This window comes from Plectrocnemia conspersa, unplaced genomic scaffold (genome assembly GCF_051122295.1).
Source record: "Plectrocnemia conspersa isolate PC_06_02 unplaced genomic scaffold, ASM5112229v1 ptg000010l, whole genome shotgun sequence".
Classification (NCBI taxonomy): domain Eukaryota; kingdom Metazoa; phylum Arthropoda; class Insecta; order Trichoptera; family Polycentropodidae; genus Plectrocnemia; species Plectrocnemia conspersa.
Genome location: NW_028277174.1, coordinates 24,168,320 through 24,240,408, shown reverse-complemented (window position 1 = coordinate 24,240,408; position 72,089 = coordinate 24,168,320). Strand labels below are relative to the sequence as shown.

Here is a 72,089-nt window from a genome sequence, read left to right as displayed (position 1 = left end):
AAACCACGAAGGCTTATGAATAAGGGTCGCTCGTGTGCACCCTTCGTGCAGCGTCTGGCAGAATTATCTCGGCAAGAATCAAGGTCTGGTTACGTTAGGGGGGTTGGTGATAAATAACGGTGCAGCTATCTGGCTCCTATAAAGCTGGGGTCCCTCGTTAAACGTGCAGTCCACTTCCACCCCTGAAGACGTATCACACTTTATCTTCGAGAGCTACACGACTGCCACCCATATAAGACCAGGTGGGCACCCTGGCGCATCGAGACGTCTTATCTGGGAATAATGGGAAATATTTACAATATGTGTACGAGAATTTTGTATTAGTCCAGTCAAATAAGGCGAAATAAAGGCTAAACCTCGGAATGAAAGATACCAAGCTGAAATTTTGCACAGACCTTCGTTTTGATGTTCTAAGGACAGGGTGAAAAGTCTCATAAAATATCGTGTCTGCTAATCAAGATATCAAAGGTCAAAGGTCAAAAAATTAGTTTTTTTGCAAATATCTCGCGTTTTATGCGTTGCACGTCATTAAATGCTTCACAAAACTTGTAAAGCATAAAATTATCTACAAGTTTAGTTATAATATTTGTTTTGTATCATTAACCGTTTTTGAGATATAGAGCGAAGAGTGGGAGGCGTACATCCGTTTATAGAATCCAGCGAGTATTTCTACCTGCTTAACTTGGTATAAGCTTTGAAAAAGTAAACAATCGTGAAAAAAGTGGTATCGGCAAGTCGTCTGAACCATAATTTTATTACTTTCTTCATTGTATTATTAGGAATTAAAAATGAAATATTGCTCGACAAGAAATTTGTGCGAAAAATATGAAAGGGTTGAGAGATGTCCTTACGGAGTATGTACCAAATGATAAGAAGATCATTTCCAAATTAAGAGAAAAATATTAAACTGATATTATAGTTATAACGAAGATTCGATCATTCCCTATTTTTTTCTTTTCGCGATGCTCAAGCTTAAGTTTTATCCATAGCTTGGTATGAAAATAAAAAAGGCACTTCGGAAGAAGAACACTTGCTCGTAGTGGAAGCTGCTGCGGCGATTATTAAAGAAGATATTCGATCTTCTGTTGTTGAGACCAAGTCTTATCCGCCCCCGAGTAAAATATTAATGAAGAAATTCCGAAAACTTTATTACATTTTCTGCAAGAATTTATTATAAAAAACAGAAAAGGAAAGACGGGGCATTTTAAAACGAAATACACAGCTATAAGTCATGCTATAATGACTTCCATACGAAAAAGGTCCTTTTCTTCGCAGTTATTAATAGGCCTATCTGTATTTCTTCATAGAAAAAATACAGATAGGCCAAACATCCAAAAAGACTTTTGGATGTTTTGTCAAGTTTAGGTTTTTTCGCTTCATATAGTGATACTGTAAAATGTTAAATTTCAGCTGTTTATCACCCACAGCCTCGTAATCAACCATCATAGTCAAGTGCCTTAGTACAGTATGCAGCAGATAATGCAGAAAAATATTTATACTCTTGATGGCTATAATACTGTTCATATAATGGGAATGATAAAAATAATAACTCCAAAATCTGAAGATATATCTGATGACCGCATAAAGAAATTTACAACAAAACCAAGTGCAAAGGAGTTAGCAGCACTATCACATATACCCCTTCTAGTGTATGAAAATCATGTCGTACCCGGATTGAGCAAGAGATTCAAGTTCAAAATTTTAATGATGTAGATTCTACGGATGTACGGAAAGTGGAAAAATATCTCACCGTTGCCAGGGTGGAATGGATTTATTGAACAACTTACAAAAAACAATGAGAACTTTGTAACTTCTCGGATTCTGTTTCTTACTTTTATTCATCATCCTGTGAGTAATATGGACACAATTTACACTACATTACAGTGTGCTATAAACACTGCCAAGAAACATGAACAAAGAACATGCTTAATAACTTTTGATCAGCCGTTGTACATAAAAGCACGTGAAATCGTAGCAGCTTCAGATGCTAGCTCAGACTTGTCCAGAGTAGTTGTGAAACTAGGAGGCTTTCATATGCTTATGTCTTTTATTGGATACATAGGGTATATAATGAATGGAAGCGGAATCAAGGAAGCTCTCAGTACAATTTATGCATCGAATTCTGTCGACAAAATGTTGGATGGTCCCGCTTTGGCAAGAAGTATCAGAGGCCATACGTATTACTTTTTGCATTATCGATGATGATTTTTGAAGATATGGAGATTGAAAGTTATAATGCTTTAGATGGGCTCATTCAGCAGATAACAATTTGCGATGTTTTCTACGAAACTGTGGAAGAATGTACAGGTAACTCTGGCTCCGTAGTTTACATAGCGTTATCCTATAAACGGATGCGCGCTTCCCACTCCCCGCGCTATATCTCGAAAACCATTAACCATACGAAGAAATAAATTAAAACAAACTTGTAGAAAATTTTATTTTCTATAAGTTTTGTTAAACATTTAATGACATGCGACGCAAAAAAGGCGAGATATTTGCAAAAAAACGATTTTTATGATCTTTGACCTTTAATATCTTGATTAGCAGACACGATATCTTTTGAGACTTTTTACCATATATTTAGAACGCCAAAACAAAGGTCTGTGCAAAATTTCAGCTTGTTATCTTTCATTCCGAGGTTAAACCCTTATTTGACTGGACTATATATGACAAAAATAAAAGCAGATTTATGATACAGTAATTTTATTAATAAGATAAAATATTAACTATAGACAATTAAATTCGATCTATTATTCGTGCTGTGAATTGCGTTTTTTTTACAATAAATTTAATTGCATTTTAAATCTCTTTTAGATAATAAAGTTACTTAAAATCTGAATCTCACGACTTATTTAAAGTTTTATATAATTTTTAATCTTAAAAACTTTACTATGATTCCTTTGTGTTGATATCGCGCTGTATTCATAGTTACGGATGATTGGTTAATCCTGAATACTTTTTAATTATCGCTATCATCGTTTTTCCACTTTTCAATCAAAACTTTCGCCGGTGTCATCTTTCATTGAATCCGAAACTTTTCCCATTATTCTCCATTATGTAAAATAAAAGCAATCGAGGGAGAAAGAGATAGATACACTGTTGAAAATGTAATACTCGGTTCGCACTCAAAAATGCACAATTTCACCTCGTTCGCTGTTTACTTTGCTTTGGTTAAAAACACAGTTTTTCACATGATTTTTTCATATATATTTTACACAAAAAACACCATTGAAATTTACGATGGATATTCGATGGGTCGCTCAGAATAATGCGGATGAATTTGCGGTTCGGTAAAAAAAAAGAGTAAAATCTTCCGAATAACAAATGCGTTCTATAAACAATCGGACGGAATAAAAAAAGAGCGGTTAAACGAATAACCGCTTTTTTCGGTCCCACCCCATTATTCATAAGGTGGGTGATTTATTTCACGTGTTAAATATATATATTCCTGTAAAACACAAGCAGGCGAAGAAAAAATATTTAGGGACTCGACTGTGAACTTGCACGATTTTACGATTCACAAAATCACGGAAATAAAATACGCGTGTTACGAGGGCTGGTCCAATTTTTTTCAATCTCAACAAGAAATTGTAAACATGGATTTATTATATATTTTTAATTTTTTAATATAGTCTAGTGCAATTATTACATTAAAATAATATTAAATGACTCCTACTATTTTACATTTTCCCCTTCAAAATACAATCCTTTGCATATATTGCTAGTAATAGTATATATATAATATTCGGCTGAATCCTTTAAGCTGTAGTGAAAATAAAAAAATTAAGTCACATGTAGCTTAAGCTTTATTGAACTGTCGGATTGTCGTGATGAACAATACATTTTATTTATTTATAAGCACAGCATCAAACAGCTTAACGTCAATTTTTAAACTATATAAAAGGATAAATAGTCCTATATAAATAAACACATGCACATAAAAATCAATATCTGATTAGTGAGTCTCCACCTTATTAAATAAAATATGTAATATATATTTAAATACATAAAATTCAAGACGTACATTTATGTAAGGTAAATTTTTTCTTCGGTTAAGGATTTATTGCATTAAATTATTTATGGGGTTTTCACTGTTTTCAATAATGTTCGTTTCTAATCTGTCCAACAGTAATGCACAAACAATTTGTTTTATGGAACAATTATTTTATAAATTGTATTTTTTCGAGTAAATGTTTTAATTTTTTTTTCTGTTGTAAATTTATTATTTACTTTTTGTGTCTTTCTATTTTGTAAATATTTTTTTTGTGTATTTTTAAGCATTTAGTATAATGTACAATTTTGACATGAAAAGTTTAAAAGGAATAGTTCCTTAATAATACCAATATCTTAAGTCCTTCTAATAAATTAATTTATGAAGTGTGAAACCAATGATAAACTATACTAAACCTATATTTTAAATTATAAAAATCGATATTTTTAATTGGTTAAGTTAAAAGTACGATCTTTATTAATATTAAATACATATTTACATTAATTTTATATTTCGTTAAAAACTTTTGTAGAACTATATGTTAGTATTGATTTAATTTTGTATTAAAAAATGGTTGTCTTTGTTGCACTCTATTTGGTCTTGTCCAATATAATAGTTTTTAAATATTTATATTGCATAAAAGCATATTTAGTATTATACCTATACTTGCATATATTAATAACCCTTTAATTATTGTATTATTATATTAATTTAAATTTAATATTTTTAATATTTATTTACACAAAGTTCTAAAATATATTATGCAATAATGATATCATTGTAACGTAGTTTATTTATTCTGCTAAAATGTTATAGTTTTCATAAAAAAATATGGTTTTTAAAGTAAATGTTAGCAATGATGTTAAAATTTATAAAATATAATAAGTTGTTAAAATAATAGTATTTTTTAAAAGAACTATATTTTAATTGTATGAAAGTAACGACCCACTGCAAAAAGAGTAAAAAGTTTACAGCAGTGCCGCTGTCGTAGAGATATGAGCTCAATCGTCCAAAAGGGGTAAAAAAGTATATATCGTCGCGAAGTCAAGAACAGTTTAAGACAAAATAGATTACGGGCGCTGCCGTGCCGTTGGTCCCGTACGTGGAAGATGTAATAGAGTTTTCAGCTCCATTTCCGATAGGGTCAGATTAGGTTGAACGTTTTTATGTTTTGTAAAAGATTGAGTCGGTAGTCCCAGATTTTATCACGCAATGAAGCCTCTCCAAAAGGTATCCAGAGCGTTGATTCAAATGCCGTGCCTTTATTTATATGCCCCGTGGATAAGGGATGGACCGCCGGACCAGAGAGGGGTGAGAGGATGCTGTGCCACGCGTCATTGAATATTATCTCCCTGCTGCCCTGCCTACTCTGAATCATGAATAGATTAATCTATTCCGATTTGTTTGCGAAAAGAAGTTCGCATCTTTGCACGCATCATTTGGCGTGTCGAGGAAATGGGCGCGACTAAGGGGCGGAAGGATAATATATTTCATTGTGATGTATATCTTTTTTTAGGACTGCTTATATTTATTTTTAGTCGAGAGACTTATGATTTATTATTGAAGTAATATATCCTAGATTGTAAAATCATCTGCTGATTTTGTGGTTCTTCTTATAAGATCTGGTCTTTTTATGTCAAGTAGTCAAAGTTCGCTATTATTATTTTGTATTAATGCAGTGTTTTAAAATCCTTAATGAATGCATTTAAGTGATTTTTATTTTATATATATTCTAACTAGTGTGTTTTTAGTTTTTCCATGACCTTTCTAGAATAAGAATACTACTTAATTTTAATTATAAAATTGATAATAACGTGCTTCATCGCACATAAATAGTGTGTTCTATTTTGAACAAACTACAGATTTTATCAGCTTATAGAAAGCATATATTTATAATAACATCTTTAAGATGGGATTCGTCTTGTAATACATGTATTAATTGAGGAGCTCCAGGATACTATATGCCTTGTATTATTATCACAGCATGATGCTCTGTTTTGGTTGTCAAATAATGCAAGTTTTAATATAAAAGTTCTTAAAAATGTTTCTGAGATACTTGTACATGTGGAAATATAAAAATAATCCATTTTAATTTCCAAAAAATTTTTTACATGGCATGCTGGAATATGATTCCATCGAGTCGCATCGACGAGTGTACTTAAAAGAGTACTTACTCAACCATCACTTTCCGATTTTTTTCGGGAAAGCCACTTAGTGAATATGAGCTCCATACTAGAATAAAATGAAAGTCAAAAACGTATTTAAAGAAAATAAAATATTATTAACGAAAACATAGAGATTAGGAACTTAAATATTAGTGTGATAAATATAATTTTAGTTTTGTATATTTTTTTTAAATTATTGTGTAAAAATCGCTTTATATTATTTCTCCAAAAAAAAAATGCCTTTTCCGTTGTGTGCCTAAGAATCGGATTATAGTATCTCATTGATTGCATCAAACATCGTAATGGTCTAAATTCTTTTCATGAAAACAATGGTAGAAATCATATTTACGTGCACCTAAAAACATATGTTGAAATCTACTAAAATATTTTTTTTTAAATATGTCAAAATGGTGTCCGTGCTCTTTAACATTCTTTACTATTATAAAATGTTAAAAAATATTAATACGTAGAGAAAAGGAAGGACTACTACAGTATACATAAATATATGTAACCTAAAATTTATTGTGTAATCATTGCACTTTTTTCAAATGGTTTCCCGTTTATTTTTTTGTGATAATTATGGATTGCAATACCAGTAGTACTGATACTGGTAGTACTGGTATTAGGTAAAATATTACCCTTTGGTACTACCGGTAAAAGAAAAATTTCACCGGTGCAAATATACTTCGGCGCAAATGTTTAAAATTTAATTTTTCAAGCTTGATACCTTTGTATTTTTGTATATGCGCGACGTGTCAATAAAAACGAAGGAAAATCTCACGGTACCTAAAAGTTAATATAACAGGCAAATGAGCATTTTTTATGATAGTGATGGCTGGCGAAATTTGAAAAAACAGGTATTACATAGACGAAATTCTTTCCACTATTTGTACATTTTTATCTTCATTAAGACATATTTTTAGCAAAATTCACTCTAAAATACACATTCACTGTAATATGTTTATTCTTACAAAAGGAACAATACAAATACTGACAAGTCAGTGAAATGTATTGAGCAGACATCCACTATCAGAAATAGGTTTTTAACATAGTACGACTGTCTCAAACAACTGTTAAACATTTAGTTATATTTAGATCCATTTTGTCTCTTAATTTTTTTTTGTATGTTATCTAATTTAATATTGAGGCTATTTATATTGTAATTTCGCTACATAATAGATAATTAAAGTACTCTTTTTGAAATTAGTTGAAAAATATAAATAGTAGTTTTAAACATATGATAAAATGGGTTTAAATAATTGTTTGTATATGTTGTACCTAGAGAGGTTTACCTAACAATTTATATCCTATTTTATCTGGACTTCTAATCAATGTATTTAACAATAATATCGCTTATTTAAATCGAAAAGTAAACAAAGTGAGCAATCTTAATACATATCGCGAGGTTAGCGATACAATTTGCTCGTTAATGTGGTGCATAGAGCTTTTGTGCTCAAAATGTGATATGTGGTCATGCAACAAGCGAACAATATTCGCGTCAGAATTTATCAGCTCAACATCGCGCCGGAGTCTTTGGAGTTCCAAAGAGTACCCCAAAACACCACACCGGTCGTGACTAATTCGGTAATAAGATGATCGCGTGTCGGCAACAAAATCAAATAGCTTTTATTATGATTGCAACCGAAGGCCACGCAATGGCCGCGATTATGAAATATGCGATGGTAGTCGCGATAAAGGCACTAAAAATGTAGTAGTGTGGCACAGGGTGGCAGAGTCCCATGTAAGTGCTCCTGCCCCTGAGTCAAACGCGGTTAAGTTGAAAAATCAATTTCCCACGTGTGAAATGGAAAAATATGCAGATACAATCTGAACATGGACGCCGTGAATGTAGTACGTTGCGAGCGTTTCGGAAACTTGAGTTATTGCCTTTGGTTTTTTTGCGGTGTAAAATATATTTTTGTGATTTATCAACTTTTTCAATGTTAATTTGTATGAAAATACAAACGTTTCTCTGTTACAGGCGCCATAATTCATCTTTATTACAAAGCTTTTTAGTATTATAGTACTAGATTACGAAAGAATTATATTTATATACAAATATCAGGGATGATTTGTCATATAAAAAATTCCATTTAATCAAACTTTTGCGTTAAAACCGATTAATAGAAAAAATATTTTAGTAACGAAATAATTTATTTAGACGTGATCAATGTGGTGAAATTTAACTGAAAAATATATATATATTTCGGTTAAATTGAATACTTTCTACTATTATATTATACTATATACAATTTCTTTCACTACATAATCAACCGTTTTGAAACGTATGGCAGATCTTTCGTTTCGTCTTTATTGAAGTCGTCGGTACTTGTTTTCAAGCGCTTGTCTTGGAGTTGACGCTCAAACAAGGTGTAGTTCCGTGGCTGTAGAAGTTCGTAATGCAAAGTAGTAGTCCGACCGTCGAGGCGTAGTGGAGTCAAGAGTTCTTAATCCATGTTTATGCAGGGCATATATATTGTAGTGCATATAAACCGTATCCCCACTCCATACGTTGGAAGGGATCATAATAACTCGGGCGTACTTCTCGTCAGCTGCTAGGTTTGCAGGCACGGCTCACGGCTTTTTAGACGCGCGCGTGCTGTATTGAAGCTTGTTGAAAGTCTGTGTTTATATAAAACAAATATGCTTTAATTTATTATTTAGCTTAAAAAATTTAGGATTTCTTTGTTTTGTTTTTTTAACACGGTCTTCTAAAACATTAAATGTTTTATTTTGCTAATCGTATGTCATTCTTAACTTATTAATCAATTGTGCGAAACATTGACGCAACTCAAATATATTTTTATAATACTAAAGTTGTAATTAATTATTTTCTTGTCACAGTAGGTCATTTATATAATTTATAAAATATTAATTAAACTATGTGTATATTATAATTGTAGTCTTTAAGTTCAAGTTGACCTCTTAAAGATTCTCGGTGACCGCTGGTCTGAGCTAGATCAGACGATCGTAGAGAAAATGTCCACATTTCGCAGGATTTTAAGGGAAGTTTTGATTTATTTTATCTTTTATTTGAAAAAGTTGTTGTTTTGTATTTAAGTTTCTGACGGAAGTGCTTAATGAAGTGATTCAGTAAGGCAGTTTTGTACCTTATTTTATTTTAATTTATTGCTCAGAGGCGTAAGCCCAATGCGTTACACAGTGGTAAATCAAATCAATTAGGTATATCAATCTGACAAAATAAAAACCTTTAAGTATTAAACAGCAAACTGAAGCCTAAGAATCGGTGACATACATATTTATATAAATAGTTAGATAAATAATTTAATAATTGTAAGAAAATTTAACACCTAAATAATTTTATGATGTGTTATAAATTACTAGCTTTTTTACTTTGATATGCCAAGGATAGATTCAGATTCATTCCTTATTTATTTTATTAAATATAATTTATCCTGTTATTAAAAATTAATTTAAATATTTGGCTTTTTACAATATTTTAGTATCTTATAATTATGTGTTGCAGTAGTTCGTAATATATCGTCAGCATATCGCTGTTCAGTTTATTTAGTGGTTTTATTGGCACGTATTGAAGTAGTGAAATAGTCAACTTTCCACTTTAATTTTAAAAGTTGAATGTTGTGAACAGCACCGTTTACTTAGAAATGGCAGCCAGAATGATATGTGAAAATGTCACGTTGCTACCATTTAGGAGTTGTTATTGTGATATACAGACAGACAGACACATGTAATTATTGTTTTTTAGTATAAATAAGCAATATTTGTTATTTTAACTCAAAAATAAGTTGATTTTGTATTTTTTTGTATACTATTATTTTATTTGAATTTTTTTTCAAATAAAATAATGTTAGTCCTATAATAATATTTTCTCATAGGATAATAAATTTAACTAAAAACATATTCAATTCTAAAAATTATAGTTTATAATTATATTTACAAAAGTACTTTAAGATAAGATTAGATATTACTGGTTTTTAATTATTTTTATATTTGAAATTTTGATATTATAATGAAATATATTAAAAAAAGTTTGCGGGCAAAATTTAAAGAATAAAATCTTAAATATTTGCCTTTATTTAAATTTAAGGCAGTTTATACTGTTGTTTGAAAAATTATTATTATAGTATTTTCTTAGATATTAGTTTCAAGTTATGCAATGGGTTTTGTAGTTTAAAATTAACACCTTATAGCTTAAAAAAGGCATTACTAGCGTTACTCCACACCTAGCAAACATATATTAAAATAGGTCTGAATATTTGTTTGTATATTAAAATTATATTTTTTGTAGTTCACACGCTCTATTTAATTATCTGTTTTAAATTAAGGCACTTAGAACAAAGTTTATTAAATTTAAGCTGGGAGTCTAGGTGTACATTAAGATATTTAATATTCAATTAACATTATATACTATAACTTTGGCTACTGACTATTTTATTTAAATTCATTTTTATTATAAGCTTCTTATAAAGTGCTGCATTCATTTTTTTATAAACAAACCTATGTGCGAAATATTTTTATTAATTATTACCATGTACTTAAGTTGATTAGGCACGCGTTTTAAATTCAGACAACTCCGAAGATAATATAAATTATTTCTTATTATCAATGGGATGTTTCTTAAAAACCAGTTTAGCTCTAAAATATTTGATTAAGTTATTCGATTTATGTTTAGTCGTCCAATACACAAGTTATATCAAAGAAAACTGTTTATTTTATTTAAGTTATTTTAACTTATATTTTATATTTATATACTATATATTGCAATTAAGCAGACTAACAGTCATGTTGCTGTTAGTTAAAATCAAATAATTAGCGTGAAAAAAATATGAATGTATTATATGTAAAATACTACAAATAATTAATTTCATTAATTTGGATAGTGATAAAGTTAAAATAAATTATTAAATATTTTCTCTAACTAAATAGGATTTCTACTTGTTTGAAACTTCAACAAAATTTTGCAGAGATTTGTCTAAAATCTTCCAAATAGCAAAGTTTCCAGCTACATATTAATATCTAATCTCTTCGTTATTATCTAACTCACTTGGTGTGGGATTAATGCAATCATCGAATAACTAATAGTTTTAAGTAAAGCACCACTTGTAAGATTAAATCGTGCAGAGAATTCAGGTGCCTAAAACTTTTATTAAGTAGTTAAAAACATTATAAAAGTTACTCCAAATATTTTTTACTAATATAAAGTACAAGTTTAAAATAAGTCTGTATTGTAATTTTTAACTTAATTATCTTTGTTTTGAAATTTTAAATCTTTCTTGTTCAATTTTAAAAATAGTTTAAATAAAATAAAATCGCTTAAGATTGTTGGTAGGTTTTTTAGGACTTACTTTTTATATGTGCATATTAAATATGTGTATTCACATATTATATTACTCTCTTTACAATACGTACAGATTTATAGTTTATATTATTTATTTATTTACCCAATTCACTAGACGTTGAAACATTTTATATAATATACAATTCAATCGGTTATTTTAATATACGTTTGCTAGATGTGGAGTAACATCAACTATAAATAATATATTGTAAACTATAAAAATTCTAAATTATTGAAAAAAGGACATGGACACCGAATATAATAAAGATATTTATTAATAGACTAAATACACATTTTGATTTATCTACATATAGCTAAACGTCTTTGAAGTATTATTAACTTATCTGTTATTATTAAATTTAAAAAAAGTTTATAATTTTTTTTAATAAATTGATTTTAATTTCAATTATAATTGACTCTTTAGACGACGGAAAAATATAGTTTGAGGAATATATTTTAAATGTCATTACTAGATTACATCTCACTAAACTTACATACGTTCTTACGTCACGATGAAATACCCTAATGCATAGAAGACCATTATCGCAGTATATAAAAAATAGCAATAAGAGGATGCTTACTGATCCAGCATTGAAATTTATAAGTATGTTTTCTCTGCCGAATCCGGTAAGCCCTGGCGTCAGTGGCCCGCCAGTCTGCGACCGGTCGTTAGATTTAATTTATAACGTGAGCTGAAAAAAAGGTCTCGCCTTTGACTTTGCAGATTCCGTAACTTTATAATGCGCCTTTTATCGTCGCGCCACGGGAACGTCTTTGTTAACGGCGCCTCCCTTTCGGCTACACGTTTTTACGACAGGTTAGTTTATCTTCGGCGTCCCTTTTTACACTCGCACACTTATTTTTTTATGCGACTCGCTAGTTCTTCTAGTTTTCCCGTCCCTCATTGTATATTGATATAGATTTTATCGGAACTTGGAGAACCATGTTCACTACCTTACGTTCTTTCTATTCGCTGTCTGATTAGATATTCTACTTTGTTTTCACATGAGTGTCTGCCACGCCTCGTCTGGAGCAGAATTAACACTCATGGACACATGTGTCTGATGGGTTCGTTGACAGTAATTAATTTAACAACGTCTGTCATTAAACTCTAATGATTAAAACTGCATTAGAAACAAGCTCTAAAAATAGCCATATGTTTTATTTATATTTTCGCAACATTAAAATATAATTTATACTGGAATTTTAGTACAAATATTTTGGAATACATTTTTATCAGAAGATATAGTTTATTTAATTTAATAAAAGTATAATTTATCAAACCGGTCCTATTGAAATTATATGCTGTTCTAAGCAGTCATTTGACAGGCGTAAAACGTGTAAAGGAAGCTATGTCAGTGGTGGTCTTCAATTGACAGTTGCAAATGGTACTTGTAAAATCTTGTACGCCACTAACGAATTTAGTATTAAAAATAATTGTTCAGGTTAAAATGTTCTAAATCTTCACCGCAGTGAATATATACAGATTAACTTGAAATTTACTAGTAAAATTATAAATCTTGGCTTAGTTAATAAAATTAAATTTATGCTAAATGAAATATAATTTCAATGAGAAATACACGTTTACTGCAGCAGTCTAAAACTATAGTTTTTAAGCTTTTATTAAGTCAAGTTGGGCTTGGTTAATTCGTATAAGTTAGGTTTGGGCTTTTACAACAAATGGACGTTTTACAACTGGTAAATTAATTTCCATAGATATTTTAGAGCAACATATAAAATCACTAGAACTTATCGGTTAAAATATATTTTCGCTGGACGTGTAAAAACGTATTCGTAATTATTTTAATAAATCAGTTAATAAAATTATATTTATTATCATTTATTATTAATTAAAATTAAATTATAATCTTATTATAACTCAGAGATAATTTAATTTTGATATGCGTGAATAAAATTTCGAATCGATATTTTGTTTACATGTAGGGTAGACACTTTATATAGATTTTTTGGCCTTAAAAATAAAGCATTATAGGATTATTACAACGCCTTTTTATAATATTAATGTTGTGTCAATTGTGTTGATTCTTAAGCTAGAAAAAAAACTAATATTTACTTGTTATCTGGGTACAAAGTGTTAGTGAGTTATGTTTATTTAAATTAGTGCAATCAAGATTTTTTTTCGCTAAAAAATGTCTTTTAAGAATAAATTAATTTCAAGGTTGATGTGAAGAGAGAAGCGACTGTTTTTTATGACTTGTCTCGGGCAATGCTTACCGTAGCTCTTAAAAAAGGTTTTTTGTTACAAGTCAATTCTGATTGATAGAAAATGTTGTGCACTATATATGTTCTTATATACGCTTAGTTTAGATAAGTGATTCTTAACCTTTTCACAGTGCACTTTTGATCATATGAAATATTCGCGGTGCACCAAAATCAAATGGTCAGAAAAGATAGACAAATATGCGTATGTAACTTTTATTACAAATAAAACAGATTATATTACGAACCCTCGACAAGGTAACCAATTCGTTTCATTTTTGGTACAAAAATTGTCGCAAGACTTTAATCTAATAAGACGTCAGTTTATTACGCTTTTAACGCGTATTCTAACGATCAAAGCGTATTTACAATGATTATTTTCTATCTGGCTGAAATAAATTAATCAATAATGATGAAAAATTTATAAAAAAATGCATTATGTGTAGAGTTATATTTTGCATTTAATTAGATCAATCGTTTCTAGAATATTTACAAAAATTTCACTATTCACAAATATATTAGCTTAAATGCATATTGAAATTATTTAGTAATATTTTTTTCAATAAAAAAATTGTTAAACATAGCATAGCCTAACATAACCTAACGTGATTTAAAATAAATTATGCTTAATAACCTAGCTTAACCTAACCTAACCTATATGTTTTTTATCATATTTTTTTTTACAATACTTACTTAGTATTTAAATTAGGTTTATCCACTATTTAAGAGGAATATGTATATATATTTTGGTGTAATTAAATAAAAAATGTTATAATCTAATACATAATCATTTAAAAATTGTTTTATCGTGTTATTAAGTTATTTAGATATATATAAATATATACCATAGTTAAATATTTTTGCTCATTTTAAGGAAATAGTCATATTTCAATCTATATAATAAGCATAGGTATTGGGTTTTCTAACAATGCATTAATTTTTATGTAAACAATAAAACAATGATAAAAACAGAAAAAAATAAAAAGGCTCCTTGCAAAAAAATAATTAAAGACAAAATAATGGTCACTGCATAAACTTTGATATTTACTGCACTTATTTTTGTTAAAAAAACTCGACAAAAACACAATTATTTGTAGTAAATTATACAAAAGATTATTGGTTAATACAGTCTAAATTTTTTTTTGTTTTTTTTTAAGGATTAGTAAAAACATTTTTAAAATACATTTTCTTAATAAAGATAATGAGATTTTTAATTTATATAATTTACATACATAGTTTTTGATCGTAATCCATTAGTCACGATAAAACGCTAGTCAAAACGGGTTTTATTATTTTTAATAATTTATTTCTAACTTATGAATAATCTTTTTATTTGTAACTATTTGGCCTAAAATTCATGACACTATTATGCATATTTATAATTTCATTGTTAACTATTAAAAAGCTGGTTTTTAATTTGAGCAAGTCTTTGAATTCTACGGTCCTGTATATCTATATATCTAACTATTATTTAGGTTGTTCTTTTATGTGTTTAATTTAAAATAAACACTTTATAAATTTGTCAACACATTTAAAAATTTACAAATCGCTAAAAATGGTATAGCTACTTATGATTTTAAAATTAAATTTCTTAAAAAAGCAAAGGTGTTAAAAAAATATTTTTCTTGGATTTATTTTTGATTCTTATTAAAGAAGAATTGTATTTAAATATTAATATAAAATTTTTCTTAATTGTTATAATAAATTATTGCTCAGTGTCGATGATCGTTTCTATGAAAATAATTATTAAAGGCAATGTTGTCGATTAATTATGTTAGAAGCTGATCTAAATCAAACGTCAAAAGATGCTCGCTTTTGTGTGTGCATAATGCGAATAATGTACGAGCCTGGGTGAGTGGGTCGACCGCTATAGAGCCGGAAGATGGCCGTAAGTTGGACGACGGCAATAAGATGGTAAGGTGGATTCGCCTACGGGGCTACCTTAACTCCTTCTATTACAGCCACAATCCATAAAGTTTGGCAGCCTCTCCGTATCTCAAATGAAATTACAACCAGTTTGTATAGTTTAATCCAATTTCACTCGAATTCTCAGGCCAGGGAGCGAGTTAACGTTTGGTGGGAATTTCCACTAAGCTGAACAACGCACAATAATATGTAATATGTTTTTTTATGTTTATTCAACTGAATTAGCATACTCGTATATGTATTTATATACGTAGTGTAATATATAGTTATATATAGAGAGAGGTTGAATTAATTTTAATCTCTAGTCATGATTTGTAAGTTGTTTGGTTTTCAAATAATACAATCGATTATTTTAAAGTGAATAGTAATATTGCTTTTTTGTACATATCAAAATTATTAGTTATGAGCAAGAATAATAGTGTCATGAATTTAAAGTAGAAAAACGCGACGCTAATGATAAAGAAAAAGGGAAATAAACCAATTACAATCAAAGTGCAATTAAATTTTATGTCTTGTCTACGTGTATATTTATATGTGACAATCTGGGATTCTAAGAGATTCACATCAATTGTGAAAATTAAATTATGATGAGCAAAATTTTTTTATTATTTAAAAAATTATCGTGAAAAAAATTGATATTAAAAATAAGTTCATAAATCGAAAATTGTTTAACCAAGAAGTCTGTTTAAGTTCAGGAGAATTATTCTAAAAATAGGATGATATTCTCCTTTAATGTTTATACTTGGTTAAAATTACGTCCCAGGCTCAACCACCATATATGTGAGTAATATTAAATGTCTGTATGCTTTGATTCAATATCATCCGAAAATGATATAAATTGGCTTTAATAACGATAACAATTAAAAATCTTTTTTTACATAAATTTTTTTTTTATTGTGATTAATTGATTTGACTTGTTTACTGATTATTTTTTAAAAAACGGTTATATTTTTTCAACTTAATTTTAATATTATTTTTCAAGTTTATGTTAAGTCAGTAAGACATTTTTTTAACTTCAAGCAATAAATTTTCGCATGTAATAGTATCTTTCATTGCTCGTAAGCTTGCTAATTCTTCAATTATTACGAATGTATTGTTTATTCCTACATTACATATTGCAAGTTGAGCATTATTCCTGATATTAATACTTTCATCTTAACTTTTTAGTTTGTTTTTGTAATTGAGATAATAAATTTTGTAAAATATTATTGATACGTCTTGTAATTTATTGTTTTTCTAGATAAAGTTTATTTTTTTGGAACATAATAATTCTGGTGTATCAATCTACAATCTTGAATTAATTCAGACTTTGAAATTTTATGTTATAAAATGTAGCAAGCCTTAGTTATTTAAGGATCTGTAGAATTTAGTTTCCTAAATGGCAAGTGTTGTGCCCGGAAATGATTTTCTAATTTTTTATTTCTTTGGGTATCACTTTTTTGTCTCCTTAAATACTCTTTGAAAACAGCTATAGTCTCTTTACATTCCAAATATAATATAATTATGGCAATAATGTTTCATGTTTGGTTATGGTTTTATATAATATAATTTATTATTAATTTTTATGTTATTGTATAACTTAACCAATTGTAAACGATGGAAATGGTAATGAATTAGTATGATGCATTTAATGTATCTGTATGTTATTATACCTATGTATATTTTTAAAAAAACTAAAAAATTAAAAAAAAAACGATGTGAGGCTGGATTGCTTGTGCAAATTTCAATTAATATATATAAATTTTAGCGTAGTAAAAGTTTTTGTTGCAAATAAATATATATTTACTATTTGGCGCGTACGATGAGATAGATTCTCTTTTGCTCGCTCACGTGTTAAGTTACGAGAGTGAGTGAGAAGAAGCGGGCGTGTGGAACGCATGTAACGCACGCCCTTATCTCTCACTCTTTCTCACCACTTAAAATGTAAGCGAGCGAAAGGAAATGTATCTCATTGTACGCGCCTGATATTTACATGTGTGTACAAAATTTAATATAAAAATAAAAAAACTCAGATCTCTATTCAGTGCTGAATTTTTAGTTGTGTCTGGATCTTTTTGATTCTATTCTTTGACAGCTTTTCAGCTCAAGATGTAAAATATTTAAACAATTTGGTACATTATGTTCGGTTTTCTTGCTTTGTATTGGTGAAATATTGCAGGAAATTTTGAAAATATTCTTGCACAATTTTAATTACAAGATGATACAGATTTGACTATATATATAGTGGTTTTTAACATTTTTGTTTGGAAGTCTGTTGTTAGGCATATTAATTTGCTTCGCAAATTCACTTAAATTTCTTTGTCCAATACACCCATACCTCGCTTTACGGCCTAGATACGTTCCACGAAACTTGGCCGCAAAGCGAAAAGCCGTATAACGAATCAATTATTCTAATACAAATTCATACAAATTCAATATGTAACATGGTTTATCATTTAAAATGCATTTTATCTTTTTATTTTATTTAAATCAAAAGTACATACATAACAAGTACATACATTTGTACATAAAATAATAACAGACTCCAAAAACTAACAATAATCCATAAACAAAAATGAAACAACTTCATGTTACATAAAATATGTGTATGTATACATACATATTTAAAAAAAATAGCTTTAATCTGAAGACGATGAAGAAATGGTAACCTGCAGATCACTGTCGTCCTCATTTTTCGCTGGTAAGGATGGGCCTGGCTTAAAAAAATTGTCCAACGTTGTTTGTCTTGCCTTTTTGTCTATTTCGTTCTTCAGTGATTAATAACAGCTAATGGCTGAGTTAATTCCTCGAGAAACTTTAGCGCTACGTTCGACGTCAGGATCGTTTTCAAGAAAGATGTTTATTCCTTGTTCGAAATAGGAAACTGCTTTCGACAATTTTTTTGATGTTAGCTGTTTTTTTTTTCTTCATCAAATGCCGGTTCTGTTTGCTGAATGAGTTCCTCATATGAAAGGGGTTCCCTATCAGCTTCAAGTAAATCAAGCACATCACGTTCGTTCAAACCTTCAAAGCCGAGATCATGTGCTGGATCCAAAATGTTTTGCCTAATTTCAGGAAGGCAATTAACTTCTGCATCAGTACTTTTTACACATTCTGGCCATATTTTTTTCCAAACATGGTTCATTGCTGTTAATTTTAATTCCTTCCATGATTCACTGATGCTGTCAACAGCATCCTTGATGTTATAGTTTTTCAAAAATGTTTTAATTGAAGATTTACCATCGGTTTCCCTTATAAGTTGTCGGAAAGTTCGGCGTAGGTAATGTGTCTTAAAAGTGGCTATTGCACCCTGATCTATTGGTTGGATCAGAGCTGTTGTATTTTTCGGAAGGTACTCAATCATGCCATCTTCAGATAGTTCGGATAAATTAGTAGGATGCCCTGGTGCATTATCCAAAATTAGCAAAGCCTTGTTGCTTAAGTTATTGTCTCGCAAATATTTTTTCACTTCTGTGCAAAAGTGATTTTTGAACTAATCCTCTAAAGTAGCTTTAGTCATCCAACCTTTCTTGTTGGACCTCCATATGACGGGTAATTGATTTTTATTTAGTCCTTTAAGAGGCCTTGGATTTTCGGACAAATATATTAAAAGTGGTTTTAGATTAAATCACCCGCGGCATTTGCACCAAGTAGTAAAGTTAATCGTTCTTTAGAAACCTTATAACCAGACGCAGATTTTTCGGTTTTTGAAATGCGATCAGGCATTCGCTTCCAATAAAGCCCTGTTTCGTCTACGCTAAACACTTCAGGTTTATGATCACCTCTTTCAATAATTCCCTTTAAAATGTTGGGATATTCCTTAGATGCGGCCTCATCGGCGCTAGATGTTTCACCTTTCATTTTAAAATTATGCAAATTAAATCTATTTTTAAATTTAAAAAAAAATCGACATCGAAAAGTTTTTTTGCCGTTATAGCGAAACATTTTAAGCCGTAAATCGAAAACGTGCCTTAATTGAAGAGGGCCGTTATAGCGAAATGCCGTATAAAGAGCGGTCGTATAGCGAGGTATGGGTGTATTTAATTATGTAGGATTAGATAAGTAAATATTTTTTTTGCACACTGTATGTTTATTAACTGCATAAAAAAATGCCTTATTTAGTTATTGAGCAGATTCTAATTTGAAATAATAAAAATTGCATGTATATGCTAACTTTTTTATAATCAAAACTAATAACATAATTGTATTAAAAAATATTATCAACATAGCACGATAGTATGATTTTTTTTATTAAAAAAATAAAAGTTTAAATTCAAAAGCAAAAACCTTAGTTATTATAACTTAATAATATTTTTTGAATCTGATTAAAAAAAATCAGTTGTAATAAATTACATGATTTTTTGAAAAATAAGTATAAGTTATAGTGATCATTTTCTGTCTCTATGTATAGTTATGAACAAAAAGTAAAACTATTTCGGTTTCAACAAGTTTAAAAATGTTCGCCACGAAAATATAACTGGGCGTCGCTTTCGTCTTACACCACGTTCGAACACAGCGGTCGGAATCGCTTCTATGCAGAGACAGACAAAAAAGGCGTCGCGACGTCAAATGTATATATTAAATGTGATATATGGGTAAATTATCATATATAGTGGGGCGTGCCGTCGAAAGTGTGGTGCGGTCTTACAAGCGACATAAATCAAGCCTTAATGACACCTTCACGCCCGCTTTGCGTGAAAGCTCCGACTACCGCGGGATTCTCGGCTATTATCCTGAATGGTCCGATAGCCTAACCGAATGTCTAGTCAACGGCATTTCATTAATTATGGCGTGGCGTCGAAATAAAAATAAATAAAGACGTTTAACGAAATTTCCATTCGAAAATACTATATGAGTCACGAACGTGTTAACACGAATGCGTGTTTTTTTGCTGCGTTTTTAATGCGCTTACATGACTTGGAGTCGTAATGAGTTAAAAGGATATTAAACTGGATTTAGTTGCGAGCAAGACTAGGATTAATAGATGTAATACTAATAGTTTTATTACGCATAGTACGATAGGTATTGTCATATTAAGGACGTTAGTCATTGTATTTTTTTTGGGTTAGATGTTAAATTATCATGTGGTAGTTACTTTGAGCTTTTTTATTTGTATTAAATTAATTAATTTATTTAAATTAAATCAAGACTATCCTAACTTAACAAGTACACCCAATGCGTCACGATTGTTGAAAACAATAATTGTATTATTTAAATACAAAAAAAATATATAAATTAAAATAATGCATATAAAGAAGCAAACAAAAAAAAATATAAAAATTAAATGATACGTACCGGACCAGCTCCTCAAAGCTAATGGCTAAATTTTTGAGTCACCCTGATCTTGTTTTAAAATGGCGGCTGTTAAAAATTAAAATATATATTATTGATTGATAAATTGTTATTTCATGTATATTGTAATTTTTTTTTGTATTTGTTATTTCAAAAAAAATTACTAACATTACTAGTCATAATTTAAAAAAAAAGTTTGATGGCAATATTGTGTGTCTAAAACCGCTATATACCAAAGTTTTTTAAATTGTCAATTTAAAGAACTCGTTCGTCATAACAATAAATAATTAACCAGGGCATTAATCAATGTAGTATAATATAAATTGAAAAATAAACTCGCAGTTAATTTATTATTGTTAAGTCATGAGCAGGGTAACTGAAACATGTATAATATATGGTTAAGGTACATGGGCTAAAAATACTGATTTGTGATGATCGTGCGGTATTTAAATAGCTGATGTTGCTTATGAATGCAACATCTTACTTTTTTTTTTAAAAAGTTTATTACTAATGAAGAAATTTATATATTCGTACGTGTATTAGTATAATATAATAATTGTGTTAAATTTCCTGTAATATCCATTAGCAGTAACTGTCAAACAAGCCTGATGTATCGTAGCGTTATTATGCTAATGAGTAAAGTTCGTTTTTGTTTTCACGTGTATTTCTCTGCGCGAAACGTAAAATATATATCGAATTAAGGATACACATTAAATCCAAGCTTTTATTAATTTATAAGAGTAATTGTATTGTTAGACGCGAAAATTCAATTAAGCCTCGCACGTATTGTTTTCGGCGTTCTAGTGCTAAATGATTATTCAAATCTAAGGGTGCACGAAAGCTGAAGTACTTTATAATCTATGTACATACATATATATGCAAATATTAAAAACACTTCTGATTGAAATTTTATGAAAATTCATAATTTTATTTTACTGCGAAATATAAAGCTTTATTCAACTTTAAATTAGGTACGTAAATTATGATTAAATAATCTGATCTTCTAGATACGATAGAAAATTAAGAACACTAGAGTCTAAATTGAAATTATGTAGCAAATATTTACAAATATAATTAAATTATTTAAATATATTATTTTTGTGATGATCATTCAAAACTGTTATCCGTTAGGCCTTATGTTCTCTTGAAACCCTTGGTCATATTCTCTGAACTTTAATGTTGTTAGCCTGCTGGTCTAAGACAGTAATGAGTCATCTTAATGCACTTAGTTAGTCAGATTTAAAGTGGTGATAAGTTGAAAGTTAATTCATTTTTATACAGCGATTGAAAAAAAACGAAGGAGATCTCATATTTATTTATAGCAGTTCAAGTAGAAAAGTATATATTTAAAAATACATATTTTATTAATTTAATTTGTTGCTATAATAAAAATATGTGAAGTTCTATTTAAAATATTATTTAAAAATAGGAAAATATTATCTTTGTTATGTTTAATTTGCAAGTTTAGTAATATATACATTAAGTACTCGACAATGAACTAATTTATCTTATTGGATTATTAGTAATATGTCTCTATTGAATAAATAAAAATATTGTCATATCTGCGGTATCTTATATACAATATATTATCTTCATCACATTAAATATTTTTTGTTTGTGTACGAAACAAATATTGAGTTTGTTACTTTGACGTAGTTGATAAAGAAGTAATAACTCACGACTCAATTGTTGGCAGTTTTCTCGGAAAATTTTCTCACACAACTTTTCCGCAGTGTATTTAGACCCAATCAATTGAACAACAGATGTCGGCAAAATTGTTTATTGATTAAATTAAGCATCCTCAATCAAAAGCGATAAATATTATTATGTTTCTCTCGCGATAACTTCTGAATAGTTAAATTTCTCCAAGTTTCCAGGTAATGGCACGTCACGGGAAGAGCACATAAATATACAGGGAGGCCCGTGTCAGGTAGTTTCGCATTACCGGTTTATCGGTTTCGCAACACTTGAGAGTGTCCGAGAAATAAGGCTTTCACGGCCCAGCGCCCGACGAGCGTTATACACATCAATAAACTATTTTATCGACTTTTACAAGTGAGGGTTAAGTTGCTCTTAAATCGTTTCGCATTTTTCTTAGGGAGGTCAAAACGGTATTCGTCTTGTAGCTATCTCTCTCTCTCTATTTGGACATTTACGAAATACGTATAGCGGCAAAAAAAATTGTAGACTTTATTTTATTAACAAAGTCAATATGATTATTTTTGTTGTTGTAGATTTTGTTTTTTGATTCGCCAAAATTTATTGTTTAATAACACTTTTCTTTTAAAAAAATACTTAAATACACGTTAATTTTTTTACATACTCTGATTTTTTTATAAAATATTTATTTTTAGGAATCTTCAATGATTTAATTATACAAAATAAATTTGTTTTGAAATTTTTAAGAGAAATGCATTAAAAATATTATAACTATAATATATACAAGGTGCTTAAGATTTTTTGATTCTAAAAATGATAGATATTTTGTAATGAATTATATATAGTATATGAATATATTTTTTATACTTTTATCGTTTAGAATCTCTTTTAAAATAAAGGTGACAATCTAAATCTTAACAGTTATTTGTGATCTAAATTTTTATAAGTAATAACTGTTTCTGACATTTTTTTATTAAAAACAGAATATAAATTTACAAAAAATAAGATTTCTGAAGTTTTTAAAGTAGGCAAATATTCGGATTTTTACAGGTATTTTGTCTAAAAACTCATATTTTTTAGAGCTAAAAATTTTTAAGCCTAATTTTTTATTACTTTTTTAAGATTTTTTAATTGACTGAATTTCTAAAAAATCAGAAAAATAACATTTAGTTTATTTTTTTATATAATAATTGGAATAGGGTAGACCGTAAGCTTCATAAGATTCCCATATCGTCTAGACGAAGTACCGTTACAAGAAATAGCATGCTTTATCTCTTTCTTCGTTGCGTGCGACACCCCTCCCACTTTTATTTGTAAGGGATCGGCGTCAGTTCTGGATTGTTAAATGAATAAATTTGAATAATCTACAATACTACTAACTTCATTCCATAATTTTACTAGTTATGTATTTGATTTTTTTTAATTTCGCGCAGAATTTCAACGATCTTTTATATAAATGTAATTATTATAGTCATTATTAAATGTGTTCCTACTATTGTTGCTTCCAAAAGCAATAAAATATTTGTATTTATTATAAGAAAAGGGCATTATTATATAATAAAAATAAAATGGTGAATATTTCTTTAGAAGCGCAGGGTAACACCCCCATGGTGTATGGCTGAGAGGCAAATAGTAGTGGATTCTAATTAGAATATAACGGTAAACCATCGAGCTCGATAGGGAATCTTATGATGCAGACCGTTAGGTTAAGACTAGTACCCAGAGTAAGGGTTTGGGTATTAACAGTAGACTCGAATTTATATTTATGTAAATTTTAAACGCTATTTTTAGAAACATTTATTACTTTTTAAATTTTAATTATTTATATAGATGTCATCGATTCACAAATCGTCAATTGATACTGATTTACCCCGTGGAAAAGCATTGGGCTTATGCTTCTCAAGTTAAAACCGATTAAAAAAAGATTAACAAAAATTAGGAGTAAATATTTGTATTTCTTAACTTTATTGTGCTTTAATAGTATACCCCTTAGTCTGCTGTAGACCTCAAAATCTCTTTGGATTCCCCTGAGATTTTCTGTGGCTAAAGGGAACTACTCTGTGGAGAAAGGGTCTGTGATAATCTGAAACGGATCACTGATTTATAATAAGTTGGCATAAACATACAAATTTTACTGTTTCGTTTAATTCAATATATTTTAAGAAACAGTCCTCAAATTTTTGTATTGCACAACTCACAATTCACTAACAGTGACCCTGTAATAAACATCCTTCTCGCACAACCCCCGCAGTGGGTGCATTATCGAAAACAGTTAATATCCCACGTCGATTCCCATGTAAACTACCCCGAAGGGATGAGCGTGGGCATGGGGAAATATTTGGAGTAGAGTAAAGCAGTAAGAGAGGTCGCACTGAATTACATGTACAAAAACTTTCGCACAGACACTTTCCGAATAAGCGGAAATAAATCGCATTACGTGAAGGAGAGACGTGCTTATTTATACTTCGAAAGCTTACGTATATGTATAATACATACATACTACACATGTATATATGTGTGTATATGTATATGTATAGGCCCGTATTTTGTTTTAGATATTTTGTAAATGATATATAGTAGGATAAAAATACTTATGTTGCTGCTTATACGTATTATAGACTAAGCTTGTTTGATTAATAAATTGATTATATTAACAATATATATGTAGTTATTTGTTTATTTAACGCCATATTATATTTTTTCTAGTTGAAATTTATAATTATTTTTTTTTTTTAATAAGAACCGTTACAATTTGTGTAATTCATTTTATATACACGATACGCTTGTAGCTTTCTATCGCAGCTGTACTATGGTTGACGTGAAGTGGGAAGCGGCTGCTGTGGCAGTATCGATCGATGCTTAGCATAACTCTGTTTCGTGTGAGTTCAGATGAACTTTTGTGTTTCTTAAGGCAAATATCTGTAAAAATCGTTATGTACACGCTTTTAAATGCTGGTTGAGATTCAGAGATTATTATTATCTGTCTACTCTCGAAGCATTTGGGTGTAAAATAAGAACTGTTGTTTTCTGTTTTATTATTTTATATTAATTATTTATATTATTTTTGATGGCTTAAAAAAATAAAAAGTTAAACAAATAAAATACGATTGGATGTTATTAACCATTTAAATTTCATTTAAAACTACCCCTAGAATATAGTTTTAATGGCGTATTATATAAACAATGACTTAAACAATAAAGTGATTAACCCCTTTCTGGTTATTCTCGAGTTAACTTTGAATAATATAATTTGTGAATTCTCATATTAATCATCAGAAAATTTCTCGAGAAAATTATCTTGGCCGTTATTTGTTAAAAATTAAATTTGTTCAAATGTTTTTTTTGTGCCGCTGCATTTGAAAAAGTTTTTAAAAAAATACTGTGACTAAGATGTGGTTTAATTTATATTTTACCGTATCTTGAAAAATATCAGATTAATGTAAAAGTAATAGTTAAAATTTATTGCCAATATTATACATTTTTAGTTATCTAAACTATTGTTTTTTAATCAAATAATGCTAAACAAAATGCTATTTAAAAGTATTATTTTCTAAAAAAATATAATTTCAATAAATAAAAAAAAATAATCAAATTAAAAAAAAATAATGGGTGCCTGATTATTATGATCAAATTATTTAAATTTTATCATTGTCATTTGTGATTACACGTTGTCGTGGTAAAATATAACCATTTTTCTATCTAATTAAAATCAATTCGTTTTGAAAGCAGTTTTGTTTCTTAAATGTTATTGTAATATTTTGCAGCACAAATAATTTAGTTTATTTAAAAAGCTTATAATACTTAATTATGTTAAAATAAAACATTTTTTTTTAGTTTTGTTCAACTTTTTTTTATATTTAAACTGCAAGCTTTCAAGCGAATCGCAATCGCGTCCCATATTCTTGACCAGTGTGTCCAGGTTAACCCGAGAATCAGGGACGGATTTTTAAAAAAAATATTTTTACGTAATTTGAATCAATAGTATTTAATTAAATGACATGCATTTTTTGGCCAAATTTTAGGGTGAGAGGTAAATGCTACCTACATGTCCCCTCAAATGACGTCTCTGATTTAAATTACATACAGCCTTCGAACGTATTCATTACTATCTAATATGAGGTTTGCTGCTAATACTTGGACTTACGCATACCACCAGTTGTGAGTCACTGAAGTAGGTCATTGTTATCGATATGATGCATGAGTAACTGGAATCGAAACATATAACGATGTATCGAAATTTCTCAACAGTATCGCCGCGTGAATCGACCGTTAAGTGTTAAAAATAACAAAAATATTGTAGAGGTCATAAAGTTTGATATTTGTTTTTTTAAAAATAAGTAAATGTATTTCACTATTATTTTTATTATAAGCTGCATTGTTTTTGTTTTTAAAATAAATATTTTTGGTGATTTTAAATATAAATTCATATTTCATTTTATTAGTACGCGATCCACAGCTTAACGTTTACTGATTTTACCATTGTGAATATAAAAAACGATCATTAAAAAACTTTGTTTTAAATTTGACGTTAAAACGTTAACTAATTAAAAAGTTATGATGGTTTATAAAAAATAAGTTTTGGTTCTAATTTTCGCTAATATGCTCGGCCGCACGGCTGCATTTTTAGGAATAATATCCGGTATGCAAAGTGTTAAAGCACATTAACGTAGAACTGTGTAGGTTTTTGGCAATTTATGCTGCTCAAATATGTCAGTGTAGGATTTTTGTTATTTATAAGCATCTGAGTTATTTATTAAAATAACGTATAACGTACGTATTCACTATAACACGATACTCTACGTTCACTTTGCCATAACGTTTTACAGCCAAAATATGTTTGTCATTAAGGTGGTATTCATAATAATATGAGGTCACAGGGTGGGATGGGTTATGGCTCATTACCCCTTCGTCGAACTTTGTCTCGTAAAACTCAAGTCACTCGGACGGGTTAGGTAAGGGGTATGTAGCAATAGGTTTGGGTTACGTGCAGTCCCCCTGCGGAACACGAAACCGTTCTATTTCAGGACTTTCAGGACCCCGCCGCGCCGCCGAAGAATTAACCTAAATATTTAATTGCAGTATTGCAATAGATTAAAGTGCTAGACACGTTTCGCGGACCGCGACCGGAACAGTTGAACGTGGGCCGAAACTGAAATAGTTTGCAAATTGTTTGGTCCTCTTCACCCGCCCCTCCCCACATGCGAAACTTTATTATGAAAGCTGCTGGAACGCCAAAATTAGATCGAGGCATAATTTAACTTCCAACAAATTATTACTTATTAATTAATAATTAAAGGGTAACACAGATGAGCTAAGTATAAGCTGGTTCGGAATTTAGTCAATTATTTGTGTGGTATATTATTATGTAAAAATATAGTAAATATAAAAAAATATATAATTTTTTTATAGGCATAAATAATACATAAATACGGCTTAAATAGTACATACTTACATAAAACTTGATTTTGTAAGAGTATTGAAACTGCATCAATTTGTTGTAGTATTAAAAGTCAATAGAAAAAAATCACAATTATGAACAATCATAGCCTTCAACCATTAAGTTAGTATCTACATGTTTTCTTCTCACGTTTTTCGTTACTCACTAATGTTAGGTTAGCATTAGGGTACTTAATCTAATATTCGATTTTGCGAACTTTGTCTATAATGAATACCTACAAGTATATATTATATAACCCACCAGACAGAATCTGGAAATGTATATTATTCGCTATAAATTAGTATGTGTAATATTGTTTATAATGAATAGATGTCACTGCAGCTATGACCGTTTTTTTATTATTAAGGCAATTATTTTCATAAAAAAAATTTCGTGGTCGCTGCCAGGACTGGAACCCGTAACCTCAGAGTTACAAGTCTGATATATAACGGACTGCACTATACCGTCCTCGTATTTGAAAATTCGTATTCGAGTGAACATCAAATTCACTGCGTCTCATTTTTTAATGTAAGCTTCATACACTAAAAATACAAATTTAAATCATAGAATTATCAGCAAAAAATCTGAAGTGCAATTTGATTTTACTGAAAAGAAATTTTTCGGTGCACTTTTTTTAAATAAAAAAATACTAAGGATATATTTATTTACTTAAATTAAATTAAGATCATCGTAACCTAACAGATTGACCCAATGCGTCACGATGGTGCAAAGCAATAATTGTATTATTTTAATACACAAAAAAAAATATAAATAAAATATCACAATTAAATAATACAAACCGGACTAGCTCCTCATAGCTGACGTTAAACAAGTTATTGTGCAATGCCAGCATTTAAGGAGCCGGATGGTGACTGCCATAGGCGAGTCGGAAAGTACGGACGTTCTAGCCCCAACGGACATAAAAAAGGACGCGATCGTGATTTTTGAATCTTTCTGGAACCCATAACTCAAATTTCTTGAGAATAGTTTTACTTTTAAAGTTAAAATTTGAATTATTATTTTTAAATATTTTAAGCAAAAACCATACAAATATTTTATATTTAAATATAAAAATATTGTCGTTAAATAACTAAAAAATGGTGTTAATTAACCATATCTATTTATGAATATTTATTTTAATTTATAATATTTTTGTGCTGTTTAAGAGTGATATTTAATTTAAATTTATGTCATTAAATAGTGCTGATTAATACCAACTTATTTAAAAATATTGAATGCCGTGCACTAATGGGAAATTTAAGCATTTAGTTTTTATTTAACTTTGAATAGTTATAATGTATATTTAAATAATAATTTCCTAGTTTTTACAACTAAGGGATAAATTAAACACATTTTTAATGAAAGTTTCATTTCATTCATATAAGTATATATAACATTTTTTTTAATATAGTTTGTTTTTAATTTCGTACATTAAATATTTCCGTTAATTTTATTACAATGATATGTACACGAAGATAATTGTTACTTTTCATTTACAAATAACCTAAAAACATATAGTATATAATTTATATACATACATATTTTATATAATGATTGATCGTTAGTTAACCAATAAGCAATATCGTATATGTTTTTTTTTTATTTAAATAAATATATAATGTACATACTTAATTTATTTATTTATAAATAAAATAGATAAAAATAATACATTTACAGTATATGACTTGAAAAGTCGCACAGCCAGTTCTATGTATAATATTTTTATCGTTATATTATAATGTTAGAAAATATAATTGGATTACCTAATCACGTATTGAACATGTTCACTATGTGTAGAGTCGAAAACAGGATTAACAATGTTCGAATCGAATATGAACTCGCACAACCGCTTTTAACTGTGAACAATAAATATTGATGGATTAAAATTATTGTATAATGAAAAGGTTTATTTATACAATTTCATGCATATATGTGGTTGTTTTGTATTAATGTCAAAGGGCTTTGATTTGCATAGCAAAGGAATAATTTAAAATTGAATCACTTAATCGGAATGATCCTTTGAATGTGAGATTATATTGTACCATGAAATAGTAAATTAACTATTACAGATTTACTTAACTGTAATAAAATTGAATTATTACATATATATTTTTATATTGTATTGTAGTTACCGTTTTCAGTATACACGCTCTTTAATTCGTTACATTATAAGTACTTTTTTATGGGAGAGTCTTAACTTTTAAAAACTCATATTTTCGAATTTTAAACGGTGAAGAAGCACGCAAGATGTGGTTTTTATAATTTAAAAATATAGATGTAGTATATTTACTACCGGGCAGTCTGCCGCTTTTCGCTCGGTACGACCACTCGAATAGTTAAGTAAACCTGAAGTTGTTGGTTAGCTTAAAATATCGGTTAAGTGGAGCGTGAATTAAAAACGCCATCTTAAAAGTTATCCGGTGAATGATATATACATGTATACTGTTGTATCTTATTATTTTAATCATAAAACATATTAAATATTTATACATTCAGTATGTTAATAATAAATAATATATCAATATATATTTCACGTAATATTTATCATCAATAATTTAAAGCGAATTATATGAGTTATTTTTGTATATTGATTTGTAGAAAAAAAGTTGTTCAGGAAAATTCTAAATTAATATTTTTTCAATCTGAACTTAGATAAGCCAAAAAAAAAATCTACGCTTCTTAAAAATATTTTTTTTATAATGTATGTTAACATACATGATCCAAGTGATTTGCTATAGCGTAGAAAAAATAAATAAAAAACGAATGCCAGAAATGAAATCAAACATTCGGGGCTTCTACGTTCTCCGCGGACTTACAGGTGTCAAAGCATCAATCACTCGGATGCAGATAATTGCGCTTCTCAGACGGTCTGTGTCTTAAGATATGTTTAAAAACTTATGTTTGTTTTTAATCGATAAGTCGTAGCTATTATATTATTTTTTATATTTATAAAAAGGTAGACAATTTTCTGTGGCAAAAATCTCATAGCTCGGGCTGAATTTTATTTAGAAAGACTTTTCACTTTTGGTGACTGAGGAATACGCACTTGTTAATCTCACAACAGTGATGAAATAATTATGTTTTATAGATATACTTTTTTGAGTTAATTATTAACTTTATTGATATAATGTTCAATACGAAAAACAAAGCCAAATGGTCATAGAAGTATTTAACTATATAAATAAATATTTAGTTTGACTAATTTTTGGCATAAATTACATAATTTCCATTCAGCAAATGATTTAGTTGAGGCAAGTCTTTAGGTAAACATCAATATAAATAACTAGATATTTATTTTAAATTATGCCTATTTTTATAAATTAATTATCAAATGTACGGGATCATACCAAGTGTATCCTTAAAAAAATTAAAATATTAAAAAAAAACAATTAAGAAAAAAATATAGGATAGATAATAGTATTTAGTTGATTAAGTATTTTCTAAAATTAAACTAACACTAGATTTAAATCAGTCTTAAAAATATTTATTTTATTATACAAGACAATTTTTGCGTGTTTTATAAAAACAAAATGAAGAGTAAAATAAAAAAAATCAGCAATTTTACTGAATTAAAAAAAAATATATCAAAAAAAAAAATAAAAAAAAATTGTAAAAATCTGAAACAGTAACAAAAATATTCAGTAAATTAACTATAATTTTTTAATATTTTAACAAAACAATTTTACTGAATTAAAAAAATTTGACTTAAATATCTAAAAGAAATGTAAGACAGTAATAATTATATTAAGCAAAATATATCAAGTATAATTTAAAAGTTTTTGTCAAATTGATTGAATCGAGAAAATTTTTTAAATAAAACCTAAAGTAATAGCAAAAATAATTGTACATAAATATCTTATATTTGTTACGAAGTTTTGTGTAGTGTTATTTTGAAATACGAGTCTTGAAAATTATAATGTCGAAAAAATAAAAAAATGTTAATAGTCATAAGTAATAAAAACAAAAATATTGTAAATTTTAAATTTTGGAATGCAAAAATTTATTTCAAAATTAGCAATAAAGCTAGACTAGTAATATAAAAAAATTGATAAAAAATTATTTCTGAAGATTTTTTTGTGGAAAATTTGTGAAATCATAAAAAAACTATAAAAAAAAAAACATTATTTTCTTAAAAAAACCAAACATTTTGAAAAAAAATGCTAAATTTAGTCTATTGATATAACTATAAATAAAACTATATACCATTTTGACAGTTATTATAGTAAAAAAGAGTTGAAGAAAACAACTAAAGTAAAAAGGAAATTACAATTTATTAAAAATAAAATTACAAAAAAAATTGTACTATATTAATATTTTAAAATGTGTTTCTTTAGATTTAAATCAAAAATAATATTACTTCAAAATTATTTTTTTAAATATTTTTACGAAAAATTAACTGTATAGAAAATAAATTGCGAAAAAATAATTTATGCAAATTAGCCTAAAATATCTTACGTCAACAGTTAAAACACAGAAATATCATTATTATCTGAAAAAAAGTTTACAAGAAGAATAATTATAAGCCATGTAATTGATTATTGTTTTGACTCCAATCGCAATTAGCTATTCTTCTACTACTGTAGGGATAGGGCTTCATATATGTTTGTTTAGTTCAAATGCAGAATCACCTAAAAACACGTAACCCTGATGTCCGATAAGAATTTGTCTGAGCTCAGACAGACAGATGTCCGAGCTCAGACACTGCGTGTGTAGCGAAGCCCGGACAGATCTGTCCGGGTGTCCGTCGGGTAAATCCGTACGTGTGTGCTTAGCTAATGGCTTGATAATTATTGCACAGCAGCAACTTCGCCTGGAATAATCAATTAAGAGTCAACTAGCAAATCTATAACTTCAAGCTATATTTCGTCGGCCGGCGTACGGAATAATATTCCGCCGGCTTACATGTTGACATTTGTGGTTTGCCTTGAATTTTATCGTTGAATTATATATTCGTTTGCTCTCAGATTATATAGATATTTAAAATATACATCACCATAAATACGTTTAATATAGACATACGTTTCAAACGTAAAACAATATTCTTATAACATGTTAAAATATATGATATATTAATATTTACCTAGTAATAACGCTTCTCTGTTATCCGTCAACGGGGCCGCTCTACCCAGCGGGCTTGGAGATACGGGCCATGGGGCACTTGCGACGCACCTAGCCCTTAAAGACCCTCCTCTGAGATGATGTGAGCCGACCCTCAGCTTGAGTCCCAAGGTCGTAGTCTCCAAGCCGTGCTGGTGCTTCACCGTTCCGTAGTCTATCAGATCCGAAGGTCTGACGATCTGGGATAAGATGTAATATGATTAAGTGGATATCTCTGAGCGAAATTAAATTTTAAAGGGTATGTACCTTCTCGTCGTTGACGTACCAGTGTAGCACCGAAGCCGGAAACGATTTCCCAGAAGTGCAATTCAAATTTAGCGTGTCGCCAATTTGGTATTCCTTGTCTTGTTGCCCATTTATGTAGGGACCGTCTCTGGGTAGATCTGTTTATTAAATAATATGGTTAGCTTGTTTTTATTATTTAACGTTGCAAATTGTATATTAAATTAGTAAATATTATACTGACATACAACTTCCATTCGCCCCTCTCCACTAGCTGATGAAAAACCAGGAGCTTCTGCTGAAACTTCACATTTGTAAAGTCCTGAAGATTTTAATGTGAGTGCTTTCAGCAACACTCGCTTATCGTCTGATAGATGATGCTGTTAAAAAATATATTGATTTTACGATTATTTTTGAGACTATTTTAACAAAATTAAATTAAAATTATCGAGAAACCAGAATGCTTACTCTAAACGTTCGGCATTAGCAACTCGGGCTGAATTTTATTTACAAAGACTTTTCACTTTTGGTGACTGAGGAATACACACTTGTTAATTTCACAGCAGTGATAATATAATTTTGTTCTAAAGATATAATTTTTTAAATTAATTATTAAATTTATTGATATAATGTGCAATATGAAGACACAAACGAACCTACAAAGCCAATTTAACTAAAATAAATAAATATTTAGTTTGACTAATTTTTGCCATAAATTACATATTTGACTCCATTAGATAAGTGTAGTTAACATGTTCTTATTTTAACGCTTTCGAGCAAAGTTGTTGGAAAAATAATTGCTATTAATGACTTTTATATTTTTTTAGCATATTAATAATTTTAAAGTTCAGGAAAAATCTATTAAAACTGACACATTTTATTTAAATAAATCAGGTGGTAATAAAATTCAGAGTTCTGAATTTATTATAAAATTGAAATGCACTTGTTATCAAAATGGTTAAAAAAGTGATGATGAAATATTTCATAGCTTTACTCGAGTTAATCGTATAATGTGTAGTCGCGTATTTCCGTGATGTAGAATTGGACCTTTTAAATTTACGAGTGCGGAGAAAATGCTTGCATTTTTAAAGTTATTTTTTTCACTGATTAGTGAAAATTGTAAGTAATGGATTAAAAAATATATAGTTGAATATACTGAGCATGGCACAGTATATAAAGAACTCTCATAAATTGCTCCCAACAGGCGAAAGTTCATTCGAACTTAAGCCAAGCGGAGCTATACGAAGCATCAGAGAATGCAGCCGCTTCCCTCTTCACATATAATTCAACCTTTTAATCCCCAAAATCTGAATTATACAGAAGCGGCATAGGCTGCAATGCCTCATAATGTTTTTATAGTTATTATACAAACTGTGCATGATTTATAAATTTTTGCACAGTAATATTAGTTTATAGCTTAATAACTTTGCTTTTTATAAAAATAATCGCTTCGTAAATTTTATTTCAATCAATTTTTAAATAAAAACAACCGAAATTTTACAGACAATGAACTTAATTATTATACATAATAATTGAAAAAAAAAATAGTATTGTAGTTTTATAAAAAATATTTTAGTTACTAAAATTGTCATCTTTTATGGCTTTTCTTGATATTCGTTTATTTGCCATATTTAATCCAATAGCCTAATTTAAGGCAAAGCTTATCATAAAACATGAATTAATATATCCAAAATTTGCAGTTGAAATATTGAAATGATATTACCATTTATTTTACCAGTAACTAAATATTTCTTTTTAAAACTATTTTTTTTTTTTGTAATATTAGGTTTAATTAAATATTACGTACGTCCACTTTGATGCCGTCTATCCTGTAGCTGTGTTGCGGAGGCGAAAATTTCGGCATGAATCGGTAGAACTCCTCGTTGTCCTTGTACCACTTGACAGAGTAGAGGGTGTCCCTTTGGAGTTCGTATTGACACTCAAGAAGGGCCTGTTCGCCGCGCACTCTGTACCCCGGCACGACCACTTCGATTACCCTCAAGCAGATGGATTCTGTCGGATTGGAGAATCACTTTATTAATTAAACATGTAGATGACAGTTTAGTTTAGTTTTAAGTTTATTATATATAATATATTCTTAAAATAAAATTTGACTGTAAATAAACGTTTTAGTTTATGTATAATATAATACATATATTTTGTGAGACGAGCGATCAAATTTATATTACCGACATTATATAATATATTTAGACGGTCCCTATTAAAATCTTGCAATTTTGCATATTACAAAACGTTCATCATACTTATAACATCACAACATTATTCAAATGTAACCAAGTAAGCGAATTTAATTTGTAATATTTGGGATCTTTGGGATTCCAATAACCTAAACGCTAAAATAACATTACGATGTTTACCTTTGAAAATTGCTTAATATAATTCAAACCTTATGTTGATATTATTAAAGATCGCGATTAATATTTCAATGAACCAAAAGTAAATTAGTAACAAGATATTTACAGTCAAGCTCAAGTGAAACATAACGTTTAATATGTTTAATGTATCGTTATACAATATTATAATTAATAATTGCTTATTATTTAAAATGAAAAATATCAATAAACCATACTTTTATTATGTTATGGATTATATATACGAATGCTATATAAGCATTCGAGTTTATCGCGGCTCTTGGAAGCTCAACGGATTTAGTTATATTATTAACGATACGTTGTAGCATCATATTTCATTTTGGGTAGCCTTGTATTCAAATTCAATCACAATGCCTTTATACGCTTCTTTATTGAACGATGCGGTCGTTTTATCAATAATCAAGATTATAACCATGGTAACTTTAAAGGATATTGATTGAAAAAGTATGTAACCGACATACGAAAGTCAAATAATCGCGATTAAACCACAACGTGGATATATTAAATATACGTTACTTCAAAATTTTATTATTTATTGTAGTATCACGTTACAGTTTTGCTATGTCAGATTGTCACACTAGATGTTACTTAAAGTTTAAATACTTAACAGGAAGGTTGTTCATATAAATCTTATTTAAAATTTGATATACACCTATAAAAGTATACATATATTTTTAAGTCTTCGTTCAATTTTGGGTATTTTGACGCAGTTGTTGATATGCATATAGTTTTTAACCAAAAAAAAGGGCCACAAAAAGTGCATATCTCATTAAAATTAGTTATTTGTTTTAATTGCTTAGTTCGCTATTACAACGAAGAGGGAAATATAGTTTTGCTTAAAACAATTTATGCTATATATTTTTCATGAAAATTATGTACCTGAAACCCTATTATTGTTTAACTTTTTAGATGCCAAATTAAGTTTTATGGAAAGTCAGGTAATCAGTTTTTTATATAATAAGCCTTTGAACGCGGAAATAGACTAAAGTCGCTCAATTGATTTTTTTATCTCTTTACACAAAAATCAGTAAAAAAAATGCTTGTCAAGAAATTTTTTTTTTGTGAATAAACATAAAATATCACTTTAAATAAATAAAAATTAAAAAATCAAAACATTTAAACACAGAATCAAGGTAAAATTTGCATTTAAAAAAAAAAAAAAAAATAAAGTTTTTTATGATGTTTACTTAATTGTATTTGTTGCATTTCAATTTTTAGTGTGTATGATAAATCTAAACTTTGGACTTATAAACCATACACGGTGTTGTGTATTTATCCGCACCTGGCAAATAAAGGGTTAAAATGAAAATTCCATAAAGCGAAATATCTGAACATGATTGTCAAATATATATTACTTTTAATTTATTTATCATGCTTTACATGCTCGCCTATTTTAGAGTAAAAAAATGTGTTATTACAGGAAATGTAAGTGTATCATACAATGTTTAAAATATTTATTTAACATTAAATTGATATTGTCATTTTTTAATACATATTGTCGTATTCTTCAATATACATATATGTGTATATTATTCATCTATGATCGGTATTTTCACTGTGCGCAATTTACGTTTTCACATTAATAACCGAACCATTTTACCTGTGTAGTATAAATTATTTTATAAATAAGCAAACTTTCAGGTGTAATATTTATAATTATGCTATTTATTACCCGTATTACTTTAGCACATTATTATATTTATGGGTAAACAAAATTAGTATAAATTTATTACATTTGTGGAGGTTGGCATGTGTTACACGAACAAAAAAATTCTAACGGCGCAAACAAATATATAGAAAAACCAATTTATATTTTTAAAAATCATAAAATATTTAACTGCTCAAAAAATAGCAATATACGCGATCATCTCACGACAAATCCAAATAAAATAAATTAACATAAGGACTAGGAAAACTTATTACCGAAAAAAAAAACAAGGCAATTCAAGATTATCCTCAAAGGCTTACTACTACAGAGTCCACAGAATACTCGCTTTGGAAAGTAACAAAGAAAATAAGAAACCCTCAACAATTCTCTTCCCGAATCAGATTTATTAACGAAAAATAGGTCAGAGATGATAAAAAAGCTAAAGCTTTTGGCGATCATTTACTTTTTTAATCTTACTTTTATATTTAAGCAATTTAATTACTTTTCATGAATTTTTTTAAATTTACGCGACTACATTTTATTTTTAATGCTCTGATTTTTATTAGTTTACATATTCAAGTTTTTAATGAAAAAGTGTTCTAAATTATGATGTATTTTTAATACAAATAAAACATTAAAAAAATTTAAAAACAAATCACTAGGAGCTGAACCAAAAACCGAAAGCAAAAAAAACTTATTTTTTCCGAAATAAAAACCGAAACGGAACTATATTTTTTAATTGAACGGAAACGAAAACCAAAATGAAAAAAATAACGGTTTGAAGTACTGTGAATATGTTCCTAAAGATATATTTTACAATTCTATGTAGTTTAGTAGTAAAATCTTTTCATTTATATGCTCAATATTTATCTGGTAAGATTAAAATAATTATATAGGTTTGAGTATTTTATTTTGTAATATTTTCTATATTTAATTGTTTTACCATATTTCTATTATGGACTCATTCTAGTAAAAACATTAGACTATTTTTATCTCTTTCAATAATTCAACAATGTGTGTTACATTTTTAATTTTCGGATATAGCCTCTGGCCGACGGATGTCAAAGCGAGTCGTCGGTATTATAAAACCAGCGCTTCTCAAAGGTTGAGGATTTGTTTCTGCGGTGACCATTGTTACCTTTGATGTCTGCTTTAACACAGGTAACCACTCGGTGTGTATTGATATAAAAGCGTTCGAGATTAGCTCGGACCGAAGGGAGAGAAAGAGAGATCGTTTTGGTCCATTGTCGGGCATTTTCCTCTTTCCCGTGCGCCATTAAGGTGATTCGTTTTTATTCTTAATATCACTTTGCGGTTGATTAAATATGGTTTTAATCTGGCGAATGACGCTTTGAGTCCGGACCTTAATGCCATTATTGTCGAGAGAGCATATCGGAACAGGAACCGATTTCGATAATCGCAGCTAATGACGGTCTTCATTATTATAATTTATTTTTTATACTGCTTATGCTGTTATATTTTCTATTATATATTCAAAATATAATGTCTTATATACATATGTATTTAAATAATATATAAAACATCAAAGTTTTAGCAAAATGTTTTGGATATTGAAACGATAAAAATGACCTTATTTATTAGTCAATTATGTTCTTTGTTTAATTTTTATGCTCCCTTGCAATAATGTATTAATATAAAGTTGACTATTTAATTCGTCGCAGGCAATATAAATATAAAATTGATATAACTATAGTAAATGTATATAATAACGCAATACTAAGAGCACATCCCAGGGTTTGATTACTTGCGAAATGAAGCCACGGGTTGTAGATGAAATGTACATTTCGCTCGAGCTATTTCTATATTTATTAATAAATATGTGAGTATATTTATTATTAAACAAATAATATTATATCACGGTTTTAGTTTAAGGTAATATTTATTTCAACTTTAAAAGTACGTTATCAAATATACAATTAAAGTTAAAAAATCTGTTGAAAGCTTTAATTATCTATAGCCTTTATTTAATAAACAGTTATACTATATAATTTATTTTCAAAAAGATTTTTCTATTTATAAATTTATTAATTAGTCGTTTTAGCGCAAAAAATATTAAAATGAATATATAAAATATATAAAAAATACCAAAATAATTATATATTTTTTATATCGTGGTGATTTTGCTCTACAATTTTATACTTTTTCTATTTGATTTAATTGTAATTATTAATGTATAAAACTAAAAATCATTATTTATTTTTATTTAGTTTATTGATTTAAATTCATTATTTTGAGATAATATTTATACGTAAATATACATTTTTATAAAGCTGAATTTTAGGATCTAAAATAGATTTTGTTTTAATTATAATAGTTAGTTATAAAATTACTGCTGTATTTTTTTATTGCTAGTATGAAAATGTAGATTTTTTATACAACAGTTTATTATTTTCTCTTTCTAATTATTACACGATAAATGTATAATAATTAGTGGTAAATATGTGTATTAAACTAACAATAAAAAGTAGTTTATTGAATTTTCGTGAAAAAAAATGTTTTACATAAGTTAAAAGCGTTATTTACTACGTTAAGTAATACACAAATAACAGTTTCCGTGCTATTTATTAATAAAGTTGTAATTAACAAAAATAATTAATAGAAAAAACAACGAGTAACCCTCAAAGGAATCGACATATTTCCGTCAACTATTATGCTTTATTTACAAATACTATTTATTTATTAGTTCTTTAAGATGTTTTAATTGCTATGAATTTTTGGGTTACTTATAATATTATTATCTTCTGAAAAATACGATTTTTTACCATCGTTCGTCGTCTATAAAATATTTATATGGACATAGTAATAAACATATTTAGGTACTTTAAATACCGAAAGCATTTTAAAACGATTAATTAATTGTAAATATATGTATATATGAAATAACAAATTATTTATACATATTTTTCTTGAATTATTTATTCATGTTTTTATATATCGCTGCATTATTTATAAAATTAATTATTTTTATTATTTTAAATTTGACAAGTCTCTCAAAAATAGTTTTAATACCATATCATATTTATAAACTATTATTATTTTTTATTAAAAATGATAATATATACAATAGTTTGTGATAATATAATCTTAAAATATTAAATTTATTTTTAATTATTTTTATTTATTAATTTTTTTGGTAATTTTAATGTCAATAATAACAAAAATAATTTAAATTACATTTCTTAGGATTAGTGCCGTGCCAATGTATGTGTCTACGTTTGATCATGCCGGCCGGTAACCGGTCGGCTGTTGTTGGGTATTTGATTAAGTGCATAATAACTTTTGTTTACTTCATATTACCGATTTAAAACGCATGGCGCACGACGAGCAATTGAAAAATATTGATTGGGGTGAAAAGGGCTTAGTGAGATCAGTCAATATCTTACGACTCCGACTCCGATTCCGCTTAAAATGCTCAGACTCAAATAGGTAGTGGTAAAAATAATTATTTTTTAAATTAAATACCGGAAGTAAGATTTAACGGTCTCATTGAGAAATTCGGGAATACCCTAAATTATTATTTAAAGACCAGAAAGTTATATTATGAACATTAAAAATTAGGTTATGCAGAAGATTATTTATTGTAATTACAGTATATTATTTATTGTAATTAATGTTAAACATATATATTTTTTATTTCATTTTCTGTAATTTAGACTGAACAAATATAGAGATAAGTCTACAAATACATATATATGTATATGTAATATGTATAATAGTCTGCCTAAATGGACCATAAACAACGATCGTTTGGTGTCTTTACAAATACAAAATAATTTTATTGCGTTGACAGGCCCGTGAAATGTGCTACCCAAAATTGTAAGTGTCCCATTACAGCAGTGTTTCCAAACCTTTTTCTGAGTGAGGAACTCCAAAGTCGACTTACCCATAAAACATCAGACTAATTTAAATAAATTTTGATAAATATAAGTGAAATTTTAATTCATATTTTATTCATATACAAAGAAAATTTTCGGTATTTCTTAAAAATAACTTAAATTGTGTATTTAATTAAATGAAAAACCTGAGGTGAGCAGAAAATCCCAGTTCAGATATGTATGCGGTTGAAAATTGTAGTGATACATTTATAGCATTTTTTAAAACTATATTAGGGTATTTATTTTTAATACCTAAAATAATTTATTGTTGGGAATACATTGAATTTTAACTTCAGAGTGCATTTTTACTTAATATTTCTCAGCTCTTCCTCTTCCTTGATATTAAATTGCCCGAAGACGTGAAGTACTTAAATAAATGGATTTTAAGCCAGTCTACGTTATAAGCTGTTAATGAATAAATTTTATTTAAAATATTTTAATCCGAAACTGTTTAATTATCTGATATAAGAAGAACGATTTTTTTATATGCTGCATTTGTATTTAAAGAGAACACTTGAACATTTCCATCTAATAAACGATTTTTCGACATTAAAATTTTGTGCTAAAATGCGTAAGTTTATTAGTCAAACTCATTAAATGTTGTTGCATGATTTTATTTAACTTATTTGAATGCTAAAAAATATTTGCTAGATAAGCTAATTAAGCACACCAGATTCAATTGCTTGGAAAATTCGTTCAACTTTTCTTGTATAGAGAAATATAACAACCCGTCTTGTAGCTTGAACACACGATTTAATATACTTTTTTTCTTGAAAGTTAACTAACTTTAGTGTGTAAAAAAAGTGTAACATAAGCTGAATTTTTACTGTTACATAGCAATTAAAAGATTCTTGACTTGAGTGTCTTTTGTTTAACATAATTTACCATTCGTACATTGTGATCAGCAACCATTTTTTAATTTTTTGCAACTACAGATTCTGTATAAAAAGCGTTGCGTTGTAATGATATTTTTTTTATTAGTACTCTAAATGTCAACTTTTTTGCTGATGGTATTATTAGAAAGTGGTGTCTTCGTAATTTCTTCGTCAGCTTGTTCTCCAAACATTATTTTAATCATGGCTTGACAGACAGGTATAATTAATGACCAGAACAGGATCAGACTTATCTCTTATACTCTCTTTTTAAAATATGTAGTTTATTGCTCTTGTGATTTAGTGTCATTATTATAAATATTATTTTTGTACCTAACAGAATTACAAAATTAACTCTAAGACAAATATAAAACATAAATTTAGCTCCAAAACCATAAATTAATCCAGTTAGTTAAATGTTCCGGATGTATCATTACAATATTTCATCCAATTAGATACAAACCAACACACATTTAATGAGTCTTGTCGTTTGTAATTGTCGACAATATGAATATATTTTACAATAAAATATAAAATACTAAAAATATATATGCGAGTAGCACTTGATATATGGCAAAACTAAATTATTTTACAGGACAAAAGATATAAACGAATCGTTAGCAATTAAAACAGAGTAACCGTATAAAAAATGGTTGGATTTTCACGAGTACAAACCAGTAAAAATAATCTACATGTCGTCGAAATGTACGAACAAATAAGAGGATTGTTTCACAGAGTACCAGTTCGGAAATGAAATGAGAACGTACCGGAAAAGGGGAATTAACCTATATATTCGTACACATGTATCTAACTCTACATATTTTTGTGTCAGTATAATAGAACGTTAAGCCGAGTTTTATTCACTAATTTACAGAGCTGTAACGAAGATTAAATAAACAAATACGTACATACAAATGTATTTAAAAAATATAACTATAAAATGTATTTAATATTATATTATATTTAACTGGTAACTACTTGGGTATTTGAAACATTAATGGATTCTTACAATGGCTGATTAAATATCTAAATTTGAAGTTAAGGTAATTTTTATATTGATTATATCAATTTTATATTTAGTGTATTTTAATTATTTTATTTTATCTGAATATAGCATCAAAACAATTTGATGATACATAATATATTATATGTAGTTATTTAGTGGATAATTCCTCATTAACTCAAAGAGCTTTTAATTATATGAGGCGTATTTGTGACGTGTAATTAGTAAATTAACACATTTTACGGTTAATGTTTACACCTCAAACAAAATTACAATATATTCCTACTAGTTATTCACATAATATATAATCTTAATTAAATTTTAATGTGCTCAATGCAACACAGAATATTTTGATATTGTGTTGGCGTCGTTTATCGGCTTATCGGCCGGCGGAAAAATATTCTATACGCCTAGATTTCTCAGCTTTGAATAGCATCAGCTTGGGAAATTAACTAATTTTATAAGTTGTTTGTACTTACAGCAAATAGTTTTAATGTAGCCCAATGATTTAATTATAAAGATTCAAAATTCTTTAATTATAATTTTTTAATTTATAAATATTATATAAAATACCAGATTTTAAAATAAAGTTAATCGATTTTTGTTTTTAATATTAAAACCACAACAATAGTATTTAATGAATCCTAATTCGGGTAAATTTAATATTCCAAATTAATTTATAAAATATTTCACATTTTACAAAACAAAACGGAAATAAAAAATGACCTCATGATTAATGAACAAAGTTCAGTAACACAGAGCCGTAGTGTTTTTTCGCATAGGGATAATTCAAAAGCGTTATCTGCCAGAGCCGGCGGCGTTTTTTTTTGTTTTTCGTTATATATATTTTTCCCCGTGTAAACGAAAACGTGGCTTTGTTCGCACGTCTTGTTCATGAAATGTCATGATTAATAACGTTATTCGGCGGCGCAGATACCTTTAATGAAATTACCTGTATAAGTCGCTCGAATCAGTAACCACTTATGTGAAGGAGCATGTTGAAATATATATCTAGAGGCATTACAATATATGATAATAAAATATTTGTGTCAATTTATTAAGATAATAATAGATGTTTCTCTTTTATAATCAGTATTGTATATATAGACGTATATGGTTCACAATTTTAATATTATTTAAATATTATTATTTGCACAACGCAACAACGCATAATATTTTATTAAATTTATAAAAGCGTACAGGTCTTATACTATGTCCTATTTGAAGTCGTCGAGGCGTAGTGGATTCGAGTGTGTCTAGGGCAGTTTTGTACCGCGTTATATACACCGTGCGTGTTTCTCGACGACTGCTAGGTCCGCGCGTAACACTCGCGTGACTTCAGAAGCGCGTGGCCATGTCATTTGACTGGTGCCATATATGAATTGCTACATTATAAACTCTAAATACTATTAAAAAGTCACTTTTAAATTTGTGCCATACAATATGCAATGTTTAAAAAAACGAATACTTACATTAAGCAAAAGAGTTTCACTTTACGAACACATTTAGTGAATATGGATACACTTTGTGAATATATATTTTGATATTTAACAATATTTTTTTAAAATAAATTTAAATCATACCTGATTTATATTTTTTAATTATTTTTTTAGTACACTATCGTATCGGTTTAATATTTACTTTTATTTTATTTTATTATAAGTATTTCGTTGTAACATGTTAAGAGTAACATAACTCAATTAACAACTATCAAGAATGTGAGGCATAAATTGAAATTAGTATGAACCATTAACACAGCTAACAATCAATAGATGTTGGTATTCATGATTAAGTTAGATTTTATTTTTAATATTTATCAAAATATAAAAAAACCTAATCTGTGGTAAAAAATCTATTAGAATTATGATTTTGTAATAATTACTAATTTCTCTGATACAATAGCAAATAAAACTACTAGAGTTTATATTAGATTCAAAACCAGTTTTTTAAATATTAGTCTGATTAAAAATATATTTATAACACACAAGTTTGGTCTATTGTGTTGATATAAATATATAAATATTTTATTTGCGACTGACTTCATAATTGTTATATAATACATATGACTACATTACTAGCAATAATAATATTTTACATGACGTTATGAATTTATATAATCATAATACGTAGAAAGGTTGCTCTATCTATACTATAAAATATAGATAATATACGGTCTGTTTCTCAACTCTTACCAAGCGGTGTCAAGTAGTGATGTGATATTTACACAGGCATTCTAGGTTAGTTGTGCTATGTTTAACTTTAAATCTTCAAGTTGAAAATTAAGCTGAACAGCGACGTGCTGACGACCAGTCTTGTGCTACTGCAACACGTGCAGACAAGAGACTAAAATATTGTATATTGCTAAGTATTGAAAAAAAAAAATTATTATAGGATAAGTAAAATTAGTTGTAATGAATAAATAATGAGTTTAAATCAATTTAGCTAGTTATTATATAAATTACAACAATGTCATATAAATTTAATTTTACACTTAATTTTATTTCAGGTTATTTAATTAATTTTAAATGTGTATATATTTATTAAAAATATTTCTATAATATATAAGAAATATACATATATTGCTAATCAAACCAAAAGGCACTTTATTAAACAATTTATATAACGGAGAAGAAATAACGTAAAATTTTACTTAGTTGAGTTTTTAAATTTCATTAATCTTAGTGGATTTATACAGTACAGCCTATCTAGGTTTTTGCTTTGTGCGTCTTTAATTAGTATGCTATCGTGATAATAAATAAGTCACAACAACAGTTGCTCATTGTGACAGGAATTTACATAAAAAACTTACATTTCTTTAATGGTATATTTTTATCACAATGTCAGATAAAAATAGTTTAACAAAATAAAACATCGTTTATGTAGCTATAACTGATTCGTTAAAAAATATAATTATTTTATTTAAAGTTTGTAAAAATATCATGGAATATAAAAAAATGGTATGTAATACAATACACATCTCTGATATTTTTGGTGAATATTTTACCTACTATCATAAAATAATTTATGTTTTATATTGAAAGCAAATAACTATTAACGAGTAGATTATAAATGAATAAATAAAAAAACACTTTTTATAACTTGTTTCATGTTATGAGCTAGAGGAAATTATCTTGCAAAGCGTTTAGCACGGCATCTTTAAAGTGAACAGGGTAGTAATATAGAATGGTAATCAAGCGTAACATACTTGCCACTAACGCAGATTTTAAACGGATTTTCAATATAAACAGTGGGTTAAATACTTAATATAACTCTACTTGCTTTGTGCGGATAAGCACAAGAAACAATTCATAATACAACTATTTAAAATAATTTAAAGAGGTGCATTTTACATGGTATTCAAGTGATTTTAAATCTTTGGCTACAAATATTTTAATTAGTGTTTGATTATTGTTTCATTTATACAAGATTTTCAGTTTTCTCTATTTCAATATTTTGTAATAAAAATATTAGTTTTCAATTCAAGAATAGTTTGAAACTATTTTTATGTATTTTATTATAACGTTTATTAGAAAAATTATTAATCATATTGTAATATATGTTTTTTTATAATAAAAGTTGCTCGCTCTCGCTCGCACCGCATCTGATTCTAGAGTTATAATTTTTAATTTTTGTCAACGCTTATAGTTATTTCATTTATATGTTGAGATACTATATTTAAAAAAGCTGCTAAATTAATTAATTAATTACTAATTATTCAATAGTTAATTTTTCTGTCTAATTAATTAAATAGCGTTGTATTATTATTATAGATAGTGATATGCAATGATCTGTTGTTATCAACTAGCAAATAATTTGATCTTATATACATCTACTAGCTATGCTACAAAAATGGTATTTTAATTATACTTAAATTATAATAATAAAGCTTTAGCATCACACAGTATAATGATAAATAACAATTAATACAATGTGAAACCTGACGAATGTGTGTATGTACTTACATACTATTTTTTTTTTTTTTTTTAATACAACTTTGTGATTTATTTATTAGGTTTGTATTCAGAACGGTATAAATAAGCATTATTTGGTTTACGTATTTCGCACATAGATACTATTTTCTTTAAGTCCTTGCTACCTATCGTCTTCGTCGGAAAGACATACATAATTGATAGTCTGCTCACTATGGAGTCAGTGAATAAATAAAAATAAAATCGTTTCATATGCTTCACGGCTTTTCTATGAATAACGTTAAGATAACGTTAATGAAATTACCGTTAAGCGAGACGAATCGGTAACGGCGAGAGCCCACTTAACGGCGCGCCGAATATAGCATTTTCTCCTAAGGAGTACCAAGATGTACCTCGGGATACAATGGTGTGAATAAAACATGTATCCCTCTGAAGGCTTGGTGCTTGTAGGCTGTGTTTAATATTTATTCGGCGTAAAAGGGGAACGCCGTTATTTACCGTTTGCATTACTGGTAAAGGTGCAAGAGCGATTTGGCCGCGCGATAAAAATGCAAGCGAGCAGGTGCCGCGGTAAAGTCAAAAGGAATCCTCTTCTTCTTTTATATAAATAAATATGGCACGCCATCTAGAGATGTTCGAATGTTTTGCTCTTAAAAGCGAATGGTAAATAATAGAGGATCGTTGAACTCAGGGTGTATTCGAATTCGTTCCACTGAATTTATGCATTATCGCGCGAGATATTCAGAGCTGCTTTATAGTTAATGTGTTTAAAGAGACCTTTTATCTTTTATCGTATCTTAAAAAATCGTGGCGTAGAAACGCCTTTAAATATGTAAATAAGTAAAATAAGTATATGCGTATTACGTCGCAATCACAATATCAAAGCTATTATAAGATGATTTAGAAATATGATACCCGAAGTCACAATTATGATTTTATATATTCGTCGTGATTTATTTATTTACATTTTTAAAGAAATTTTATAACACTTCTAAAGTTTTAAAGGTATTCAAATTTTGAAAAGCATTTATGGCAACAGCTTTGTTGTTGAAGAGTTTAACAAGCCTTAACGTGTGATAATCTGCTTACGAGATGTCTGATAGATGAGGCAATATTTCATGCGATGTGTGTTCGCGAATTGTTGTACAGGAGAATTGTATTTTTTTTTGGAACAGACGGCGCTTGACAATAACTCTTCGCTGTGATTGAGTTTTTAGTATTAAAAAAAAGGAAATAAATTTTAGTCATCATAATTTATTATAGTGTGATTTTAATTAAGTGAAATGATTTAATGATATTTTATTGTGATAGCACTTTATATTTCTTTAAAAGATCTGTTCCAACCACCTGCGCTCATTCTAACGACAATTTACAATAAATAAAAAAAATATCAACTTGTCTCGAATGTAATGCATAACAATAAAAAGAGAGAGCTTGGGACTAAACATGTGCGTTAATAACTGTTATTATTTTATGGACCACCTATAATAATATCTACCATGAGACGCTATTCACCCGGAATTATCTAATCGTACCAAAAACTACCCTTCTGTGTAAAAAATATGTGCGATAGAAGCGCTCTTCTACGCGAAAAAGGACTATTGTTATTTTTACCCCTTTGTTAACGATCGCCATTATCGCCGTTTCATGGGTGTGTCTAAAAAGCAAATTAATTGGTTCACCAACATTCTCATCTGCGATTCACCAGAGCAATATAAAATATATAACACAGGAGCACAAAAGGGCATATGGGCAAGAGAGAGAGAGAGAGAAAATAAAGACAAAAAAAAACGCCCCAAAACTTAACCCCTAAGAGTCCTAGAACGAAGCACATCAGCGGATAGTCCAGCATCATCACAAGATCACATTATTAAATATCACAGCCGACAATATTTCGACGACACTCCAGCAAAAATATAGCACAAGTAATAATGATTCTCAGTAAAATAGTACTGACCTGAATTACTGCTAGCAATAATATCTAGAGTATTAAAAAAATAAAACGCATAACAAAGAAGTGAAAAGCAAATACTAAACATTAGTTTGAGTTCCAAAATTCTCTTATAAAGCTCTCATCTTCAACATGTAATCTAGTTTTTGTAACCACCATTCACTGTACGACTCTTAACAGTACTTATAAAAAAACATTGTTTGATTTACGAGCATTGTCTTCTGTTTTACTATCCGTTCTTAACTCATACAAAAAATGATTTTCTTCTAATCAATAAATAAATTAAAATTATTTTTTTAATAAAACGTAGTTTTAATACATACAGTAAAATAAAAATTATATACCTTAATTTAATTTCATATATTCTTAAAAGTTAAATTATACAAAAAAAAAAATTATGTAATATTTAGTTGAAGAAAAATAATTGTAAGAAAAAATACTAACTGTAGTCGTAGCATTAAAATAATAAAATAGTAATATAAATATATACGTATATATAAGTGTATGTTTACTGATTTTGATATTTTTTGTACATTAAAAAACATAATTACACTTTTCACGATTTAATTGGCTACGTAGCGACTGTTTTTTGATTGCTTATTAAAAATTCTAAGAAGCAATGTACTCTTTCTTATATTTTCTTACATATTATAAACTTTTTACTTAATTTGATATCGCAGTGGGAATTCACATTTTATCAAAAAATATTTATCATTTTTTCACACAATGAAATAAATTAAACTGTAGCTGTTTTTTAAAGTCATTAATAATTATTTGATATACAATATATCAAAAGTAATAAAAATCATTATACAGGGTTCATTTACACCTATTATTTTATTGATTCTTTCTTACAAATATACTGTTTTAATTAAGTTACAATTGTTTATTTTTATTGTTTTAACTAACGCAATGAATTGCATTCCAACGCTATTAGCAAGAAGGCATTAGGATACAATACGGATACGACTCGTACTATTTGAGTATTTTGCTTCACTTGGATTGGGCAATTCTAGAATGCTAAGAATTAGCGTATCGTATAAAACGCGAATCGCCAAGTGACACGCGCTCCGCATAACGAAACAGAGTATTCTTGACGCCTTATGGCAAACTATAGCGATGCTCAAAAATCTTTACCTTAGCTCGAACACCACTCCCATGTCTTAAAATAATGTTTTTAAGATAAAAACTTTATATAAATTATTTTAAATATTGTAACTATCCCTATCTACTTGTAAATATACACATTACAAGCAAAATTCACTGACTTTAACACAGTATAATACAATTTTACGGATAGGCATAACTTATGTAATTTTAATATTCAATTTTTCACTACATTACACAGCACATACTTAAAAAGCATTTAGTGCTTCGTGATGGATATTTAATTTTAAGGCAATGATTTTTTTTTTAATTATTGAGTCTAAAATGAACGAGTCGAGCGTTATGAATCGAGTATCCGATTCCAAGTCGAGTTCATAGAAAATCACAAATGAGCCGTACTAGTGCCGTAAATGGAATCATGTTAATTTGGCAAAAGGCGAAAGGGAACCGTCGAAGCGTAAGAGATTGGACTATTAAAAGTTACATCGAGCGAGGCGCCGCTGAGAACTTTCCGCACAAATCACGCCCCCCACCACTACCACCCAAGGGCGGCGCGGTAATTATTTTATTTTTCAATTTAGTTTGCGAAGCAGGCGCGAGATTTTTTTTTTATTAATAAACGAATTTAGCTTGAAACGATATTTGTAATGTATTTAAACTTTTGTAAACTTTACGTCTTTAGGAATATAAAATAATTGTAAATCTGTTTTTAAAAAAATACTCATAGATCAATTATTTTTTATTAAGAATTGTGATGAAAAATATAATGGAGCAGGTAATAAATTATATTTATTGTTAAAAAACATTATATACAAGAAGCAATATAGCTAATACAAAATATGATAAAGCAGAGATATTAGCTAGCAGTTTTTATTACTTACAACTTATTATCAACATTTATTAACAAAAGATGTTGCGGTACTTGACTCAAGTACGTTACATATATTGTACAAAAGTTTTAAAAATGCATGTCGCAGTAAACGGCAGTCTTATTTTCTCTGGAGACTTACAGGTGTCATGGTAGTAATCGCTTGGATACAGATCAATAAACTTCTAAGATGGTTCGCCTCTAAAGATGTATTTAGGTCACCTAGATTTATATCTAAACTATAAAGTATTGTCCAAAATCATTGAGATGTGTATATTTTTTTTAAGTTATACTTAAACTGTGAAAAAAATTTATCACTCCACAAATGAAGCTGACTGAAGCTATACCTAGAATAAGTATTATTTGTAATTCTTGAGCATTTTTTTTAAATCTTCTGTTGTAACATGAAATAAATCTGTACCAATTGAGTAAGTTAATCAGACATAATGAATACCTTCAAGTAAGTATTAACAACCAGACAAAGTCTGGGTGTCGGTGATATCTATATTATTAAATATAAATTATTATGTTAAATATAATTAATATTTATTATATTTTACTGCAGCAAAAGCTGTTTTTTTATATTAATTTTAATTATTAACAAATTTTTGTATAGATTTTAATATTTAGGTTAACATTTTTGTTTTTGAAAGTAATAAAAATAAAAATGCGGCCTTTCATTATTTTATACAACTTTTATTTATTGTTTTAAATTTACGTATAAGTTTAAATTATTTCCAATAGAATGCACGAAAAACACGTATAAATTTATAAATTCACCTTTGAAGCGAATTTACTTTATCATATACATTGATTATGAATAGGTTTACCTATACATATAAACACAAGTTTCATTGTGTTTTCAGTCAATTCCAATTCAGGAACAACTCCTCCACTAAATTGTTTCCACGTTCAAAATGTAAATTTGGAATCTTCAATACCGCACGACAAAAGTTATCCAAAACTCGAAGCGGGTATCTTTCATTAGTTGATTAAAAAGTTTACACAAAGCGAAATATTATTTTTCGACCCTTCACTGCGTTGAATTTTAAACGTAGATACGTAATGTAATTGAGCGAACGGTATCGAGTTACTGTTATCCATAATCAAAATTAATTACTCAGACTCCGAGACTGAGAATCTTCTTTTTAATTTTTGCACCCCCTTCGCATCCCTTCTGGAGAAATTTAATAATGCAAAGAATGTATTGTTAAATTGTGTTTTATATTAAAGATTTGCCTTTGACTGAGAATCACTACAAAGGTTTAAAAATAAACCTTATTATATCACGCGCTAAATCCAGTGTAACTAGATATTGGTACTGAGTATCGCGACTTTCTTACTTGTTAAAACTTGCATACTTTATATATATCTAAACTATGATTATACTGTTTAATATATCCCTGCTTATAAAATGATTAAATAGTTCAAAAAATATATTATATGCGTAATATTTTTTGTCACTAATTTTGTGATTAAAGACATGTGTGTGCATACATAAGTACATACTATCTATGTATGTATAGAGTAGAAACGCCTACATGCTAGTAGTCGTGAAATATTGATGAGCACATGGTGGGTAATAATATTCAAACATATCAAACACCAAAATGTGAGCAATTAATATTTTAGCCCCTATATAGCTCAGTAGCGAAAGTTTTATAGAATTGAACTCCAGACACACTTGAGAATATCTATGTACATATGTTAATGTAATGTTATTCATACGTTTACGTAACATTTATGAAATGAAACTTGAACCTAAATTTAAATATTTAAATTTATATCTTATGGCACTAAATATAATATTAGTACAGACAAAACATGTTTTTATATCGTAAAATTAAATTATATATATTTTTAGGTAACAATTATTAGATTAGCTCAAAAGTGAAAGTAAATTTATTTGATTTTCTGTATTGTATATCATTCAGATTTTATAAATAACATTGAATCATAGTCAATTTTTTTTATGACAGCTCATCGACACACAATCATACATAAGCCTTAATCTTTATCATAGATTATGTTATACTATTGTATATGATAAAATGTTTCAATGTGGCTGCTAGAAAAAAACTTGAATTCCAAATTATAATACTATAATTGTTATTGTATCTGTAAAATTATGTTTTTAGTGTAGTGATTTAATTTTTTGCTGTACTATAAATTTTTGTAGCTAAAAAACTGACAGAGTCCCACTAAAAATATTTATAAATATTAATTATTAATACTATAGTCTTGATCTAAATGTATCAATTAACACAAAGTTAATTAAATAGTAATGTTATGAAATATATGATTAACATTAACATTTTTTAAAATAAACTTATTATGCAATTATTTATTTAATGTTATAAAATTAAAAATAAACTATTAAAATTAAATTAATAATATTTAAAAAATGCGAATATTAGCTGTAATGTTAAATTTAAATAAACCAATTTAAAAATATTTTTCTAGTATTAAGCTTAAGATTTCTCATATCTTACGTTTTTTAAAATTATATAAAAAAAATGTAAGATTTGAGACTTAAGTAAAAATTAATATAGCTCAAAAAAGTGTGTAGTAAATACAAACTGATTTATTGTATGTTTAAAATTAGTATATAGTGTAATTCCCCATTAATAAAACTATACGAAAAATTGTAAATCTGTAACATATTGTGAATATTTACATATTTAACCAGCACGATATACAAATAGTATCAGTCTCTGATTATTGACCTGAAAGACCTGAGTTCGAATACCATATAGATGTTTTTTAAACTTCTACGGTATCTTAGAGATCGAAGTTAGTGATTATTATAAAATTATAATTCAGATCGATTTGGTTTATCTAGATTTTCCTAATCTCTCGGATGAATATTGTGATGATTAATTTAAATCTAGCATATCTGATATTCTTTTTTTTATTATAATGAGCTAATACAACTCATTGAAAATATTTTATATGTATTAAAAATAAATAAATAAATAAATTTAATTCAAACTTTTTATATTTTAGCAAAAATAAAGTTTATATAACATCTATTATTTCAAAAATAAAGTTTATATAACAATTTAAAATAAGCAAGTTTAATATTAACATATTAAACTAGCTTATTTTATAACAATATATTTATTATTAAAATATGATATTAATAATAATAATAATAATAATAATAATAAATATATAAAGTGTTGATCGCGCCGATCATACATAGTTACATAATATTTCGAAAAACAATAGAATAAAAAAAAATTGATTTTTATTTATTTGTATGCGCATTGTTTTATTCGTTCAGTGTCTATCAAAATTTGAATCGTAACGGATTTTCTTTTGAGTAATCTATCGATTCTGAAGACATTTTGGCAGTTTCTACCACATATTGTCGTGCCCGTGCTGTCGATCTACCAGAAAAGCTTTCGAATAAACTGAAAAACCATCAGCGAATAAAAATAAAAAGTGGTGAGAAATGTGAGAGGAAAATGTCGTGTTTGTTCTGCACATGGAATAAGGAAAGATACAGCATACATGTGCAAAAGTTGTGAAATTCCTCTTCATATTGATGAATAATTAAATAGATCAAAAGTCTAAATAATAAAAATAAATATAAATAGTGATATAGTGTAGTTTATAAGTGTAATGATAAATAGTGTCCGTGCCAGTTGTAAGCAGAAAAAGGACGCCGAAAATTTTGGTGAGTGCATTTTATTTTATATTATTAAACAGATATTTTTTATAATATTTAAATATTTTTTATCACTGGTTTAAAAATTAACATTTATTTATTATACTAGAGACTGTTATTGGATTTTAAGAATTAGTAATATATGTTATATAGAGTGCATGGAATTAAAAGTAATAATATAATTTAATAATAATATTTTTCAACCTAATAAAAAACCCCAAAAGTATATCATTTTCAATTGGAACAGTAAAAATATTCAAAGGCGTTGTGATATTTAGTGTACTGTTAAATAAAAATGATCTAAAATGACTGTGAAAATAATATAAATAAATATCGTACCACAATCATAGATCATATTATTATATTTGTAAAAAAATAATTTTGTATGAAAATAATACTAGATTAATTTTATTTGTACTATTTAGGTCGAAAAATGTAGTTTTTTTCACTATAAAATATATTAATTCAATTTATTATATTAAAAAACAGCATTTTTATTATAATGTTTTATTATAATCTGTTTTTTTTTGTATTGAAATTTTCAAAAATTAAATCTACGATATATTAGAAAACGAGAAGTCATTAATAAGTAAAAATAATAGTATAGTAGCTAATTGAATGGCAAGAACCGGGAAATTAACAACAAAAAATATATATTAAAATTATACTAGACTAAAATTAGGTAAACTTATAGAAAGCTTGAAATATAGAGTATATGTTAAGTATATTTTTAAAACTATTATGATGCCATTTCATTGAGATATACCAATTGGTTAACATTGAAAAACAGTATGATAATAAGTGTAATATTGGAGAAACATTTAATGAAAATGTACCTGTAATAAAACATTATGACTTATATCGAGTTAAAGCAAAAGATTTTATGTACTATAGCAATAACAAAAAAAAAATAATGTGAAAAACAATAATATACTAATTTAAATAGTATTTTTTTAAAATTAAAATTATAGGTTTCTAAATACTATTTTTATACAAAGCATTGTTTATACAAATCTTTAAAGTATTAAAAAATAAAATAGAATCGATATAATTTCAGAACTGTTATAAGCTTTTATTTTTTTTCTCCTTTATTACACAATCTGTCTATTGACAATAAGTGATTTTTGTAGCCATTTTTTTCTTTTTCCCTTAGTTCATAAGAACAAGGGAAAAAAATAACACGTTGGAAGATACCCAGTGGAATCTTCCTTTACTTGTTCAATTATTTTTAACATACATACGTACATATACACATACTAAGTATACACAAATACATACATACAGCTTTTAAACTAAAAATTAATAAGCCTAACTAATGTAACATTAAAGAAACTAATTTTAGTGTTTTTTTATTTATAATCATTTGTTAAAAAAAACTTAAGTTTAATAGTCAGTAATATTTATAGTGTGTATGTAATTTAGACTGCAAGTTAAACATATTTTTTAACTTTAAATTACAACGTCTTATGCTATTTATAGATGCAATGTAAAATTTATTTTTGTTGTACAGATATTCTCTATAAGCTTAAGTAGCTCATTATTAAAGATTTTTTAATACATAATATGTACGATCTGGCTTGATTTAAATTATTCATTACGATATTCATTCGTGATATTAGGAATATATAGGTTAACCAAATCTCTGTATAATTGTTGAATAAAAAATAATTCTGATCTCCCAGACACTAAGGTCAATATAGATTCGAACCCAGGTCTTTCAGGTCAATAGTCAGCAACATATACCAATCGTCTATCGTGCTGATTAATTTAGTAAATTACTATCGAAATAATAAACTAAAACGCAGCGGTAAAATCACTTTTACAAATATTGAATCACACCATTAGATTATATATATTACTATAATTAAAAAATAAAATTGTAGAAACTAATAATAGAGCAATTTTATTATTCATGTTTAGAACAAAAAGTATAGTTTTCTATATTTAAAAAAAAATATTTAGGCATATTTTTTTGTGAGCTAATTTTCTTAAAATTTAATCGACGATTTGTTAATAAGTGGTATTTCATAGAAATATTTGATTAATATTATTTGAGCTAATTAAATGGATTACAATGAGATTAGGAATATGTATTTTAAAAACACCAGATAAAAATCGAATTCTCAAAATCAGTAATATGAAATTAAGAGTATAGGTTTAGTATAGTATGTTAAATAACTAAAATACAAATTAATTGAGATATCACAAAAAGGTTTTTTTAAAACAAATGTCTTGCTTTATTTTAAATTTTGTAGCGCATTTTAGCAAAATTATAATTTTGAAAATTGCTGTATAATAATGAAATAAAAATATCAAATCACAGAATAGGATTTCAAGCATTATAAAAATTACAAAAAAACCTATATATTATATAAAAATATATTACTAGTAAAATAGGTATATATAAAAAAATAAACTTAAAAACTTTTACTACTATGTAAAATTAAATATTTGTAAAATCTATCGTAATAATACAATTAAAACCTCATCTTTTAAACTTAAATGTTCAATACGATAATATATTTTTTTAATTTTCCTAAAAATATAATTGATCATATGTAAATTAAAATTTATAATTATATGAAATTAAAATTATATGAGCTAATTAAATGATTTTTAATGGAGTTACAAATAGGTATTATAACAAGAGCAAAATGAAACCGTATTAAAAATTATTTATATTTTTTTAGTACAGCATTTTAAAACTATAAAAATACCACTTAATTGTCATGTCATAATAGGGGCTTGTTTAAATTATGTTTTGAATTAGTTACCATTTTAAGTCATAATAGTTTTTTAGTTCGGCATATAATAAATAATAAAATAACAAGTATCATATTACTTTTAGTTGGCATATCACAATTAAGTCTCATTAAAACTAATGTCTTAATTAAGTTTATATATTTTAACTAATATTTGTAAGTAACTTTCAATTCTATGTACCCTATATTTGTTTTATAACCAACAATAAATTATTATATATTATATTTAGATTTACTAGATCTTAACACGTGCAGTTTTTTTATAGTCGATTTTTTAATCTAAAAATATTTTTTTTATAATACACTTGCAATATACTCATATAAATATAATTGTATATTTATTTATAAATATATATAAATATACACACATGACATAACGTTTGTATACAAACAAACCTTGCACGATAACTGCCAATAGGGCCGCCACTAACTTATTCAACCCCCACATCATTCCAAATCAGCGATTGACCGGGCAGCATAAATTTCTTTTCCAGTCCATGATTTTTATGTCATTTCAACACTTTGCACTCGTGTTCCTCCGACATCGTCCCGATCAAAACTTATCGCGGAGGCACCCGACACTCGAACTGTTATCGGTGGTGCGTTCTTCCTTGTAGTCGGACGAGGACTGACCAGCTAGAGCTGTTCGGGGTCGGGGCCCCGACGCGGCTCGACTATGCGCACTTCAGCCGGGGACCCCCGAGTGTTTTATTGCGGAAACTATGGCAACAGGCGGAAGGCTTTCCCGGCTTTTTCCGCACTCACCAACTTTCTTTTTGAAGAGTCTGAGCAACTTGATTACGGCGACGACCCACCTGCTTTACGAGCGGCCAAGATTAAACTTTTTTATTGGCGGGGCTCCGCGACAAAGTACTGCCATTTGATTGGGCTCCACCGATACACACGTTTTGGCGTGTTGCTAAATTGTTGCGACACCCTTTTTGTGTTCTTTTTGTGTCTCAATGTTCAAATTGGATAAAATGGCGCAAGTAGTGGATGTTAAAGCATTAAAAATTTTAAAAACGGCTTTAATGATTTATAAAATAATACTGTTTAGGTCAATATCTTGATCGCTTGTTTATCTTTTTTGTGTTAACAAATCATTTATTATCGTAAAATATGTGAAAAATATTATTTATGGGCTTAAAAGAATCTCTGGGAAATAAAATTATATTATATCATTTAAACTGTCAGCATATTATTGAGGTTTTGGTCAGCTATAAAATGTTTTTTGTCGACAAAATAGTAAGTGGTCAACAAATAAAAAAGATTGATCAGCAAATAATGTCATATTAGGCAGCTATGGTAAAGAGGAAAATCGTGAGTTGATTTAATAAAATTTTGGCAAGCTGTAAAATTGATTTTATTCTGTTTATACAAACAAATGTACGCAACTTCTTTGCTGCTATCAGTTATTACAAAATAATATAATAATGACTAACCAACATCTGTTGCGGCTTACATTTACATATATTGACAGTTGCAATCTGCCTATTTACTGTTCAAACCAAAACCTAATCTAAAAGAATTAAGTAAAGTGCAAAAAAACGAACCTTTTTGCTTTTTTAAATAAAATCGAACTTTAATGATTTACATTACTCATTTTAATTTGTCAGTTAGCTGTTGCACTCGCTTCGAAGAACAACGAAATATGTATACGCCTTTAGAAAGTGATATTTGCTTGATAGACATCTCAAAGGTGCTCTTTGTCTTCCGGTGATGTATTGTTTCTTGTGACCGTTTTGCAACAAAGAAATAATCTTTCAATGCGTTGGAGAATACTTGAGTGTTATTTATGTGCAACTTTTTGTGTGACTCCATCATTTTTGGTCACACTTATTAATGCGAGTTTCAAGAATAAGATCCGCACAAAATTGTTTTTCAAAATATACAAATCTTACCTAGTTACTCTGCTTAAATGTTCTAATTTTTTAATTTTTAATAATTCAAAATTATATTTCATGTTTATTCTTCAAAAATATATTTTTTTTTAAATTATTTTTTTTGCTGATTTTTTTGTCAAGAGATAAAAAATCAATCGGGTGACTTTTGTTGATTTACGCATTCAAAGAGTTAAATCAATCGCGAAATGGGGTAAAAAAATATATTTAAATCTCAAATAAATAATTTGAAATGAGAAAATTAAAAATAAACTTAAAAAAAATATAAGCAATTATTTTCACAAGATGTAGATAAACTATGCCACTAGCTCTCAAATATAAACAGAGCAATAACATAAAATGGAAAGGGAACGTTGAATACCTAGGCTAAAACCTATACTCCCAACTCAAATTTAACATATTTTGGAACTTTTCTTTACAAGGCTGGCTGCTATTTCGGCCCTTAGACCCAATATTCATTCAAAAAAGTGCGCTTACTATAAGAAATTAAATTATATTCTTTAAAAAAACATTTAGATCCATTTTAACATGTGTTTGCTAGGTGTGGAGTAACGCCAATATTGTTATTTTTTCTAACTTGTAAGTCATTTAAAATACAGCTTTACAAATAATATATATATTATACATTTTCATACTATTTTTTTAAAATTGCATTTAGCTTTGAAATACAAATAATTAAAGATCACTCATTTTTATATCGAAAAATGTTATAAAAATATTTTGCATAATCACACGAACCCAATAATCTTATGTATGTATCGTGTAACCATAGTAACTCATTCATCTTATGATAGAAACAACTCTAATATATGCACAAAATGTCAATCATATATTGCTTCAGATGCAAAAGAACACAAATCCATGTTTTTCAGACCTTCAGCTAAATATATATAAATTAGCACTTAATCTATTTTGGTCTCTCTTTTTATTTTCTTTCACTTGAATTGTAAAAGTATTTATTAGTCTCCTCCCCCTTAAATTAAACCTAGCAACGATTTATTTTATATTCTTATTTTTGTAAACATAAAAATTCTCATAAACCAGTTTCATATATTGTTTATAATGGTATGTTAATAAAATATTAATATTAATTAAAATAACGTTTTATTAAAACTTCTTTTGAATGAGTTTGCATGTGCTTGTAATAAGCTATCATTTTTTATAATTTAAATAAAAATCAGTATTGCAGAAAATATTCATTTTATATATTATTTTTCAGTTTTTGCCACAAAAATTTAAAAATATAAAAATTTTGTAGTAAAAACTTGTGTAAAAGCGCAATCCATTTTGTATCTGTGTTTAATCATTGCACAAATTCATATAATTAAATTGTATTTATTTTAAAATAACCCATGAATTGCTCCATCGAAAGTTAGAACTTTGCAACAAACGTCAACATTTCACACTACAATCGCTAAACGAACGTCGTTAACTCTAGTATTAGTATCGTTCCAAATACTAATAAAGTAGCGTTGATTGTGTGAAAAATTAAACTTTTTACGACGACTGTCAGCAAATATCCGTCGACATCTAAACTGGTTATTTCATCGTCGATAGCAAAATACGCCTGCAAGGGAAACCCGACCGTTTGGCCCCGAGCGATAAGGCAATTTTATTCATTCGGCGTGACCGGAATCTGACAATGGTATTATTGCCGCAAAGATAAGAAGATGGGTTAGGATAATCCGCGGCGGTCGCACTGTGGCGTAATCGCAGATATTACACAATGGGAAAGGTCAACTGTGGCTATAGATCTATGGATTGGACGCTGACGGTTTATCGCAGTTTAATTTTATCACCTAGACCCGACCCAGTATCTGCTCCCATTTAATTTTAAATTTTCGTTTTATGAGCGAGCGAATAATATGTTGCTTCTTTTTTTTCTTTAAGTATGCGAAATGACTTTTGAACCTTTCTCGGAAGCGTAATACAAAGAAAACACGTGTGACATATTATTCAAAGATTTTCTAGTGAAAGATGTTGATTAATTTACACATATGCATACATATACGATATTTAATAATATATCTTATTTATATTAAAAAAGTAATGCTATTTTTTGCGATGTACTGTCAAGCTGTTTTCCCATTTCGTATTGCTAATGAAATCTGCTCACTTGTGAATATGCCTCCTGGCGTTTCACAGAAAATAATATAATTTAGTTCATCTGCTAACATAATGTTTAATATAGTATAATGGTTTGTTGATTTTTAAAAACTAGTTTTATATACTAAAAATAATAAGCATGCCGACGCTACTTCCAATATGTTAAAAAGCTCGTAAACCTAATTAAATTTGTTTCATGGATTTTGAGAGAGCATTAAATTGCATAAAACATGATTATCTTATAGAGACTAAATGTCTAAATTTGTATTGGATTTAATTAGCAGTAATAAGCATAGAGCGGGAGCTAATTGTAAATAATTCAATATAGAGAGGTGTCAGACATATTTTATCAGATTAGAAGAAGCACTCCTGGGACAAAATAAATAAAAATAGGCGGGGAGACAATTAAAAATATTCAATATGACGATAATTGTGTAAATAAAGAATGTCTTAAAAAGGGCCTACGAATAAACATATAGCAAAATTTGTGGTTATTTAAGCCCGTGGCCCCAGTGAGATAGAATTTAAAGGAGATATTTTAAATACCTGACGAAATAAAACATGAAAAAGAGATTAAAATCTGTATAAAAATTACCAAAAGTTAGATTTTAAAATTTAAGCTTGGTCTCACAAACAAGTACTTACATATTCAGACCTGAATTATTTTTTTAAAGTGGTATGTGCTATTCAGCTAAATTTTCAATAATTAAGGCAAGCATTAAAATATCAAAAAAATAGTTTTTAAAATTTGCAGCGTACAAAACAATTAAAATAATTTTAGTATCAGTTATTTTTTTAACTTTAAATTGGTTTTGACTAGTTTTTCGAAAAATTGTATAGTTTTTAAAAGTCAGCTTTTGTACAACTGTAAAACATATTAATTAGTAACTGATCCATAAATTATAAAAAAAGTATTTTTTTTAAGACACCAATAGATAATTAGATTTGTATTATTTTATATCGCAATTGTATGCTTTACTTACAAATAATAGGCTTGATTATAATTTATTAATTTAACCTACATATTATATATTCCATTAGCAAAATATTTTTGCGTCGTAATTCATGGAAAATCTTATAGTAAAACAAAATTGTTATACTCACGCAAACGACTTAAATAAATAAATAACAATAATTTAAAATTAAAAAAAATATAATACAAATTATTATGTTGTATTTTATTTACCCTAATATGTTAATATAATACTTTCCCATGATTATTTTATTTATATAAATCGTTCATGTAAAATTTGTAAGCGCAAAGCTATTTTGTTACGATGAATATTAATAATTCTTGATGCTTATTATTTTATTAATAATAATACTTATTTATAATTGAACATTGACGATGAAGAACTATTTGTATTTGAAATACGTTTTGTTCTGCAGACAAGCTTGCCTTAAGTATTTGTAATTTTACTTTCTGTTCGTCGTCAGTATGTTTTTTTTAAATTATCATGTTTTTGTTCATAATGTCTTTTCAAATTATATGATTTAAATGTTGAAGTAGTCACGAGTGTCACGACAAATTAAACATGTTGCTTTGTTTTTCATCTGAACGAACAAATACATGCTCTTGCTCTTTCAGCTCGTCTCTACAGGGATTTTTTTTTTTTTTTTTTTTTATTTTTGTTTATTACATAATTAAATAATACATTTTTATAAACATATATATTTACATTTCATTGGTTGCTGGTTAATTACCATTATCACAATTTACGATTGAATAGCTAAATTAAGAGGAATTACAAAAATAAGAATAATAAAAGAACATAGAATACGTTAAGTTTAGGTCAAAGTACATAAACACCTTTAACAAAAAAAAAAAAAAAAAAAAAATTATAAATTATAAATATATATTTTTAATATAAAACTCGTGGACCTGGAGCTGTTAAATTAATAGATAAAATTTATGCGTCAGAGCAAGATGTGCTTTGGCATTTTGTGTTTATATTTAAATTTGAGTTTGTTTTTGTCGTAATCACCGATTCTTGAGATTAACGGGTTAGTATGATTTCGCGGTATTTTTTTATAATAATTATTAGTATGGTGGTGAACATGTTCTTTAATAGTTGGAATTAAATATTTATTATGAAGTTTTTTGAGGTTAGTATAAAAAGGTGTATTATAAATTATTTTTATAGCTTTATTTTGAACAACTTGTAGTTTAGAAAAGTTAGTATTACACGTATTACTCCACACTGGGCAGGCGTAAGTCATTGCCGGTCTGATTAATTGCTTATATAATAGAATTTTATTTTTAGTATTTAGCGCACTTTTTCGATTAAAAATTGGTTTTAACGCCGCAATGGCTGCGAGCCCTTTAGATTTAAGTTCGGTTATGTGTTTATTAAATTTAAGCTTGGAGTCCAGGTGAATTCCGAGGTACTTAACGCTCGCCTTCCATTCTATACACTTTCCCTGCTCGCTTATAATAGTCGGGGGTATCTACAGGGATTGAGCGGCACTATTTCGAGGAGCAGGCGGTGAACTTCTATTCCTCTCGATCGCTTGCGTGTTAAGTGACGAGAGATAAGGGCATGCTGACCGCATGCTCTTATCTCTCACTCACTCTCGTCACTTGACACGCGAGCGTTCGAGAGGGAAAGTATCTCACCGCCCGCGCCTGACTATTTTAAATATTTTTTCACTGTAGCCTATGAAGAGCTGTGAATAGTATACACTATTACATAAAATAATGGAGATTGATTATACGAACCTCGCTGTCAAACAGTTTATACCTGTAGATCTGTAAATGCACAAGACAAAGATGATATTTTTTACGAAATTGTATTTTGTGCCGTTCATGTGTAATGACTCAACCTTAAAGTGGGCCGCCTAAAAATGCTGACTGGGCCGCATGCGGCCCGCGGGCCTCTTGTCTTGTTCAACATCACTGATCTAAAGGACGCGTATTAGTCAAATACTAAGCAAAATTGAAAAAATTGCTTTTTTGTGCTGCAAAGATAAGATTGATGATCGTATAGTAGGGGAAACACTTGTAATATATTACTTTGTAGGTCTATTACTCAGTAAGTCGCCAACTACATCTGGAAGGTGACATCATTCCAAGTAGCATTAATTCGTTTGTTTCTGTAGCGGCAATGTAGCGTAGGCGATCGATTCGAGAAGGTACTTATTTAGTGCTCTACGAAATTACTTTAATTACGTAATAAATTGTCAATTAGGTTCGGATTTCTAGTGTCTAAATCTAAATATACTCAATGTACACATATACGAACATACACACACACACGTACGTGTGATTTATATAAGGCGGTATGCGAGTGCAAACGTATACACGTATACGCAAGAGACAGAATCCCGGTTTAGTTCCGCAAATAAGACACATACCACACGCGCCACCGTGATTTGTATTCCACATTAGGGCCACAACATAATATCGCCATTGCCCTTAAGCCTAGGTGTAATAATGAATTCCTTTGCGTCATTTCGGTTCGATTCATTACCACGGGGCGTCTTGCGATCGGCGCCGCACACGTGTAAGTCATTAAGGCGCGTCCCTAGTCGCAAACCGGTTCATTAAGATATATAATCCTGTACACCATAGGAGGTGCCCTAATAACAGGGTGTTCTATTCCTCAGCCTTATTCGGCGACCGCGGCTTATCTTTCTAATTTCACTAAACAAATTTTCCTAGAGTCGTTACTCACGAGCTTGAGAAGTTAAGAAGGTAGAAATGGATTAAAAGTAGATAAAAAATATTTTTAAGAATGGAACTGTTAGGTCGTGGCCTACGCCAGCGATCTTCTCTTTTTGATACGTGTCAGTTTATGCCGCCACACGATGCGCGCACCACCTGTCGTCACTTTTCACGGCGCCATACGTCACGTCTTTGTTACCTTTATGCCGTCAGCATTTAGTTATTTATTGTTATTTTTATTTTTTTACACCAACTCCAGGTATAGAGCATATATATATATATATATATATATATATATATATATATATATATATATATATATATATATATATATATATATATATATATATATATATATATATATATATATAAAATATATATATATATATATATATATATATATATATATATATATATATATATATATATATATATATATATAACGGACGCATCTCTTGTTGACTCTGGCGGGCTCGCACGCCGGTGCGTGTCTCATGAACTGTTCACTGTATGTTTATATAAATAACACGTAACTTCAAAGCTTAAATAAAATACTACTGTAGTGTCTCAGCCTGTGTCTTATTGCCACTCGTCGCCAAAAGATTAAGTTTAAAGTAAAAAAACAAAAAGTCCATGCTAGGAGACATGCCTCTCATACGCTCTTATATATAACCCAACGACAGCCAAGAGCTGGCCACAAATTCAATTGGACCACTGAAAGCGTTCAAGCGCAACGACGGTTTGGGTTTTTTGATAAATATCAGTCTGAATCAAGTAATAAGCGGACGTTTGCTCTGCGCTCCGCTCACTCCCACTATACACAGTCTGACTCATCCACATCACAAAATACAGAAGAGGGCCTTGCGCCTTCTTCATCAGCGCCATGAAGAAGGTGTGGCTTTGTAATCAAAATATATGACGAAAAAAAACAATGGAGTAGAAATTACTAGTCTTGAAAGTTGGATAATTTTTTCTAGTGTCTGAAAAATATTGTCGGCTGTGATTTGTCTTGATGTGATCTTATTATAAAGCTAGACTAGTGCTGGGACTCCTTAAGGTTAAGACTAGGGAACGCTTTTCTTCGTCTGTTTCTCTCTTTCTACTTGTAGAAACCAAATGAATCACAGATTAGGATGTTGTTGGGCCAATTGCACCGCTTCTTGAAACAAAACCATGACTATACTTACGCCTAAAAAGTAAAATGGTCAAGTAGCCACTTTTGGTGATCATAAGCAATAGGGTAAAAATAATAATAGTCCTTTTTTGCATAGAAGAACGCATTATATATCTTCACAAAAGAGTAGTTTATTCATTAAGTGATAATATTGTTGTGCGCGCCGACTGTGTTTCGATTTCCGCTAACCCGAGTGACGCTCGCCTGTATCGACTTTAATTAACGACGTTCAATTTTAGCTAACACGTGTGACACTTGCTAGTTCAGAATTGTTTACAATGTTTTTTGTTATGCTTTATCCATAATAACGATATTGTATTAGTATACTTCAAGAGTAAAGATTTTTTTTATTTAATATTTTAAAATTATGTTTTTTTTTATACTTTTTTAAAGTAATATCCAAAATATAGTGTAATGATGAATAGCAAGATATGGATAATGAATATTCAGAAATAATTTTTTCTGCCTCAATTCATGTTCTACAAAAAAAGTAGTCATATATATAACTTAAAATTAAGTGACACGTTTGTCCCATCTGCGTTTGCCGATTAAACATAATAAATAAATTCCTACAACTTTGTAAGCATACCTTGTACAAGTACAATACTTATAAAGCAATTAATCTGTAATGAATAACCTGGTCAAAAAATTAATCTGAACATAGAAGATTTTCGCACTAAGATCATAATATCCGTACTTGGTAAACAAATAATCACATTTTTAATTATATTGATTTAAATAGATTAAGCCATGTAAGATTTTTTATCGAGACTTTTTGCTATAGCTTTTTTGTCTAAGACATTTGACAGGGCAAGATGAGCGATATATATATCTATATGTTATATGTATCTTTTGATCCATTTAAAATGGAACGTTTTTCTGTCTGTTTGAATCTATACTGTATATTTATTCATATACAATTTAAGTCATTAATTAAATATTTTAATTAAACACTACTATTAAAAATATAACAAAAACAACTATTATAAAGTAATTTTCTAGTGAAGATATAATCTGGTATCATCCGAAAAGTGCCTCTCTCTCGCTCGGCTTTCGAGGTTTATCTTCCGAATTTTGGAAAACAAATTTAATGAGAGTCGTTATTCACGCACTCGAGGAGTTAAAACGGTAGAACAAAACTCGGAACGTTGTTTGTTTTGGTGGGTGGTCTTTTTGATGAGTGTCGGATTTATTTTTGCGATGATGAACAATGCCGTCAATCATCGTTGACATTTTTGACGGTGATTTGAGCAACTTTTCCAAAAAATATTCCAGATACTCTAAAAAACATTATATTATCACTTTTAATATACAAATAAAGAACTTTGTTACCGAACGTAACTTCAATGTGTCATGATTTTTATATTAATACACAATTTTTTTTTTAAAAAATATAGTTAACTTTTGTGCATTTCCAAAGATCAGGAAATGATGAGGTTTTGAATATCTGATATTTAATATTTACTTTATTTATATAAATTTAATAAAACTGAATCATAAACAAATATATATATATATATATATATATATATATATATATATATATATATATATATATATATATATATATATATATATATATATATATATATATATATATATATATTTATTTACTGCAATCGATGACTCAATTTTTTGCTTACGCGTGACTTAATTGCGAAATTGTTTTTAAGAAAATGTATAATTTTCTGGCGCCCGTCTGTCGGGTTAAATGAAAACTTTTTATCTTTATTTCAAAATAATAATAATAATAATAGCTTATATTTATTTATTATATTGATACTCTACCTAATGACTTTGATTATTGTATTTTTAAATTACCTTTCGCAATTACAATTTTTTTTTAATATCTAGTATTTCGTAAATTTATAACAGTTAATCGCTAGTGCAAATATAAATATTATAATATAGGTAAAGTATATTAATACAACTACAATATATGTAGCCAAATATGTTATTAAAACTCAGAGTATGCTTTTATGATTTATGTTGTATTTTTAATTTACAATAAAGTGCTGACTGTAATTAAAAAAATTAACAAGATACGACAGTATTATGATTAAATTGAAATATTTATAATAAAAATAAATATGTATAATATATTGCTGACTAGGTTCTTCTGACAAACTTTAGCCAAACGCCAGTTTTGCTGGTATAGACGATAGAAGTTGGATTAAATTCGATCTCAGGTTTAGTCAGTTCACAAGGTTCGACTTTATATTTCTTCAAAACGTATATCAAACCAGCCATACTTTGATATTTTCCAAAACGAGCGGCTGTAAAAATAAATATGAAAGATAAAATATGACAATAGTATTTAATAAAATATTTAAAATTCTCAATACCTATGCAATTACGAGGTCCCTCTCCGAATGGTAAGAAGCACGCGGGAGGTCTACTAGCTATGTTGCTCTCAGTGAATCTCTCTGGATCGAAGCGTTGCGGACATGGATAATAAGTTTCATCGTAGTGCAGAGCCAACACCGGTATTGATACTGTAGTTCCAGGGTCAATTGTAATGTTAGTTCCTGGGAACGTGTAGCTCTTTGTGCAGAGCCGAATCAAAACGCCGACCGCTGGATATTTCCTTTCAGCTTCCATCAGAACCATGTTCAGGTAAGTCATCTTCTCTATTGCATCGTAAGCCAAAGATCCGTCAAAAGCACCCAAAACGTCAATAATTTCTTCATAGACTTTTTGTTGAATCGCTTGGTTTAGAGCCAATTCGTATAAAGTGAAAGACATTAACGTAGCAGATGATTCGAAGCCGGCAGCAAAGAAAGAAAATGCTTGAGCGCATATAAAATCGTCAGTTATCTTCACCGTAGCTTTCTGTCCTTGAATTTTCTCATCCTTTTTCATCTTGATAATCATGTCTATAAAATCGTTCCTGACTTGCCCGCTCTCTTCCCTCTGACGCACTATCGTCATGATAGTGTCCTTGAACCACTTCTCAGCTTCTCCATCGACGGTTTTCAGATTAAAGAACTTGAAAACTGAAGGTAAAACGTTCCGTAGCATGTATTTGAATCTCTTAGTTCTATCTACATTAAAAATCCTGTTTCCCATCACTCTGAAGGGAGCATTATCTTCCACCATAGAATTCATACTGATTCCGAATGCGCAGGATCCAATCACGTCCATTGCATATCTGGCCATCAAATCACGTGCTTCGAGAATAGCACTATCGCCGATTTTCTCGTGCATGAAATCTACGAACTGCTCTCCTACGACCGTGATCAACTCAAACATCATCTTCATCTTCATAGGAGTGAAAGCCTGAGTCATTTTTTGTCTGGTTATCTTCCAAATATCTGATCTCATGTGGAAAAGATTGTAGCTTAGCGAATCCGAATTATCAGCGATCGAGTTCTGGCGATCGTAGAAGTTGCTGTAAAAATACAAATAATAATAACATTTAGGTCACTTAATAAATTTACATGTATTTATTTACTAAGCTATAATATTATTTTTTGGATTACAAGAGCTTCTTTTTAGTTGTTAAATACCAAAATAGTAATTATTGTATAAATAAAACTCATCATAGATCAGGTTGACTTAGATTTTTTAATGAATTGAATTGTATTTTTTATTTTAAATCTGACCACCATGATTTGACCGGTTTCCCCAATGCGTCATAATGCATAGTATATGATAAAAAAATCTTGGATTTCACTGTGCAGACTTTGATTTTAGTCTAGTGTCTCACAACTTATTTAGCGGTTGTTGATTGTGTTGACTCTGTTGTTATGCATTTGACTAATTTATGACTGTTTAAAAATAATGTAAAACACTTGAGTGAAAGTTCAAGCGACGATTAATTTTTCAAAGCTAGATTATCAAATGAAAAATAAACAGTTTCAAAATAAAGATAAAGGCGCAAAGTTTATTAAAACAGTATTTACAAACTTGTATCTCGGGATATTCATTAAATATAAAGATGATTATGTCAATAAAAAATACTTTTGATGAATAAATCTGCCGTTATTTAATTTATACCATACAAATATTTTTGCGAACCTGAGTAAATATTTTAATAAGCTGAGCTTTGAACGTATAAACAATATTTCAATCATTTTTTTATCGTAATTATGAATAGTGTACTGCTATATTTAGTGTTTGCGTCGACTTTTATATAATATATAATAAAAAAAATTGACTAGAAATAACGCACTTGTTGCTAATGCGTATTAATTGCGAAAAATGAACTTGACGCATATACGCGTTAAAAGCGCAATAAACAAAAATGCTATTTATTTAAAATTAGTTTTTGAAAATATTCTATAAGCTCAAGGATTAGCATACCCAAGAATCGTTAGATGCTTTTACATTAAATAATAATAAAATCAAAGCACAACGTTCAGGTAATGATTTTTATTGGAAGGACGATACAAAATAAATCGAATTATAATCCCAAGTCAGCGCAATTAGTGCAAGCGTCAATAAGAGAGCTCAAGCAAAAATATAAGCACAAACATAGCGCACATCATTTACTTCCAAATGTAATACACGAGAATCATTCATACTTGCAACAAGCGGAGCTACAACAAACATTGACTGAGACTTAGAAGACGAGAAAGCAGCAGCTTCTCTCTATCTACGAAGCCAAAATTCAGCGTTTAACCAGATATTGGGAGACCACTGGATTTTATAAACGAAAACAAGGATATGGAATCATCGCGTATTTACAGTTATTCTACAAATTGAACGTGGTTTAAAAATACACAAATAACTAAGTAACTTTGCCTTCTATAAAAATTAACAATCACATCAAGACAGCTGCTTAAAACAAATTGGGCTGGTGATCCATTGTTGTTAAAATTACTTTGCATGAACCATTCGATATATTAACTTTTTCAGCAATCTTGGCTAATTTTTACTCTATTTTAATCAGTCATCCTTTAAAAATGTTTGTTGTATTTCATATACCTATTGTTCAATACAAATTAATTGTTCTATAACTTGCAAAATTAAAAAACTGCTGAGCGTGACAATATTAATATAATAAAGATAAACTATGAGGTAAACTAAAGAGGTAAAAAATATAGATTTGCTAAATCAAAAACGAAAATTGTCGTAGCTCCGTAACACACTTTAATTATTTATAATAATTATTTCAACACACCTTGATTAATTAATTATTTAATTTAACTTGATTATTCATATAAAAAAAACATACTAAATAAATAAAAAAATAACATATATAGTTGCAGAATGTATGAATTTCAAAATACCTGAAGTCAGTTTTTAGGACGCACTCGATGTCTTTGGGGTTGCGAATGACTAGCTCAGGCTTAACCATCCGATAGACCCCGATGACCCTCTCCTTAGGAAAATCGTTGTAGATGTCCTTGTAGAGTTCCCCATGGCTGGTGTAGGCCATGCACGCTCTCCAATAGTTTCCAAATATGGGTATCGGTGTAGGGCTTTGCACGTTCCTACTGCTCCAGTAATTAAAGTTCTTCCCCATGTAGACGCACAACAGAATAAGCACCAGAATAAGATACATCGTGGTGGTGCTGATGTTGAAGGTTTTCAGTAGCAGCTCCATGGTATCACCGCTCCGTTGTCCAGCTATTGCCACGCAAGAATGGTGATACATAGCTTTCGTCACGCGTTTTTATAAGTAAATTATGAGGAATTCGCGGATTTGCAGTTTTGGTTGGCCGACACCTTGGCGACACCTGGGCGAATTTTTCCATTGTGAAATGATGACATGCGGCATTTACTAAGAATTATCGTAACAACCTGCAGACTTGCAGTTTTGGAGTTCCATTATACCATTGAATTGGAATTTTCCGATGGCGCATGAT

The 72,089-nt window shown here is 28.5% G+C and overlaps 2 protein-coding genes across 2 annotated transcripts; both read right to left on the bottom strand.

Moving 5' to 3' along the window:
- Positions 1 to 29,554: 29,554 nt before the first annotated feature.
- LOC148231091 (uncharacterized) lies at positions 29,555 to 58,039 on the bottom strand. Its single transcript, XM_088194891.1, has 6 exons — positions 57,828 to 58,039; positions 35,137 to 35,342; positions 33,574 to 33,709; positions 33,354 to 33,490; positions 33,070 to 33,286; positions 29,555 to 29,845 (listed from the first exon to the last, which is right to left on the bottom strand). The coding sequence occupies exons 1-6, from the start codon at positions 57,880 to 57,882 to the stop codon at positions 29,757 to 29,759; spliced, it is 840 nt and encodes a 279-aa protein (XP_088051017.1). The 5' UTR covers positions 57,883 to 58,039; the 3' UTR covers positions 29,555 to 29,756.
- A 7,765-nt stretch (positions 58,040 to 65,804) lies between these two features.
- LOC148231090 (cytochrome P450 6B7-like) lies at positions 65,805 to 71,785 on the bottom strand. The gene is made up of 5 exons (XM_088195880.1): positions 71,476 to 71,785; positions 70,822 to 70,873; positions 68,622 to 69,667; positions 68,405 to 68,552; positions 65,805 to 66,000 (listed from the first exon to the last, which is right to left on the bottom strand). Exons 1-5 carry the CDS (start codon positions 71,783 to 71,785, stop codon positions 65,805 to 65,807), a joined length of 1,752 nt encoding a protein of 583 aa, XP_088052006.1.
- Positions 71,786 to 72,089: the final 304 nt, after the last annotated feature.

What these genes read in the sequence shown, in the direction of transcription:
- LOC148231091 (XM_088194891.1), bottom strand. Translation starts at nt 57,882, where the DNA reads ATGATGTGGGGGTTGAATAAGTTAGTGGCGGCCCTATTGGCAGTTATC. An exon ending in ATTGGCAGTTATCGTGCAAG is followed by an intron (nt 35,343 to 57,827) that starts GTTTGTTTGTAT and finishes CCAATCCGACAG; the next exon opens with AATCCATCTGCTTGAGGGTA. An exon ending in GGGGCGAATGGAAGTTGTAT is followed by an intron (nt 33,491 to 33,573) that starts GTCAGTATAATA and finishes TTTAATAAACAG; the next exon opens with ATCTACCCAGAGACGGTCCC.
- LOC148231090 (XM_088195880.1), bottom strand. Translation starts at nt 71,785, where the DNA reads ATGTATCTTATTCTGGTGCTTATTCTGTTGTGCGTCTACATGGGGAAG. An exon ending in TACATTCTGCAACTATATAT is followed by an intron (nt 70,874 to 71,475) that starts GTTATTTTTTTA and finishes TTGGCTTCGTAG; the next exon opens with ATAGAGAGAAGCTGCTGCTT. An exon ending in AGTCTCAGTCAATGTTTGTT is followed by an intron (nt 69,668 to 70,821) that starts GTAGCTCCGCTT and finishes GTATTTTTACAG; the next exon opens with CAACTTCTACGATCGCCAGA.